General features: G+C 45.0%; 2 protein-coding genes and 1 long non-coding RNA gene across 3 annotated transcripts; all 3 read left to right on the top strand.

The window, feature by feature from the left end:
• Positions 1-8,599: 8,599 nt before the first annotated feature.
• Kcnj10 (potassium inwardly rectifying channel subfamily J member 10) lies at positions 8,600-39,389 on the top strand. Its single transcript, XM_003466560.5, has 2 exons — positions 8,600-8,836; positions 35,219-39,389. The coding sequence occupies exon 2, from the start codon at positions 35,219-35,221 to the stop codon at positions 36,356-36,358; it is 1,140 nt and encodes a 379-aa protein (XP_003466608.1). The 5' UTR covers positions 8,600-8,836; the 3' UTR covers positions 36,359-39,389.
• Positions 39,390-45,514: 6,125 nt separating this feature from the next.
• Pigm (phosphatidylinositol glycan anchor biosynthesis class M) lies at positions 45,515-50,391 on the top strand. Its single transcript, XM_013149195.3, has one exon. It carries the CDS (start codon positions 47,561-47,563, stop codon positions 48,827-48,829), a length of 1,269 nt encoding a protein of 422 aa, XP_013004649.1. The 5' UTR covers positions 45,515-47,560; the 3' UTR covers positions 48,830-50,391.
• Positions 50,392-56,502: 6,111 nt separating this feature from the next.
• LOC134476955 (uncharacterized) lies at positions 56,503-62,646 on the top strand. The gene is made up of 2 exons (XR_010048809.1): positions 56,503-59,882; positions 61,114-62,646. It is a non-coding gene; the product is annotated as an uncharacterized LOC134476955 (long non-coding RNA).
• Positions 62,647-64,675: the final 2,029 nt, after the last annotated feature.

Below are 64,675 nucleotides of genomic sequence, written 5' to 3'. Positions count from 1 at the left end.
GGCTCCTTGATTTGAGGTGTGTGGGAGTAAAGTGTTTGGTTTCCTGGGAGCTCATCATCCCCAGGGGAGGTCTGTGGGTACAGGTCCTGCTTTGGGGTCATGTCCATCTTTGGAGGGGCCTCGGAGGAAGCTCGAGAGAAAAGCGACTGAGGCAGGCAGGCAAGAGAGGTAGGGTCAGGTGTCCTAATCTGTGTCACTGCCTTGTGATGTGACCCATAGGATTCCCTTTACTTCTCAAAGCCACAGTTGTTCCATCTCTCCCAGGGCGCTGGACATGTGTGAATAGTCTCTTCTTATGTACTTCACATGTGGACACATCCAATTAGGTACTAGAAATAGAAGGGCTTCAAAATGTACTTTAGTAATAGTAAAAGCTGTCCCAGATGTCCACCTAAGAGGAAAGTTTCAATTAGGGCTTATGTGCTGTTCATTCAGTAGATTTTTATGGAGCCCAAGTGCCAGGCAATGCGCAAGATGAAAATGGCTGTGGGAAGGGCAATGTCTTTGTCCACGAGGAACTCGTGATCTCCCGGGGGGGAAGACACTTGAATGTAGTGCTGTCACCAAGCTGTTCATTCCCTGAGTATCGGTATGAATGAGAGCCATACCTCATTTAGTTCCTACAACTCTCCTGCGAGCTAGGTATTAGTTTTTCATTCACAAAAGGAAAAACAAAAACTGAGAAAAGTCCAGTGCTCATCAGAAACCAAAGCTGAGCTAGATGGGAGTTCAAATCGCACATCCATGGCACTACCTCATGCTTTTCTTGTAAACTCCTTCATTTTTTAAGATCAGTTTTCAACATACAGCAAAAATTGAGAGAAAAGGACAGAGATTTCCCCCATGTTCCTTGCCCCTGCACAGGCATAGCTTCCCCCCATTACCAACATTCCCAAGACAGTGGGACGCTGGCTACAACTGATGAACCGGCACAAACAGTGCAATCACCCAGAGTACATAGGTCACACGAGGGTTCACTCTTGGGGCTGGGTGTTCCATGGTTTGGATGTATAATAATGTATACCTGCCAATACAGTATCATACGGAGTTGTTTCATTGTCTTAAAAATCATCTCTGCTCTGCTTCATCCCCTTCCTCTGCCTAACCCCTGAACACTGTTGCCGTAGTAGCTTCTCAGGATGATTCTTTCACTTATGTATTTAAGGTTCCTCCATGTCTTTTTTTTCCCTGATGCTGGGCATTGGACCCAGGACATTTGCACAGAGATACATCCCTTGCTAAGTGGCTGTGTTGCCCAGGCTGGGCTCAGATTTGCATCCTTCTGCATCATCAGCCTTCCAGAGATCTGGGATCTCAGGGGTGTGCTGCCATGCCCAGCTCCTCCATGTCTTTTTATGTCTTGATAGCTCTTTTTGAGGTTGATAGCATTCTATTGTCTGAATACACCACAAGTTTATTTGTTCTCCTACTGAAGGACATTTTGGTTACTTCCACATTTGAGTATTTATGAATAAACCTCTATAAACATCTATGTATAAGCTTTTGTGTGAACACAAGTTTTCAGTTCCTTTGCGTAAATGCCAAGAAACATGATTGCTGGATCACAGGTAAAAGTATGTGTAGTTTTGTAAGAACCTGCCAAGCTGTCTTCCAAAGTGGCTGTGATATTTTGCGCTCCTATCAGCCCTGAATTCCTGTTCCTGTTGCTCCACAGCATGCCAGAATTTGATATTCTCTCTTGGTGCTCTTTTTGCAAAGTTATGCTGCATCTGTAATGTAGTATCTGTGGCATATAGTGTAAGAGGTTACTGGAAAGATGTTATAATGGTTATGTTATATGTTTATGTGCATGGAAATACACTGCTCCATAAAAAAGTGTAAAATATTTTTGCAAACTGAATCATGACTGTATGGGAATGCCTGAAGGAACACTGGCAAAAACTTTAAAAAGCGGAGAAATAGAAATACTTTAATGTTTATTTTTCTCCAGGAAAATAATTTTTTGGTTATTGCTGGGAGTTGGACACAGGGCTTCTCATATTAGACAGCCCCGCTGCCACTGAGGTACTCAGCCCCGGAGTAATCACTTAAGGCAGAGGGAGTCATCATAAAAATGCATGGTGGTGATATTGTTATTATCAGTATTGTTATACACAAGGCGAGGACCTGTTCCTCTCCAGACCCTTTCAAGTCTGAAGAAAATATGAGCTCAGAGCAGGAAGCTGTAGAAATGGACATTCGAAGGGCAGAAATGGATGGGATGGGGTATTACGTACAAGCTTGAGAAGCCATGATTTTGGGCTCAAATGCCACGTTCGTCAATGTGCTGGGTGACTTTGAGTAAGTTATTTCCTCTCTGAACCTCAAGTTTTTCATCTAAAAATGAAAACAGCCATACTATCTGTTTCTTAAGGTTTGTCATGAGGATGGCATAAAATAGTGTCTGAGAAACTTCTCAGTAAATGTCAGCTATTATCTTCCACTGTCTTCTTCCTCCTCCTTTCCTTTATTGTCAGTCACTACTCTTGTCACACCATCATCACCATCATCATCAGTCCTCCTCATCATCATCACTACCACCAGCACCATGTGTTGTCCTAGTTGGTCCCCCACCCCCAGTCCAGGGAACTGCTGCAAGCCCCATCCTGTCCTGTTACCTTCCCTGTTCTGGCACCACCCATGAGAACCTGCAGGGGGCGCTCCCGGAACACTGCCTCCTTGCTCCAACCCCTCCTGCGTGTGTTTCTTGTTGTTCCAAGTGGAAATATCGAGTTTTCAGCCTGAGATTGGCATCAGGAGTGCTGTTAAAGCCCCAGTCAACATCCCTGTCTCCTGGGCCTGGCCCTGTCACCCGAGCCTGGGGACTGCTTACCTGCCCTTCTCTGTTGTGCCAAGTGGCTGCTCACGTTGGTTCCCCTGTGCCAGGAGCTCTGGGAGAAGAAACCAGACTCCTGGGCAAGAGTGCATTCACTTCGGGTTGGCCCCATTTGCAGAAGGGGAGAATCACAGGACCGGCAGGGCCTCCCTGAAGGTGTTCGCACCAGTCCCCACCCTAGTTTTGATTAAGTTGAATTTTGCTTCACTGACTAGGAGACCATCACTCCCTCACCTGACTGACTTACCCCACAGCTCCTAGATTTTACTTTCTATTTAGCCCCAATCCCTTGTTTATCATTGAGCTTAAAAAGAGGCAGGAGAAAAGCAAAAGTTTTCTTAGGTTCCAGGATACAGACAAATAAACAGGACTCTGGCTTTTAGGTACTGAGAGAATGAAAGCATATTTGCAAGGAATCAGTCCAAATGTATCAGTGCATCAGTGATGATGGGAAATGGGAACTGGAGAGTACGGGGGACAGGAAGGGTGTTGAGGGCCACACTGCTGCCTCCAATACAGGACCTTGGTGGAAAATAGAAAAAGAAGCCCACTCTAAGTGATGCTTTTTTTTGGTGGCACATAGTGTGGAGAGGACACAGGGCTTTCTTAAGGGTGCAGTTTCCTTCCTCCACCAGACACAGTCTAAATTAAACACAAGGACTGGCCCTGAGCCTGCTGCATCAGCAGCTGCCTTGCAGGAAGCCCTAGGGTCAGGCAATGTGGGGAGGATTCTTTGAGCAAGATCATGAGACTTTTTGGGCAGAAGCTTGGCAGTAGGAAAGGAAGCATGAAGGGGAAGATAGGAGATGCTGAGAGTGTGAGTTCAATGGAGGGAACTCCAATTGGCAAGGAAACCAATCTAGTAGATTCTAGAGGGGGTACTAGGAAACTCTGGGTGAAAAAAAAGGTATGGTTGAAAGATGGATATAGCAGCTGGAGAGAAGTGGAGCACAACTCCAGGACAGATAGTGCCCTGACTGGGCTCCTGAGGCTGAAACCCTTGTTGGTATAAAAAGATTGCCTAAGGTCATGGTGTCCCATGTCACTTACAAAAGAACAAAGTCATTCTCTTCCTTCAGGACCTACTTCTGTTTGTATTATTGTTCAACTATGAAGTATCCCTCAAAGACTCACCTGTTGGAGATTTGAACCCTAAGGCAACACTGTTCAGATCCGATCTGCAGAGGTGATGGGATGGGGAGGGTGCTGACCTGATAGATGGACTGATCCATTGATGAACCCATAGTTGAATGGGTTACTCGGAAGTGGGGTCCAATTGGAGAAAGTGGAAGTCCCTGTGGAGCAGGCTCTTGGAGGGTGTGTCTTATCCCGGGCCTGCTCCCCTGTCCTCCCCTCCCCTCTCTCTTTCTTCCTCCCATCCACCACGATGTGAGTCACTTTGTTCCTTGCCATGATGTTCTGCTTCGCCGCAGGCCCAGAAGCAATGGAGTAGAGTGACCATGGACTGAAACCTCTGAAACAGTGACCCAAAGTAAACTTTTCCTCCTTTAAGTGTTTTTCTCAGGCATTTTGTCACTGCAACGGAAAGTTGACTAACACAGTTTAGCAAGTTGTGTCTTCATTCATTGCTTTTTTGAACTTACTCCTTCCACCTTTGGCCTTGTATATTCCTTCCTTCCTTCGTAATTATGGGGTTAGGATCCACTCAGAGCCCAGGAGAAGCAAAGAGAGAACTGCTGTCAGAGAAGGTGAACCCATGAGTGGGCAGTGAAGTGAGGAGCTCTTGCTGGGACAGCAGGTGTGGAGAGAGGGGCTCAGGGAAGCTTTGGAGGCGTGATGGAAACTCAGAATAGTAGACGCTTACCAAGATGGAGGGAGTGGCTGGAAAGAATAGAGTCATGGACAAATCTCCCCACAGGAGTCCAAGGAACTCCACGATGCTTAGCAAATACCATTAGTAGTGGGCTACCTAGTATCAGGCTACAGAGAAAAGCCCCAAGTGACAGACTGACTCTGGTCACCCTGCCCTTCTATTTCCAGTAGAGCCAAGAAGATCAGATGGCTTCGCACATTTGGGTCTGTTTTCCTTTATAGAACTGGGTAGAGATAGGTGAAGATTTAAGCGTCATTTGACATTTAAGGGTGGTCCAGGAGTCACCCTCACTTTCCAGGTGAGAAATGGGACTCAGACTATGCCCATCCGACACCAGGCCTTGGGTCATTTCCTAATTTCCTATTGTAGAGAACTTCTCAGAGACATTTTCTTCAAAGTATCCCTTTCTGCTTCTGCCCTTTGATCCTTTCTTCTCTTCTCTCTCAGAGGAGTACCTTTAGTGTTGAGCAAAAAATGTGGACTGCAACCTATATGTGACCTGATTGAGGTTTTGATTTCAGGACACAGGGATTGATATAATGAGAGCGTGTCACGTTTTTCCTTGACTAGAGAAAGGGATGCTAGGTCAGTGAGGTTCTGGGCTGATAGTGGTTTGCCTGATCTGGAACGGAGTCAAGGAAGTGAAAAAAGACATCCTAGAGAGATGCTACTAAGGCAGACTTAATAGAATTTGGTGCCTTAATTGGGAAGCCAAAGGATGGGGGCATAGGACAAGGTTGAAGAATACATATTTAGTTTTCTAGTCTGTGACCAAGAGTAATACAGAAAGAAGGAAGTCAAACGCATTCGCTGTCACAAGCATTGCGAGCTTCAAGAAGAAAGATGATGAGTTTTGTTTGTGTCCAGTGAGGGTGGAAACTCCCTGTTGGTATCTATGACCATGGAGGTGAGGTTGAAGGTAGCAATGAGGGCATCATTCAGAGCCACTATGTAAGTGACGAAGGCTCGAGCAAAGCACAGAAAGGGAACACAAGATTGAATCATGGGTGTTGGAGAGAGATCAATAGCAAAAAGTAAGGGAGCAATGGTGCCAGCTCTAGGTTATAATGGGCCTGGTTTTTAAACTGGGAAGTGACATGGTTAGATTTGTGTTTCAGAGAGATATTCATCGTTGCTATTTAATTATCTTTACATAAAGGAATTCATGACCTGAAGGAAGAGACAGACCGAGGTAGGACAGTCAGTGAGAAGGCTGTTACTGAAACCCTGGTGGTGGTGCTGGGGTTTCAGGTTGCCATAGTGGTAATGACATAGAGAGGAAGGAGGGAGTAATAAGGTGATTTAGAAAGTAGACGCATTGCCCTGTGTGGTGGCACACCTAGCTGCTCAGGGATTGAAGTAGAAGCAACTGGGCCACTTGGCGAGTGCCAGTCTGAAAATGAAAAGGGCTGGTGACACTACCCAGTGATAGAACTCTTGCCTAGCATATGTGAAGCCTTGGGTCGCCCAATACCCCTCACAAGATGCATTAGTAGATAAGGGAGATAAGCTAAAGATGAATAAAGAGTCAGGGTGGCTGCCCTGTTTATAGTGGCTGGAGATACACATGGGTGGTAATTGGAGCCAAATGCTTGGGTAACATTTTTGTAAAAATAATAAATCCACAATAAAGGTTAGTGATTCTGTAAGTCTTCAGAGCTCTTTGGTTTCTCTTCTTCTCTTTATTTTGTAGGAATTCCAGAGCTTCTAAATCCTTCCCAACTCTGACTGTCAGGGCTGTAGGATCTGTGGTTGTCCAGTTCCTGGCACCTTTAAGCTCCTACAGCAGCATCGCAGGGCAGCTTTAGACCGCCTCATCACAGGGAATCAGGAGTTTGAAGGGTTGAGAGACAGTTTCCAGCACATTGTTCTAGCTTTGATTGTGTATCTCTCCTTTCCAAATAAAGTTCTCAAAGGCATAGCCGGTACTCGCTAACATTTCTCCACTTTAGAAAGGTAACACCTTGTAATCCAGTTCCTATCATGTTCATGCTTCTGAAGCAGCTCTCACAGGTCACCAGTGACTTTCTTATTCTCAAAGCCAATGCCTCTGTACCTGGGGACACTGTTACAATCCCCTCAACATCATCCCTTCTTTGGATTTTGGGACATCCCACTCTCCTGCCTCCTTCCTGCCTGTCTGTAGACTCTCTGTGGCTCTTTGTGGGCCCTTCTCCTCTTATCCCTGAGGTGCCCTTCCTTGAGGTTATCTTTCTGTGCACATCACTTTTGTGGGGGCTTCCTTTATCTCATTACTTCAATCTATCCTGCCCTGACAGAAAGTGTCTCTTTCTCTCTCTCTAGTTCTACCCCTTGGTATACCTCCAAGCTCTGAACTCAACCATCTCTTCTCCCCTCTCAGTTGTTTCATTGGTTGTCCCTACCCTGGGTTTCTCTAAATGATCACTAATGATCTTATATCTAGCATCCCTGATTGCTAGATTTTAGACCTTGGTATGATTTCTGAAGCATCTTTCTTTGACTCATCATGTCAAGTGGGTCCCTTGACGTGGGTTTTGTTTGTCTGTTTTCTTTTGACTTTTCTGTACTGCAATTTATTCTCTCCATTCCATCTTTCACTCACACCATGTTGGTTTGAGCTCTTATCTCCTCGTGCCTGCATTATTGCAATTATTTTCTGTTTCATCTACTTGCCTATCATTTCCCCGTGATTCAAATCAGCTTGCTCATCTCAAGATTAACCTTCGTAAGCCTCTGCATGGTGTGTGTTGTCTCCCCGCTGCTCAAGAAATTCCAGTAGCTGCCACGGCCTGCAAAACTCTGAGCAGCCACGTGAAGGCTCTGTATTTTTTGTCTTTCCCTCAGCAAAAAAGCTATGCTTCTGGGCCTAACCTTTAGCCTAGTCCTCTCCTTTTCCCTAAACAGGGCTTTCCGAAAACATTTTTTCCATCTGGGTTTCTAGAGGTGATGCTAAACTAAAATTTCTATCTTTTGTCTTTTTGTCTCTGGATTTGCATCGACTCAATATGGTAACACTGGTTATTGATTAGTAATTAAACGGCTATGATGGACAAAACCCGGGAAATAATTATTTTTTTCTTTAATAAATGCCAAGAGAGAAGATCATGGATTGAAAACCTTTCAAAACACAAATTCAGGTAATGACAGAAGCCCTTGAAGATGAGAAGGTTGAGAACCACCGCGCTGTACTCTAGTCCAATCCTGTTCTGAAGCAGACTTGTATTTTCACGTCCCTTCGGGGCCATGTTTATGTTTACTCTCTGCCACCAGTGTCCTCCCCACTGGCCTCCAGGGCCTGAAGCCCCTGCCTCCTTTGGGACTTTAGGCAGATACATCTCCTTCCTCCCACATCTGAGGGGAGCCCCTTTGGCCTTTGCTCGCTCCCACACTTTGTCCCAGCTCCAGCCTTAAGCTCCTTGTTAGACGAAGCCCCTGCAGGTGGAGATGATGTTCTGCGCATTTCGCACATAGCACCACACTGGCCGCTTGGGAAGCCGTGGATAATAGGCAAATTGTGCCGGACGCAGGCGCCCAGCCCAGTCTGCCCCCATCTCCTCCCAGGCGCAGCCCGCAGGGCCAGTGGACCCGACCTGAATTCATTTCCACCTCATTAACTCGCCCCCGCCCCGCCCCTGCAGCTCCCGCTTTCTCTCCTCGTCTCTGACCCCTCCGCCTCGCTTTTCTTCCTTCTCTCTTTCCCTGTCATCTTGCCAGCTCGACTTCTATCGCTCTGCGTATCGTCTCTCCGTCTCTTTCTCCCTGACCGTCTGGGTCTCCGCCTTCGGGTGTTTCTGCGCCTCCATCCGTCTAAGGCTCCGCTTCCTCGCCCACGCCCCGCCCCCTGCTCAAGCCTGTCCAATCGCGGCTGCCGATCTGGCGCTCCACTCTCCCATTGGTCAGTCCGAAGCCCCCCGCCCCCGCCGCCCGGCCCCCTTCGGGCCCCTCCATTCACACAAAGTTTGGCTCCAGCGCTGCAGAGGGAGGGGGCGGCCCGGCCCGGCCAAGCTCTGCCCCCGCCGGCCCGACCCCGGCCCCATCCCAGGACAAGCCCTTATCTGATCCAGGTTCAGGGCTTAAAAGTCCTGGTCCTGTCCGTCGCGCGGCTCTGCTCCTCACTCTTGCCCGCCCCGTCCGTCATCTGTCCTGCTGGCCCGTCCGAGGGGCCACTGTACCTGGGACACAAGGTAAGAACTGGCTCTGATGAAGCGCTGCTGCCCTGGTCGGGTTCCTGCCTCTTAATTCTCCAGGAACATCAGGGTCCCCAGCTCCTTGGTCCTTACTCCTGATGGCCTCAGCGCTACCATTCTGTGCCCCTTCTCCTACCTGGGCCAGTTTTAAGGAGACCGTCCTGGAAAGGGCTCTCCACGAGGGCTACTCTATCAGGCAGGGTCACCTTGCCCCTTTAATCTAAAGGAAGGCGCTTTCCCGATGCCCACCCCCCCTCGGCACACCTGCTATTTCAGTTACTACAGTGACTGCCGTGCTTAACTATGTATCCCCTACCTAGGCACACAGGCAGCAAGTGCCTCCTCCTCCCAACATGGACAGGTCACTTCCCTGGTCAGCTCCCCACCACCCATCACAGTGACACTCAGATGGTGATGACACCCACAACCACCAGTTCACTTCTGCGGAGACAAACACAGATTAGATGAGGGAGACACAGCTGTCTGGTGTGTCCAGGTGGCTCCCTGGCCATCTCTTTCCTTTTTTAACTTGGCTTCCACTTCAGGAGACCTCTCACTATTACCCCCCCGCCCCCATCCCAGATGTTTTGCAGGGAGAATCTCAGGAGAAAAGGAACGGGGCTGCTGTTTCTGGAGCTAGGGGGCAGACTGGTATCCATAAATTCATCTTCTGAACACAGTGACCCCTTCTCATTCTGTCCTTTCCCTGACCTCTGCCGTGAGGCCCCAACCAAGGGCACCTGAGTTAGAAAATAACTGAAGGCTGCAAATCCCTGATTTGAGGGGAGGACAACTGAACCCCAGCATGGGTAGAAGGCAGAACCTGAGAGAAAACAGCACTGGGGCCTCTGGTATCTTGAGATTTCATCCTAGTAAATGAAGGCCCCTTGGCAGGTGGAGGCAGTGGGGAAGTAGGGGTGGTGAAAAGGCCAGACACATTTGGCTCCAAAGGGAAACTGGAGCCTCCAGCCTCACCAGGTCACTGATCAATACTCATTCTTACGCATAACTTTGGGCCAATCTGCCCTTGCCCAGGCGTTTGAATTTTTCTGCTTCTTAGGACTGTTTTAGGTAGTCTGGGTGGGAGAGATCTGATGCCCTCCTCTTAGGGAGGGGTGTTGAGGAGGAAGGGCACGGAGTGGGTGTTAAGATACCAGCCCCAGGGGAGGCTGGCAGCCACCACCAAGTTCACTTTAGTTTCAGCCTAAACCTCACTTGCTGATCTCCAGGGAGTTTTGAACATGTTCCTGGCATGATGGTGGGCACTGTCCTGTGCCAAGCACAGGGCTTGTTAATTCCTGAGGGTGTAGACTGGGTATGGGGGACCAAGTCGAGGAGAAGCCAGGTGTCTTGGCTCAGGGCAGGTCCTTCAGGGAAGAGAACAGGGGGCACAGAGTGAGGAAAGCGTCATGCCAAGGAGAGGGTCCAGGCTGTATTCTGGAGGCATAGGCATGGTCCAGGCAGTGCCAACTCTACCCTCACCCCATCCTTTGGTGGTGGTGGTGAGGGAGGGAGGAAAAGAGGGGGAGTCTGTGGGTGATCTGGGCCAGTCCAGCCTCCCAAAGCCCTTGCCAACCTGGGCCCTGAAAGGAGCTGCTGTTTTCTAAGCCATTCCCCACCCCCCCACCCAAGGCCCAGAGCAGCCAAGTTGTCTCAGCGGATATCAAATGGCAATGACTCTACTGACTGTTGGGGTGGGGGTGGGAGTGGGAGAGGCAGGGGGTGCGGGCTTACGGTCCATTCCTTCTGCAGCACTGATGCAGAATCCCACTGCTGCCTCCTACCCCGCTGAGAAAAGGTTTTGTCTAACCACATCTGCCCCACCTCCAGTCTGTGGGTGTGTACATTTGTGGCAAGGAGTTAACTGCCTGCCCACTGACATCCCCCACCTCCCCTGTGCGGGGGGGGGGGGCACCTGTGCCACTCTGCCTATGCTCACTTTGTTGACTTGGATTAGTAGGAAGTGTCAGGCAGAAGACTTGGGGTCTTTCCTTTGCTTGTCCTTCCTAGGAACCAGAGATGCTGGCATACTTACCGGGTGGGCTCAGTCAAATTTTTCTGGGGTCATCCTGAGGTCGGTAGGTAACGGGTCAGGACTTTGGGGATAGATCATGCAGCAAGACCCATTTCTGAGTAGAGATCCTTGGGTCCTCTGGCAAAATGCTTGGCTACTGCATATGAGATGTGAAGACAGATTGAGGTCCCTAGCACTGGTGTTGGGGGAGTCACTGGGTGATGGAGCCTCTAAACTGTTCTGTCGAAGATTATTTAATACAGAAGGAAAAAACCCTTTATTCACAGCCTAGATTCTTCTCTTGCCTGACTGGCCAGTGCTACTGTCCATGGTGAGGTCAAGCTGTCCAGGACTCTAGTGAGGCCCTGGCAGGGGACAGACAGAAGGGAGAACACAAGGACCACCACTGAACTACAGCTGCAGGAAGACTGGAGAGAAAGGGGAGGTTTGGAATCCAGAGGTTTTAGCACCCAGTGAAGGGTGGTTGGCTGGGCAGCTCCTAAGTCCTGTGGCCTCAGTCTTTCCTGCAGGCTGAGTCCAATGCTTTGCTCCCTTTGTCTGCATTTAGCCTCCGTGTTGTCACCCTGTGGCAGGTAAATGCTGGTTTTACTACTTGATAACCGTGCAAGTCTCCTCATCTCCACAGTGAGGCCAACAATAAGTGTGAGAATTAAAAGAGTCAATATTTGTAAAAGGGCTTAGAAGTTTTAGCAAGAAAGAAGTGCCATTCTTGGAACATAAGGTCCCCTCCCGTGGGTGTCTGCCAGCCTGGAGCCTGGATTTGAGGTGGTGGGGAAGGGGAGGAGCTGGTTCTGGAATGTGGGAGAGAAGTCCGTGCTGAGCTGTGTGACCTGTAGAAAGAGGTGGGGGAGTGGGGCTCAGGAGGACTGAGTTAGCACTTCAGGCACCCACAAAGATCTAACACAGGAAGGGGCCCATCTGGTCCTTCTACAGGCTCTTTCAGCGACAGAAAGGGTTCTGGGGAAAGGGCTATAGCTGGAAGGATACAAGTTAGGTCTTAGAAAGAAAATCCCATGAAATGAAGGACTTTTGAAATGAAGGTTGGAACAGAAAGGTAAACAAACTTCTTGGAAGGTAGGGGAGGTAAAACAACCAAGACAACCCCTGAATAACCCTCTAACCGAAAAAGTCCATCTTTAAGGCTTCTGAGAAGTGCTGAGAGGCCCAGAGGTGCAGGGATTATTGTAACAATGGTCAAGGGGCCTCATGTGGATGACTGGTGTGACGCCCCCTTGCTGTCCAGGGCCCCCTTTCCCCTCTCTCGGAGAGACAGTATTTAAGAAGTGCAAGGAGATGGAGTTGGACTTCCTGGGTTTTCGTCCTGGCTTTACCACTTGTGGCCACACAGGGCTCCTCAGTCTTCACAATGGGCTAACAATGGCTGTGAGAATTAGAAGAGTCAATATTTGTAAAGAGTAGACAGTTTAGCAAGTCAGAAGCCACTTGTTAGCTGACAGGGTCCTCCCACCTCTCTGACCCCTTCATCTTTCTTGGCAGCTGAGCCTGTCCCTGTCCTTCTGAGGTGGCTTTTGGAGATCCGGAGATTCTATCCCAGGTCTCAGTTCTTTACCTCCTTGGAGTTTGGGAAGGTGGATGAATTGAGGTTTTCACTTTACTCCCACTGCCTGGTTGTCTCCAGAGCCTCTTTTCCCCACGAGCTTTTCCAGAGGATGTTCTTCAATTCAGATTCCGTGAAGGTGAATGAGGCAGCTGGGCACCCCACAGTAGTCTGTCTCCCTGATCCTCAGCAGCTTCCATCTTGGAAGATATCAGCTTCTGTCCATCTCCACGTTACCCCCGCGCTTTCTGGAAAGCCCACTTTTCTCCCCTTCTTTCTGCTTGTCCCCTTTTCTGCCCTGATTTGCCTCCACTTCTCTCAGTTTACATGCCCTCCTCCTCAGGCCTCTGATCAACCTGTCAATTCCACAAGCTCGGTTGCCCTTGGTAACCTATTGGTGGTCTCCCTGACTACAGCCTCTCTCTCCTTGACTCCTTTCCTTTGTCGTTGGCATTATTACTAGAATTACTGTCACAAAACACCAGGTCTCTCCTGCTCCCTTCCAGTCACGAACTTCCAGAGGCCTTATGCTTTCTGCCCTCCTTTCCAGCATCTCTCGGGACTATGTCTTTAGACTCTGTCTGGGGGCCATGGCCAAGTGTAATCTCTGAGCTGTGCTTTTCTTTTCACTCTAGACAGTGCCCCCAAGGCCACTCCAAGTCCCTTCTTTCCTGCCAACCACCATTCTGTTTCTTCTCTGCCATCTTGCTTTTTCCTTTCCTGAGTTTGCCAGGATGCCCATACATGGTAATGTTGGAGGAGACCCCCTCTTTACCTTGGGGGTCCACTAGGGGAGGGCCTATGTCCCATCCGGGGAGACTCCCTGAAATAAAGGCATCTCTTCTTTTCCTGAAGCCCTTGACACCCAGCAAAGAGCTTGGCTCCTTGGCTGCAGAGTGGCCACTGTCCAGCTGGACTCTAGGTAGGACCCATAGGAATCCTGCAGTAAGGTATGTAGCAGACCCCAATACCCAGCTCTCGAGGAAGCTTCAAGAGAGACACTTCTCCTATCTTCTGCCTCATCCTGTGGCAAAAGCTTCACCTTAAGATGACCAGCAGTAGAGGGGTCCCATGGAGCCACTCTGCCATCGCCAGGGAGGTCTGATGCCAGCCCAGTGCCAGGCTTGCCAGCTGTTGTCCAGAGTCAAAATAGGGAGAAAAGGTCAGAGTCTAGTCTATGACAATCCACTGTCCTGGGCATACCTCTGAAGAGGGCCTGGTGAGGTGGGGACCCCCGCCAGTGGGGTGTAGGCCTGGTCTCTTCGTGTTATGCTCTCCTGGGCTCGCTAGGTCAGTTCTGCCTAGTTACCTTCCTCACTTTCTAGCTCCAGGCACACATCCTCTCCCCATGCAGACCTGCTGGCTGATGGCATGATAAAAAGTCACAGGCAGCTGCTGAGAGCACGGGGCAAGTGGCTGAGGTGAGCATGAGCAGAGAGTGCTTATCAAACTTTTGATCTCAGGACTTCTCTGCACTTAAAAATTGCCAAAAATTCTGAAGAGCTTTGCTTGTGTTGTTTATACTGATATTTATTATGCTAGAAATGAATGCTGTAGTGACTTAAAATCATTAATTTTTTAAAATGGCAACAATAAATCCATTGCCTGTTAACATGACTCTTTTTTTAAAAAAAATTAAAATGGCTATAAGAGTGACATTGTTTGACATTTTTACAAGTCTTTGTAGTGTCTCCCAAAGTGTTCCTGGGCTGGTTAGAGAATCTCCCATTTTCTAAGGACCCCAGGCCATTCTGATTCTTCCAGCTGATTTACCTGGCTGATAGGGAGATGGGTTAGGTAGTGGTTAATGCTGTAGATTCTGGAGACAAACTACCTACTTGAGCTTTTTTTACCTGACACTGTGACCTTGCACAAATCCATCTTCAGTTTTTTTTTTCAGCAATGAAATGGGCTTTAAAAAGTACCTACTTATCTGGATGTGATGGTACATGCCTATTGTCCCAGCATTCTGGAGGCTGAGACAGGAGGATCACAAGTTTGAACTCAGCCTAGGCAATTTAGTGACCTAGCAAGACTTTGTCTCAAAATAAAAAATAGAAAGGGAGATATAGCTCAGTGTGAAGGCCCTAGGTTTGGGGGTCCTAGTACCACCAAACAAAGGATTGCCTATTTTTTAGAGTTGCTGAGAGTGGAGTGACGTAACACTATTGATGTGCTTAGCCTAGTGCTCAATAATGTGAACTCTTATTAAACTCAGAGCCTCCTGCTCGAATGCACTGTCTGTCAGACTGCATGGCAGGAGGACACAGGGTGGCTCTGCTGTGTTACAGAGGGGGGCTCCTAGCTCAGAGAGGGCAAATGACTTGTGCAAGGTCCCAAGCTTGTTGGACCTTGAACTAGGAGTTTGACTCCTAGCCTGTGCGCTCTCAACAAGAGGTGTGTGTGTGTGTGTGTATGTGTGTATGTGTGTGTGTGTGTGTCTGTGAGGAGGTGGAGGAAGCAGATCTTACCCCTCCCAGTAATCCCAGGTGAGCCCCCAGGGAACAGCCAGGTACCGTGAGGGCAGCTAGCAGAGAGACTACCTGACAGCAACTAGAGAGGAATGAGAAAGCTGGGGAGATGGTCTCAAGACCCAGAGCCTTTCGGCCTTGCCTGTAAAGCGCCTCCACCCTGTCTTGTGGAAGGCACTGGGTCATCCAGGGGGAGAGGGAGTGCCTATTCTCTGGATGCTGCCTGCAGCCTCCTGGTAGACCACTTCCCTCCTCTCTCATCTCCCACCACTCCAGGCCATGGAGCCTTTGCTTGTGTCCTTTTCCAGGCTCCCTTTGGGCTGTGGAGCTGAGGTAGGACATGGGAGAGGCAGCTGGTGTACTGGCTGTGCCTGGGATGGAGAAGAGGCCTCTGTAGACGGGAAGGCAGTTAGGGGAGTTAGGTACACACTGGGAGGAAGCTGGCACTGCCTTGTTGGCCCTTGGGCTGAATTCCCCTGGGCTGAGTGGCTGCTACTTTGTCAGTTCAAGGTGAGCTCCTGGAAGAGCTCCCAGGACTGCACCTTGAACCAATTGCTACGCTTGCTTTCTCTGGAGTGGCTTTCTCAGTGGAGGTCTTATTAGAAGTTGATACTCCAAGGAAGCAAAAGCCAGCCCAAAGACTCCCAAGCCTTAAGTGCATGCTCTGTCTGAATGTTAGAGGTTCAGGTCCCACCCTCACCTTGAAGTCTGACTGCAGCCTGCACTTGGGCAGGTCCCTGGGCTTTGGGATGAGATCCTTCTATCTAGTGCTTCTCCCCCATCCTCCCCTGAACAGACTGCAAGACTAAGGTACGGAGTGGTGGGCTCCCCACAGCAGCTCTCCCACCCCTTTGTCCCTGTGTCTTTCTCCACTTAGAAAGTCTTCTATGGCGAGTGGCAGGTTGGAGGCCCCTAAACAAGTGTCCCATCCTTGGCTCCTGGGCAGTGCCCCTGGGGGGGAGACCCTAGGGGGTGAGATCTCTTCAGTCTCAGCCCTGCCCCACCCCCTGTCTCTCCTGATGCCAACAGCCTCCAGCTCCCGCCCCTGGGCTGTGGGACAGCAGAGGGCCGAGGGGCTGGCTCTGCATACTAATGTCCTTGCCCATTGTCAAAGCCCCTTTGTGCCAGGGAGCTCCATTGAGGCGGCTCTGGGGCGGGCACAATGGGGGCTCTGTCCCCAAGTTCCCCCAAACAGTCACCTGCTTTCAGAGCCTCCCCCACCGCCCCCCACCCGCCCCAGTTGTCCAGAGGGCCCGGAGAGCATGGGGGAGTGGGCCCAAGGCCAGGCAACCCTCCCACACTCCCTGGGCAGGCTGGAGAGATGGGCATTTGACAGGGCTGACTATGGAGGGCACAGGAGGGGACAGGCCCAGCTCCCAGGGCAGGGGGAGTCTGTGGAAGGAGCTGGAATGCAGGTTCTGTGAGGCCCGAGTGGGGTAGGGGCACTCATAGCCTGCCCACGCCTCCTTCCAGTGCCCAGCCTGGGCCCCTGGCTGCCCAGCCCCATCCTCCTCCTGCCACAGGGACACATTTGAGCTCATATATGCAGGGACACATGGGCCTGCATTCATCTATGCAGCCCCACACTCAGCTCCCTGCCCCCCACACCCAAGCAGATGTGTTCAGACACAACACAAGATCCCCAGGTACACGTTCACACCGCGGTCCACCTGCATACCTGCTCCCGAACCCTTTCCCTCTTGCCCATTTCCATCCGCCGCAGCCAAGTCCGCACCATCCCCCTCTGTGCCCCCACTGCCCTCTGCTGCTCCGACACAGGTTATAACAAGTTTGCACTTGTTGTGACCTCAAGAATGTGGCCCTGAGGCGGGAAATGTCCTGCTGCCCAGACCATGCTGCTTACACGTTAACCATGGACACGACCTCTGCTCAACTCAGAGAATGACTCCCCAGTTCCCTCATCATGGCCAGACTTAGGGACTCAGGGCCCCTCGGTCCTGGAGCTGAGTCGAGCACACTGGACAGAGGTACGGCGAAGGACTAACCTCTGTCTTGATGCAGCACAGGCCTGAGGTGACCAGGCTTTGCATTTGCCCAGTTCCTCTAAGCCCCTGAGGCACAGGGAAAAGTTTTCCTTTTCCTAGGCTCTGAGAAGTGACTTGCTGTGTCCAGGTACTTGGTGGCAAGGCCAATATTGGAATGGAGGTCCCTGCCACTAGTTTTGTTTTATTTTATTTTGCTGTTTTTTAGCACTACTTAGAGGCTCCCTTGCCCCAAAAGAATTTTAACAGGGGCTAAAATGTATCATAATATTCACCGTCCTTGGGAAGGAGTGATGCCTGGTGGCAAGGGATAGCAGAGCAAGGCATATGGGATACTGGAACCCTAAAGAGGATTCTAGGTCTAGAAAGTATCTCAAAAGGTCACTTGGACCCTTCTACTGCCTCCAGTAGCCTACCTCCTTCCATTTCCAGCAATCCCATTCTTGTGACTGACCTGGGTCACTGGAGGGAGTGAGCCCACCTTCTGAATGAGGCTTTAGAGCTGGAGATAGATCTCCATTGATTACACGTCCTTTGTGATACCCAGCTTTGACCACCCCAGCTCATATCCTATGTTTGGGCACGGATCTGTGTAGGGGTGTTTGTATTTATCCAACTGATCTGCTCTGGGAATCTTCTTGGAGCAGATTTCCTCAAAGGAGAAGAAAGGCCCTCTGGGATCCCAAGGACCTGGTGGCTGACTGCACAATGGTGTGTTAAGGCCTGGGAGGGAGAGTGGGGTCACAGCTGCAGAAACTCCAGTGGACAGAGGGCTAAGTTGATTGTGGTTTGCTTCCCTGCAAATGTTATTGAGTGCTCATTATTATGAGGTCAACAGCCTTACGTGGAATTATATTCCTGTTCCTTGCCTAGCTGCCCCCTCATCCACCTGTCTTTGTACTTCCCCTAGCCCTGACTCTGGTGTGGTTCTTCTGCCTCCAAATGTCCCTTTAAATGTCCCCCGTTGGAGAAAGGGGCCTGCCTAAAGTCTAACCTAACCCCTCTTGCTGTTTGAGAGAGACTGTGTCTCAGTCTAGTTCTGTATCTACTCAGAGTCTGAGTGCCACCCCTATCCATTCTGTATTCTTTGTCTTAGATGAGGAGTGTGGATAAGGAGCAGACGTCGAGCTGGGGGGAGAGAGAACTACTTCCTCCCTGGGCCACAGTGGAGCTCCTTAGAATTCTCTAGGTGAGGATCAGAAGTTACTCTGCGTACATAGAACAGTAGTTTTGAGAAGGAGAGGGAGTTGAGGGGACCTTGTCATAGAACATGGCTCAGTTTTCTGAGTAGGAATCATAAGCACAAAGTATCAAAGGGTTCCCTTTCCTCCAGGGGTACAAGTGAGAATGAATTGCTTAGACAGCAGGAGAAAAATTTGACATAATAGAAAGAATAGCCTGAGTTTAATATATTACTAAGTACAGGGGAGGTTCAGAAAGAGGTGGAGAATCCTTCTCCCTGGTGATAACAGAGAGAACATTGGACCCCAGGACCTTAAACAGGATTCTAGGTCTTTAGCCACCTATTGAACAAAGTTTGGGTGGCTTAGGAGACAATTCCAATGGCTCCCAGAGCCTGGTGGACTAAAGAGTTTCTGATTGTCTCAGGGGAATTCCTGTGGCCCTTTTCACAGCCTCAAGTGAGAGCATCATTGAATACGAACCCTACCTCCCGGGTGTCCAGGGACTTTGCTATTTGCTGTTTTTTTATTCTCTTCTTGCTGGGACTGAGGGAGCTCCTTTCAGACTGCTGGATGGAAGGGTCAGCTCAAACCCACCCCAGATTGTGGAAGAACCTCATGGGTAATTTTCCAGTGATGGCTCTGTACCAACTGCCAGTTGGGCCCGGAGAGTCAGACCTCACAGGAAGAGAGAGTTGGGAAGAAGAAGGCCAGGGCTGTGGCTTTGATACTGAAATAAAATGAGATGCCCCACTGTCTTGCTGTGAGATCTTGGGAGAGTTGCTCCCCTTTTCTAGGATTTGGCTTCCTGTTCTGTGAAATGAAGGCGTTGAATAAGATGATCATGAAGGGGCTCCCAGCACTAACTGCCTATGACATATCACAGTGGCAAGATGACAAACAGAGCAGGCCACCAGGGCTCAGCTTTCAGGGCCACCTCTTCCAGGAAGTCCTCCTGGAGGGCTAAGTTCTTGAAGTCTAGTTTCCGTACCACGAGCATGAGAGCCATGCAATCACCAATTCTGGGTCCAGAGACATCTAAGCCGAAGCCTGACGGAACAGAAATTAGCCAAGCAAAGTGGGATGGGAAGAGTATTACAAGGACAACCCCTATTATTTGTAAAGACCTGTTGATAGGAGAAAGTGTGAGGAGAGAACATGTGTGATGGGTGGAGGAGAGTAGAGAGTATTGATGCTAGAGAGGTCAGCAGAGGCCTGGTTATGGTGTGCTCTGTCCACCTGTCTTGCAGGCTTAGTCCCTCTACTCCTCCTCTGCCCTCCTTTTTAACCTTTCCCACTGTCTCTCCAAAGACTCATCATTCTCCTTGCTCACATGGGTACTGGAGGCACTGGGGCCTCAGGAGGACCTTTTAGTCCAGGGTGAAACTTCTGGTCCAGTGCCGACTGGCCCTGCAGCCATTTAGGGTGAAGACCTGACATTTTCTCCCGCCTTTTCCTGCCACAAAAGAGGGGTCCACCTTCCACGTAAGATTCTGGATTTCCGGTACTCCTGCTGAGCACAGTATAGGTACTAAGGGCCTCAGTTTCCCCAGCTGACCACCCTTACTATGAGAGCAACAAGTGTGTGGATGAGGTGGGGCTGAGGGAAACTAGAGAAAAAGTGGCTCCTCTGTCTAAAAACTGACACAGGAGGACTCAGTCAGTGCCTCTGAGTGCCCGAAAGTTCAATGAGAAGCAGAGGATGAAGGAGGAAGCATGATGCACATTCTGAAAAGGAAAGACAAAGTAATGTAGAATATAAATTCCATGGGTCCTTTTAAATCCAGAAATACCAGGCATGAACAAAATACAGGTAAAGAATCAATTCAGAAGGGTCGGGGATTTAGCTCAGAGGCATAAGTACCTGGTTGGCAAGCATGAGGTTGTGACTTCAATCCCTGGTACCAAAAAAAAAAAAAAAAAAATCAGTTCAGATAAGATTCTCCTCTTTGGGAAGTTGGGGGGTGGTCCTTCCTGGAAGAAGAAAGGGGTCAACAAGTGTGCCTGAGAGAGCTGCCCTTGGGCAGTGCTTTCACCTCAGAGAGCAACTGTCTGCCTCATTTTGCTTCCTCCACTGTCTTTGGGTCCCCCATCACCGAGGTGCAACCCCTTCCTGGTCACTAGTCAGCATGACCTCAAATGACAGATGAGGAAGTGTGCAGGGACCAGGTCTTCAGTTTGGCTCTTGTGAATCTCCTAAGCTTTTCTAAGGTCAAAGTCTCTACCAGGGCCCTGGGAGCCCCCAAGACTAAGTCCTCTCAGCTTGGACCTTCTCTAGTTTCTCAGACTCTGGTGACAGATCTCCTGAAGCCTGGCCATCCTGGTCCCTGACAAGTTGTCATCTCCTTGGAGTCCTTGAGTTTGAGGACAAGGAATGGACAGATACTAGGGACAGGAGGGTGACATGGAGAAACTTAGCAGTATGCAACTTTCCTTGCCACACATATCCCCCATCTCCAGGCAGTTGAGAGGGTCTGGGAGGAAGCCTCAACTTATAGGAAAGTGAATTTTGGGCTATAGTAAATCCTAGCACAAATAAGGCAGTGGATTAACCTAAGCATCACCAAGTTGTCAGTATGTAGAGAAACAATATGAATAAAAAGTCCCCAGGAGCTGAGACCGAGATTCTGGTTTGCCATGAAATAAATGTCAGCAAGTTACCTTACCTTGCTGAACCTTAGCTTCTCTAATTCAGCAGAATATTCCCTCATCTGCAAGGGAAATGATAATAATAATAATATCCTTATTTATATAAGGACCTAACAGATTTGCATACTTTATTTATCTCACCTTCTCCTGACCACACAATGCAAAGTTTTACTGCTTCTTAGGTGAGGAAACTGAACCCTGGAGAGATTAAGAGATTGGCTGAAGTTCCCACAGCTAATCAACGACACAGACCAGGATGGCAAATAGTGGCAAAAGAATAGATAAGGACCTTTGGCTGTGACCAAGGCACACTAGAATAACAAATAGGTTTCATTTGTTAGGCTAACTCCATTGATTGGAAATGGCTCTCTGGGTCACCATGTTAGGCAAGATTCTAGTCAGAAAAACATGTATCATGATAGATTAAGGATGCATGCTAATGTAGCAGTGATGATTCGCAACTACATAGCTGACCTCCCCAGTCCAGAATCACCTGGAGATTTCAAGTTTTAGTCTATATTAATCTATCAGGTTAAGTTCAAAGGTACTATTTTTAAAAGATGACTGAGAGATAGTCTGTGCCTTGAGAAAGCTCAGAGTTTCTTGCTTGCAGAGAAGTATACAAAAGGGGTCCCCAGGGACTGGGGTACAGGAGAGACATTCCAGGCAGAGAGGGCTGCAGGAGCAGAGGGGTAGGGACAGGCAAGGGGAGCATGAGCCATGTTCTCTGCGGCTGGAATCTGGGGACACAGGGAGAAGGAGTAGGAGGACCTGAAAGTGAAGTACAGTCCGATAGTGGAGGATTCTGAATACTATGTCAAGCAGTTCTGGTTTCATCACCAACGCTGTGCTGTCGGAGCCCATGAAAGGATTCCAGAGCAGAGCAGAGTGATGGGATCAGAATGTTGTGTAGAGAGCGACTGTGGCAGCCTAGGGGTCGAGAGGAGAAGCTGAGCCCCGGGGCAGGAGGGCTGGGAGATCACTGCAACATTTTAAGTGAAAGAAAATACTAGGCTAAACTAGGGCAGCCTCAAAGGATATGGAGAGATGCCCACAAGGCAGAATTGATAAGACTTGGTGACTCGCTGGGATGAGGAGCAAGACTCAGATGTGACTCTGAGGTTGCTAGCTAAAGCCCTGCATGGGTTGTAACTTTGTGAACAAGAAAGAACATAGACATAGGAAAAAGGCTCTTGAGAGAGGACATGAGTCTGAACATGTTAAAGTTGGAATGTTCCAGATAGAGGGTGCTTGTAAGTCCTTGAACAGATATCACAGAGGTGAAGTGGAATCCATGGAGTGGTTGGAATCCTAGAGGGCGGGAAGTAGAGTGGTTAGAGCTGAGGGAGGATGGCTGGGAAACACCGGCACTGCCAGACAAGAGGAGAGAACACAGCAAAAGAGACAGATCCACAGTAAACAGGTTGAGAGAAACCTGGGGAACATGATGTTAGTGGGTACCAAGACTCCCCACATACTTAGTTAGGACTTTACAACTCCAAGAGCTCTTACAGACAAGCTCCCATTTAACACTCCACCACCTCCACCTTACCAGGCCCGTTTTGCAGATCAAGGAAATGGAAACTCAAGAGTTTAAGTGACTTGCCCCAAATTGCTAAGCCTAGAAAGTGGCAGAGCCACTTAATGGCTAATTCAAGTCTATAAAATTGGTGGATTCTCACTGCACAGCAATGGAAGCTAAAGCAGGCAGGCTGAGAATGGTCAAGCTGGTCATCAGTCTCAAATGCTGCAGAAGGGCTGCTGGGTTTGAAGACTGAAAAAACGTCCTTGGATTTAATGACTAGGTCAGCAGTGACCTTACCGAGTTTCCTGTTACTTTTAACTGCCGCCTGGTGTGGCTGTGTGGATCAAGTGGAATTGTTTTGAATTTGACAAGTGCATTGCAGATTGCAAAGCCATACATTTTGCAGATGGTTGTCGTCATCATCATTGTAATTGTTAATGTTATTAGCTCCAACCTTTTGATATTACCAATATGAGACCTGTGTGTTTGTTTATTTTTGTGGTGCTGCCAGTTAAACCTAGGGCTTTGCACATGCCAGGAAAATGTTCTATTGATCTTAATCCCCCCCCCTTCTCAAATTCCATTTGTCTGTTTGTTTATTTGTTTGAGACATAGTCTCACACATAGTTCAGGCTAACACCCAACTCACAATATAGCCCAGGCCTTAGACTTGTGGTGATCTTCTTGCCTCAGGCTGCCTCGTGCTGTGATTATAGGTGTGCTCCACCATGCCCAGCTCCCACTTATTTTAAATAGGCAGTTTCCTGTGGTTCCATCTAACAGGATAAAAGAGTGGGCTCGGCTGTTGGTAGGGATGATGAGAGAGGAAGGGCAGCCTGTGGGACTGGAAAGCCCTGCCCCCTGGTGGTGAGGAGGTAACTTCTGCACCAGGTGGAGAGGGGCAGGTAGCTGATGATGTAGGGGAATTTGTGGGAGTTCTCTTGCACCTCTTCTACCACCCATCAGTAGTTCTTTCTCACGACCTCTGCTGGAAATTCATCCGACTGGGGAGGAGATGAACTCTCCCAAGGAGACTTTGTCTGAAAAATATTTCTAATATCTGAATTAGTTTGATTTCCTCAGTCAGGGTCTGAGAGAAGTTGGACATGGAATCTCTCAATGGAGAATACTAGAAACATAGCCCTGGCCATGACAGACTGGACATGAGGACACAGCTGACTCATGAAGAGGGATTCTGGACACGGATGCTTCTCATCACTCAATTCTCTCTAACCCAGCCTAGACCATCAGATTTTCATAGCATCCTTTGGAACCTTCAGTCTCATGTCTTACTGATGACCATAGGATTGCAGTAACAGTGGGAATCATTCCTCTATAGTATATGCCAGTGGTTGCAGTTGAATCTCAGCACTGATAGACATAGTTAGCATCTCAAGTAGTTGTTCTCCTGAGGTGAGGTCCCAGATGGGCCAGGCTGGGAGGCTCTAGAGATTGCAGGGGTTGGGGTGGAGGAGGCAGCGATGCAGCCTCTATCCTCAGCTGAACTCTGCACAGTGCCAAGCTCCTCACAAAGCACCAGCTCCCTGCAGGGCCCAGGATGTGCAGCCCTGCAGTCCCAGACGATGGCTCAGAGCAGACACAGTGCCTGGGTGATGACTTAGGTAGGAAGTGTGCTGGGGGTGGTAGGGAGGTTTGGAGAGCAGGTGCACAAAGGGGCAGCGTGCCAGGAAGTCATCCCCCCTCTCCAGCCAGGGACAGAGGGAGTCCCTGAGATGCCACCCTGCAAAATTCTCTGCAGGGAAATGGTTCCTTTCCTGGAGGGGGCAGAAGGCTCTGGCTAGGGATTGGGATGGGGCAGGGGCAGTGGTCCCAGTCAGTTCACACTGACAGACAGCGGTGTTGTCTACACTGAGGCGAACATATGACAGGACTCCATCCCTTTGTCCCTCTCTCCCTTGACTGGAAAAAAGTCAGAAGGGCCAGGCAGAGGTCACAGGCTCCCAGGAAATGCTTTGAAGGCTTTTATCCTTTCTTTTGATGAGACTATGTGAACTTTCCAAACATTGACACAAGGGAAGAAAAGCCCATTCTTCCCTGGGCCAGGGCTTCGGTGTCAGGCTGGGGCTAGAGGATGGGAGGGCCAGGGGAAGGAGACTTGAGGGTGGGAGATGGAGGCAGCAGTGACTCAGCTGGAAAGTCAGGCCCCTGGACACACACGCTGCCCTTTTTTCCCCACCTCAAGATTTGTGTGCATCTGGCCCAATTTCTATTTGTTTGTTTTTCTTGGGGCGGGACAGGAGGGAGACTAATGAATCAGGACATTAAGTTTGAATAGAACCCCAACTTCTGCTCCATTCTTCCAACCTTGAGGGCTTACATAATCCTGCAGAGCTTTTCTTCGCGCCCTTCCTCTTAGACCCCTCTTCTTTCTCTTCTCTTCCCCTCTCGCTCATTAAGAACACTTGGAAGCCCAGAAAGCCTTCTTTTCAGTCTCCAGCACAGTTGATCTCTTCTGGACACCTCTAAGATCACTATTCAAGTGGGACTTAGCATCCATAAAAGAGATAATGTGTTTGGTGAGAGGATGCTGAGTAGCTGTTTCCTTTCTCTACCAAGGCAGACGGCAGGAAGTTTGGCTGGATAGGGAATCTGCAAGTGGAAAATGGCCTTAGTTATCTTCTAGCACAGCACCTCCAAACTGACCCACAGGGCTGTGGGTGGCAGAGGAGAGGGAGCTTCAGCCCAGAGCTACAGGCACCATACGCAGCAGCATGTACCTTCAGATCTGTTTTTGTCTTAAGAAATGCAAATGTTTCATTGTCCTCCACTGGATGCTGCTTGTGTGGTATTAAAATATTATTTTCCAAAAAGCTAGCTGTGGTGGCACATGCTTGTAATCTTAGCACTTGGGAGGCTGAGACAGGAAGATCACTGTGAGTTCGAGACCAGCCTGGGCTACACGAATGCAAGGCCAGCCTGAGCTGCATAGTGAAACCCTGTCTCAAAAAGACAAAAGAAGTTATTTTCCTTCAAAATTTTTACAGTGAACATCTGAGAAAAATATGCGAGAGTGGCTCCTGTGGGTCTGAGTTTCTCTGGCACAGGGATGTGTGCTTTACTTGAGAAGTGAGGAACTGATACAATCTCTGTCCATAAAGAAAGAAACGAAGACCTAGAGGGCTGGGGACTTGCCCAAGTTCATTGCAACCCCCCAGCAGAATGATTGGCACCCGAGTCTCTTGCTTCCCTGTTTAAAGCGCCTTTCCACAAGGCAATACTGCACCCTATTTCTGGATGGGGTCTCATTCATTTTCTAGCTGGGCATAGTGGTACAAACCTGTGATGCCAACACGTGGGAAGCTGAGACAGGAGAATCACTGGGAGTTCGAGGTCAGCCTGGGCTAAAGTCAGTTTGAGGCCAGCCTGCCCTATATAGGAAGACTATGTCTCAAAAGACAAAACAAAATAAAACAGTATAATCCATCCTAAAGCCTGACTCTCTCACTCCATCCCCAGCATAGTATGCATGGACTCATCCTTAGCTCAGCTGTCTCAGGCGAATGTGATTCTGGTATTAGTACTACCTCAGGTGCTGAAAGTGAGGCTCAAAATCCCTCTGCCTGTGAGCAGGGCTCTCCTTGCACAGCACTGGAGTGTGGTGGGCAGATCCTGGGATAGAGCATGGGCTAGTATTGTAATTCCCACTTTTGTCCTGAGTCATTTATTGGCTCACAAATACTTTCCAACCTAAAATATGAGCAGTGATAAAAGCATGGTGAATGTTTAAATTGTTTCTTAAAAATATATTATAGTGAAAGACACATTGTCTTTAATGTTCCTCACAATCCTCCTCCTGACTTCCAGCAGATTTACTCCATCATTCTCACCACTTTCTGGAGCAGTTCGACAAGTCCTCTATTGTGGGTCTCTTTGTTTGTTCTGTTGTGGCTGCCTCAATGTTCAGAACTGATTCCAAAAATTTACCTTTCTTGGTCATTTTGCCTCTGGGGAGGATCTAGAAGCTTCCCAGTGCCTGATCTGGCTAATAAAATGCACGAGGACACACGGGGATGTTTTACAAGCCTCCTTTTCCATTGGATGGCACTCAGTGGAAGCATGCAGCATGTTTTTGATCACATCTCATAAGGACACCCACAAAAGTGGGCTTTCAGAACTGCTTTGGAAAATTACAGGAGCTAGGCATGGTGGCACACATCTGTAATTGCAGGGTTTGGGAGGCTGAGGCAGGAGGATCACCACGAGTTCAAGGCCAGCCTGGGATACGTAGTGAGTTCAAAGCCAGCCTGAGCTACACACCAAGACCCTGTCTCAAAAAAGAAAAGAAAAGGAAATTACAAGAGTAATGGAATATCTGGGTATGGTGGCACCACTGGTAATCCCAGCAATCTGGAGGCTGAGGCAGGAGGATCATTGCAAGTTCAAGACCAGCCTGGGCTATAAAGTGAGCTTAAGGTCACCTGAGCTGCATAGTGAGACTCTATCTCAAAAAGACCAAAAAAAAAAAAAAAAAAAAAGAAGGATGGAATAAGTGTTTGAAGCAAGGGCGAGCATTTTGAGGGGGAATTAATGGCAATGTGTCTTTTACTGTGATGCATGTTTAATATTTAAACATCCACCATCTATTTTAATCACACCTTATAACTGGATTAGTTAATAGATATACTAGGTCTTCCTCCTGTTAGGGTTTAGCATGTGTGATTAACATGGACACCTACATCTCGGAGTATAAGAGAACAGAAGGATGAAGTGTGATAGAGGATTTGCAGGTGAAAACTGGCTTGGATGAATAATATGCTGTTCCTCCAAATCAGTGTCTTAAAAATCAGATCTCCAGGAGCAGCCCCAGGAGTTGGAGACGTGTGATCCAGAGAGAGGTGTACAGCAAGGAAGATGAAAAGGAATACAGAAAGGGGAAATGGTTAGTAACTGCAGGGTGAAAGGCAGGAGCGGGGAGCAGGACAGCACAAATGAAAGCAGAAACGGGAAGAGACTTAGGGGGAGAGTCCGAGAGAGGGAAACGAAAAAGGATAGACAGGCTGTGTGAAAGAGGAAGAAGCAATCACCGTGGAAGGATACTGCCTCCCATGGTCACATGCACCCTGGTCATCAGCCCCTGTGGCTCTTCACACCCACCTGGGTCCTGGGTGGCATCTTCTGAGGTGTAGATGGCGAGGTTTCATCAGTGAAGGCAAATTCACTGTAGGATTAATATGAAGCTACAGAGAAAAGGACTGGAATCCAGTCAGAAGCAGCTGCAAACACCAGCTCTGCACAGGTAGTCACTTGAGTCTCTGACTCCCAGTTTTCTGAGCAGTAATTATAAGGCTAGTAAGACTTGCTTTCCAGAGCTGCTGCAGAAACGAAATGTGAAAAGCCTGCTGGTCTGAAGGAGGCATTCAGGAAATGGTAGTGTTTCCCCCACCTTTCCATTTCCCTGCAACAAATATTCGGCCAAAAGAGGAAAGTCACTTAGTGGCTCTGTGCACGATGAACATCAGGCTCAAGTGCCACGTGCAAGAAGCCAAGGTCTGTCTGCTTCTGTCACCTGCAAGAGCTGTACCCCTCCCACCAAGGCTGTGGCTGATGCCCCCATTCTGGCTGCCCAGCCTTAAATGCATGAAGCAGACTGAAAGCAAGAAAGGGCTGTAAAATCAGGGCGCATCGCTCTTTCTCCAGTTTGTCCTGTTAAGGTCTTTCCTTCGCTTCAACCCAAACAAATGCCTTCTGATTCCCTGGCTGGCCCTGGATTGCCTCAGTGCTTTATTGCCCTTTCGTAGGAAGGGCCTTCTTTCTGAAAGCCCCTCTCCAAACTCTGAGCTCTCAGGGTCCAAATGTCGCCTATGCTTCAGCTCAGGCCCCATGGCACCTTTCTCTATGGAGCCTTCTCTGAGTGAAGAAAAAGCTCAAGTCCTGGTTGTTGCTACTAATTGTAAGTGTTCTGTGTTCTGTGTTCTGATGGGAGTAATAATGTTCTTATAGGGTTGTTTGGGGAGTTGAACATTAAAAGAAATCCAGCTTAGTCCAGTGCCTAGCATATAATGGTCCATGCATATTTATTAACTCTCTAACCCTGATCCTTTGAACTGTCACCTTTCCCATCACATACTCTCCTCATACTTCACTGAGACCTTCCTTGTGGCACTTACAACTTTCTGCTTGGTTCATGGTTGCCTTGCTTATCAGATTGTAAGGTCTTCAATAACAGAATTGATATCTGATCCATCTCCATAATTCCCAGGGTTTTATGTAGAATCTGGTACCCAGTAGATGCTAAAAAAAAAAAAGTTAATTGTATGAATGCATGAAAAAAACAACTTCCACTGCACATGGTGGGCAACATCATTACAGATGATTGTGTTTGTTTGTGTGCAAATCTATTACTGTTAGTCTAATTAGTCACCTGGGGTTTCCATATGTATAAGAAAAAAAAGAAAACACCACAAGAGAAGACACAAGCAAGAAGGGGAGATGTAAAAATTTCAGAAGCCCCAAAGACCCTAGGCCAGAGTGAAGTTCTGTCCATGCTATGAAGGACAAGATCTCCCACATCTCCTCAGCCCTGCTGTGAGGACAGAGTCCTTTCTGCTTCTCATACTGACCCAGGTGGCTGGAGCAGGTTGGGAGTACCTTTCTACTCACTGATTCATTCATAAAGTATTTCATGACTTAGTATGTGTGAGGCATTGTGCTAATTGTTAGGGTAACCAAGATACCTTCTGCCTAGATTCTTTCAATAATTCTTTTTGGTAAGAAGACAAATGATTGCCAGAAAGGGCACTGATGTACACAGGTATCTGTGTGTGAACTTGGAAAGGGGGATCAGAGACAGCTTCATGGAAGAGAGATCATTTGAACCGAGTTCAGGGGGCTGAGAAAACATGAACAGGAATGATCATGTGAAGGCAGGAAAGCTTGTGCATACAGCTGAGAATGGAAAGCCATTGGTTTGCCTAATGTGTGCCATTGGAGAGGAGCAGCAGGAAACGAGGCTGGGAAAGAGGGTTAGAAGTAGCTCGCAGGGCTGGGTGCGGAGGTACACACCTGTAATCTAAGCATGTGGATGGCTAGGCAGGAGAATCACCTCGAGTTCTAGATCAGTCTAACCTACATAGTGAGACCCCATATCAAACCTCCCTCAAAAAAAAAATGTAGACCACAGAACACCTTGGGTGCCAGCCCAAGTTTGCCCTCTCTTTGACCTCTTTGATGGATAATGAGGAGACATTAATGAGGAGATAATGGTTTTTTGTTTTTGTTGTTGTTGTTTGAGCTGGGGAAAAAACTGAGACAGTTACAGTGTAAAGGAAAGTGGATAAGTCTTGGAGACGGAGGACCTGAACGTGAGTCCAGTTCTACAACTTACTGAGTCACATCATTTTGCCGAGTTTCAGTTTCTCATTCATAAAATAAAGATTATGATCTTAATGCCTTCCAGGAATAATGCCATGGAAATCAAATGTGAATGGGCACTATAAAGTACTGGATAAATGTTCATTGATTTATGATCAGAGGTGTAATTCAAGAAGAGTTGTTTGGTAGTGATGTAGGATGGATTTAAAGAGACAAAGAATGGAGACAGGATGAGTAGGAGGTTATACAACTATTCAGCCAGAGGGCATTAAGGAAAACGAAGAAATGAAGGAAAGGAGGCACATGAAACAATCCACAGCACACAGCATTAGATGGATGTTGAGTGAAGAGAGAGTTTGAGATGATCCCAGGCTTTGACCTTGGGTCCCTGGGAGGATGATGGCATCTTTAGTGATGATATGGGGAACCAAAGGGGAGAGCAAGTGAGAGGAGAGAGAGGATTCACTCACATTTGAAAAAGAACGCCTTTAGTCTTTGTGTGCCCAAACTCCTTCTAGTCAAGTTGTTCTTGTGGCTGAGAAAAACAGATAAAGCTCTTCCCCTGGGGTGCCTTGCTCAAAGGTGATAGGCTTTGGGAGGCGTACACAGCTTTCCCTGCCCTTGCACCTGCTGGAGGGGGTTGATACATCCGTTCTAGCCACCTCCTGTAGCATAGTCAACCCTAGGGCTCCACTGCAATTTAAAGGATCATTCTTTCATCATCATCCTGCAAAAGAACAGTTGACCCAGACAAGGGCTTGCACTGAAGTCTTTGGCCTTTCTTCTGCCCACCTTCCAAAAAAGAACTGGTAAGCCTCTGGCATAAGTGAAGCTTGTGTAAAGCTGAATCCCCTCTTCCTGTGTCATGGCTCCCTGAGGTCTCCACAATTCAGTATCTCCTGGGAGGCAGACCAAGGCTGTGCACCCCCTTCAGCGTCTGCCTGTCCAACTCAGGCTTTCAGTTACCCCTTCAGACAGTCTCTCTTAGCTACTATAGTTGGTTCTGGGGAAACAGATGCAAGGCACAGTCCTGGCCTTAAATTAAGGGCTCACAGATGGCAAACAATGATAAACAAACATTTCAAAGCACCATGGTGTAATAACATGGTAATTTGTGCAAGAGCATGTCAGTAAACCCACGCCTAAGTGGGGTGGGAGAGGGCACAGGGAAGATGTACTATTTTTCTGAGGATAGGGTAATCTTGCAAGGGCATCTCCAATATATAGATTTGGTTTTGAAATATAAGCAGGAGATCATCAGTAGACTCCAGGCTGGGCGGTGCAAAAGCTGGTCCAAAAGTGGAAAGGGTCAGACAGTGAGCCTCTTTCCAAAACTAGTGTCTGTGGAAGACTGTCAAGAGGAAGGCCTAGAGGTAGGCAGAGACCAATCACTACGGACCTTGAATCCTGCGCTAAGAAGCTTGGGGCTTATCCTAAAAGCAATAGGAGGCCTTAGCCAATTTTAGGCATGAGAGTCACGAATCATTTCCTTACTTAAGAGCAATTCTGCAGTCTGATACATCTATTCATTTAGAAGATAAATGACTGTCCCATAAAATAAATGGGGTAAAGAAAAGGCTGCTCTAGGAGGAGCTGACAGCATTAAACAGGAGGTGGGAGTGATGTTTGCTGAAGAACCATGCTGGACATCCTTGTAGCTATGGCTGGCTTTTGTTTCGGGGAAAGAATCATTAGTACCGTTCTTAGACTAGGAAGAAGTTGGATGTCTCTGCTTTTGTCTGTTGCTCAGAGGCTGTTCTGGACTTTAGAAGGCTGGCCCTAATGTTTAGCTAAGATCGTTTGGGGAAATAGCGCCCTCTGGAGGACGGAACATGTGTATTTTGGATGGGCCACAACAAGCCACTTCCAGAACTTTGGCCTGCTTGCTTCTCCAGGGCCCTGGCCAGCTTGGGGGTGGAGTGTGCTGATTGTTTATCCACTCTGATTCTGGCCACCGTGGAGAACAAAGGGCCTGGCTGTGGGAGGTGGCACAACAGCTGGGAGCAGCAGCTCACAGCTGGAGGTGGCAGATACAAAGGCAGGCAGCAGCAGGCAGCAGCTGGAGGCGGCAAACACAACAGCCAGAGGCAACACAGGCTGCCCAGTGGCCAAAATCCCCAGTGCCCACGAGTGAGTCCACAGCCTTTAGGCTGGGCTCAGAAGCTCCAGCTTCTGTCTTCTCTATCTCAGCAGTGGTCCTCTGTGAGAGGTACCGTAGAAGTACCTTCTGAGAGCAGGAGACCCAGGCCAATAAACCTGGCATTCACGGGAGCAGTTGCCACAATTAAAGTTCTAGATCAGGAGCTTGAAGGCCTCCACCACTAGCCTAGTTGGGAGCAAACCTCTCTGAGTCTTAGTTTGTAATGGTACCTTTCTACTTATCTCATGGTATGAGGACCAAATTATGTATTTTACAAGCTTTAAAGTGGTAAGTAATCAGAGGCTCTTATTTTGAGAATGGTAAGCAGAGCTTTCCATGGGTCCTTAGAGCTTCCACTCTCCCCAGTATACAGAATCTCCCCTCAACACAAAACCAGGACTTTAAAAAGAGTCCTTACACATCAATACAGAAAGTGCACGGGCAGAGGTGGGATGCAACAGCACCTCCATCTGCCAGGAATGCAGTTGGATCTTTCAATCCCCATCCAAAGTTTAATCTCTGTAAAATGCTCATCTAGTCTACCTTTGCAGATCTTCAGGATCTGGGCACTCTTCATATTTGGAGGAGCTTCTTAAAACGTTTGGCTTGTCCTGTTACAGAGCCCTTTGTAATATCAGTCTGGAATCTTTCTTCCTGTAGTTTGAACTTACTGGCTCTGAATGCTTCTCTTGGTGCTCAAGGAACTAGTCCAAACTTTTATTCACATGACAGCCCTTCTCAAGCCAAGTATTTGCAGACATCTGCTCCATCCTTCAGTTTGTCTCTTCTATTGCCTAAATCCCCCATTTCCTTTTTCTCATGTGATCTGATCCTGAATCCCCTCACATCATGATTGTTCCTGTAGACTGTACTGCACGTGTAGGATAAACTGAACAGAGTAGAATCAACTTAGATTGTATTGCTTTTTAGTTCATCAAAATATATCAATAACTCATATTGGCTTATTTTCTATTAAAATGTTTAATTCTTGTTTTCCTGGTACCACTTGCTTACTTACATCTTCTGAATCCTGAACTTGTATTGAGGATAGTTTTGTATCCAAACACAGAAATCAACATTTATCCTTTTTGTTAGATTTGGCCCATTTCTGTGGCTGCTTCTGAGTCTTAAGACTACTTAGCCCCTGCATTTCCAATCCTTCCTGTCTTTCTGTCATCCACATAGTTGATGTCCATAGTATTTTCTAATTTTGAATAAAATTTTGTTAAGAGCAATGAATAAAGTAAGAGCAAAGATAAAGCTCTCTGGCATATCAAGAGAAAATTAACTCCAGATTCTCATGGTTCTCTCAAAGCACCACTGATTTATTTTTAAATTTTTACATCATCTAATTGATCATCATCTAATTTACATTATCTAGTTGCCATTCTGTTCATTTTTCTCTGTCTTGTCACCAAGGACATACTGAGAGATCTTGTCAAAAATCTTGCTGAAGCTGAGATACAGTTTATCTATTGCATTTCTCTGATTTGTCAGCTTAATAACCTATTATTCATACAAAGAAATCATTTGGATGTGACTTGTTCTTGGTGAAGCTTTGCTGAATTTTGTTGATAACTTCCTCTCCTATTCCATTTAAGAATTTTGTCTAGGATCACTATCTCCTGTTTGTCTATAGTTTATGAAATGTATATTTTTTTCTTTTCAAAAATTAAAATTATGAACCAGGCGTGGTGGCTCACGCCTGTAATTCGAGCACTTGGGAGACTGAGGCAGGAGGACCTTTGCGAGTTAGAGACCGGCCTGGGCTACAAAGTGAGCTCAAGTTTAGCCTGAACTGTATAATGAGGTCCTGTCTCAAAAAGACAAAAAGAAAAAATTTAAAAAATTATGTTCAATCACGAACTCTGCAGCAATTCCTCAGTTCTCTAATATTCCTTAAAATTTCTTATACAGACTTTATATTTTCAAGAGCATGAAGATTACATAAGAAGGTATGCTTATGTGTGAACTCTAAAACAGTACTGTGTATATACACAGGCACTGTGGTGGTGATTTGTTACTATTATCACTACTGAACAAATTGGGCTTTATTTGCCCTTAAATAGGAATTCTTCAGAGTTGTAAAACTTTTTTTTTTTTTGCTCCAGAGTAATCAGAACATTGGTAATAAAACTAGTTGAACAATATTCTCCCATAAATAAAGGTTCCAAATAACCTACTGGTGGGTAAGATGGGCAATCTGGTTGCTTCTGAAGATTCTTGAGATTCTCTTTCACTGGTGATCTTCAGTTCACTGCCTACCTTGATGGGAGTATGGATGAATGTAGTAATTTAGAATTTTCCAGGGGCAAGTCAGGGCAAAATAGAGGAGGGAGAAGGTGTGAAGTATGATAAAACTGCTTCAGATTCTTTTGAAATGGAGAACGTGACAGGCAGAGCTCTCTGATCTCCCAAAAGGGTCAAACTCCCCATGGCACCCTGCTCCATCCAAGAAGATCTGGTCATCAGATTCAGAGTCCAAGGGCTCAAGTAATTAAAATTTTCTCTGCTGGAAAAGTACAAGTCCCTCCCTGGCCAGGCAGGGGTGCCAGGCACCTTGTGTTAGGTGAATTGTCTCCTGTTTCAGCCCCTTGTCCCACTTTCTACTACTATCAAGGCACACAGCAGTCCCGAATTCGAGCCTGGGCAGGAATAGCAACTAACATACGCTTCTTACTGCTCCTATTGAATCTGTGGAGACAGTTATGTTACCTATAATCTGCCAATTCTTGGAAAAATGTCCCAGTGCTTCCGGGAAGCTGATGTATGCTGTTTCTCTTCCACCACTACTTATTTTTATTTGTTCAGCTCCTGCCTGTGATCTTCCTAATACCAGTCTAGACCCTAACTTAGGCCTAATTTCCTCAGATGATGCAAACAGATGATGATTAAAAAAATGGGTGGGCACTTGTGAAGTGTGTTGGAAGGGTAGAAAAATGAGTATTTTCTGCTATTTCCTCAGCCAGATGAGTATCTTAGTATCATCCACAAGTATTAATTTGGGTCTAAGAGAGAAAATAGAGAAAGAGTATGTGTGTATGGTAAGAGGATTGACCTAGAAGAATTTCAGTGGAATAACCTTTCTTGCCTCATAATATTCACAAGGATGGGGAAATCAAATTAGATACCTTCACAAAACTGATTTTGTATAGACCAGTAGAGCCTTCTCTAGTCTCACCCCTACTTCCGATGAACAATGAATTACTTTTGTATCACTGTCTCTCTGCTCTTCTGAAAATTACATACTTACTGAACATGTACCTTCTGCTATAGTGCATCTTAGAGAGCAAGGATGATGTAATTTTTATTCTTGATTTACCAGCACCTTGTACAATGTCTGGCATATAGCAAGTGCTTAATAAATACTTGCAATAAAAGAGCAAAGGGCACCAAAATGAATGTTAATTCCTCCTTGTCATTGGTGTTTATGAGTTAGCTGGATCTCTGCAGTAACTTCCCTGATGCTGTCTTGCTCCCTCCAGATGACATCCGTTGCCAAGGTGTATTACAGTCAGACCACTCAGACAGAAAGCCGGCCCATAATGGGCCCAGGAATACGGCGGCGGAGAGTCCTGACAAAAGATGGTCGTAGCAACGTGCGAATGGAGCATATCGCCGACAAGCGCTTCCTCTACCTCAAGGACCTATGGACAACCTTCATTGACATGCAGTGGCGCTACAAGCTTCTGCTCTTCTCTGCAACCTTTGCGGGCACCTGGTTCCTGTTTGGCGTGGTGTGGTACCTGGTGGCGGTGGCCCATGGGGACCTGTTGGAGCTGGGTCCCCCTGCCAACCACACCCCTTGTGTGGTACAGGTGCACACACTCACTGGAGCCTTCCTCTTCTCCCTTGAATCCCAGACCACCATTGGCTATGGCTTCCGCTACATCAGTGAGGAGTGCCCTCTGGCCATTGTGCTTCTTATTGCCCAACTGGTGCTCACCACCATCCTGGAAATCTTCATCACTGGTACTTTCCTGGCAAAGATTGCCCGGCCCAAGAAGCGAGCCGAGACCATCCGTTTCAGCCAGCATGCGGTTGTAGCCTCCCACAATGGGAAGCCCTGCCTTATGATCCGAGTTGCCAATATGCGGAAGAGCCTCCTCATTGGCTGCCAGGTGACAGGCAAACTGCTTCAGACCCACCAGACCAAGGAGGGTGAGAACATCCGGCTCAATCAGGTCAATGTGACTTTCCAAGTAGACACGGCTTCCGATAGCCCCTTCCTCATCCTCCCCTTGACTTTTTATCATGTGGTAGATGAGACCAGTCCCTTGAAAGATCTCCCTCTTCGCAGTGGTGAGGGTGACTTTGAGCTGGTGCTAATTCTGAGCGGGACAGTGGAGTCCACCAGTGCCACCTGCCAGGTGCGCACTTCCTACCTGCCGGAGGAAATCCTCTGGGGTTATGAGTTCACACCAGCCATCTCACTGTCAGCCAGTGGCAAATACATAGCTGACTTCAGTCTTTTTGACCAAGTTGTGAAAGTGGCCCCCCCTAGTGGCCTTCATGACAGCACTGTGCGCTATGGGGACCCTGAAAAGCTCAAGTTGGAGGAGTCATTAAGGGAGCAAGCTGAGAAGGAGGGCAGCGCCCTCAGTGTGCGTATCAGCAACGTTTGATGGCCTCTTCCTACCTCCCAAGCCCTCTGTTCTCTTCCTCTCTTTCAATGCCCTGGGCAAGGGATACTACCTGGGTTTGCTGCAGAGCCCCAGAAGCACCCATCCCTTATACTCCTTCTTCAATCCAGAGGCCTGCCAGTGGTGTAGGCCAGCTGGAAGCCCACATTTCCTCCTCCTGTTCCTTTTCACCTTCCCCTGCTTCTACCCTAAGGCACACAACTCCCTTAAGCCAGGATGGGGGAAGGAGAGAGAAGATTAGGCTGAGGTGGCTTCGAAGGCCTCAGCCATGCTTGGAGACTCACGTTAAGGGGACCATGTGGTTGGATGGATAGACTCCCCCCCACAGAAAGCTCGGTGACTTGAGGCTGGAGGCCCCTACTCTATGTTTAAGTTCTCTCAGGCAAGACTCTTTTGATGGTTGCTATGTGGTCGGTACCCTCAGAAACGTAAGAATCTGAAATCACTTTATTTTAGAGTCATTATCAACCCCCGTTCAAAGAAACCAGAGGTTGTCATTGTGTATTTAATTTTTGCTGGTAACTCTTGACCATAATCTGGGCCCTCGATTACCACTACTTTTCCCTTTTTTAGTTTCCAAATGGAGATTTGAGGATATATAGTTCTTTCACAGCTTGTATTTTCAGAGAATTGGAAAGGGCCTGAGAAACAGACATATACTCACCATACCCACACCTACACCCATCCTGGATTCTGAGTTCTCAATTTTTGAGCTTCTGTCCAAAGCTTTGAACCTGTCCTCCAGGCTGCCCTGGGATTTGCTCCCCTGTATTCTATGAATGAGAGGACTCTGGCCAATACGTTCCCATGTATAAGTTTAGAGTCTAGGCCCATGGAAAGGACTGAAAATGACATTCCTGATCACACATATGTGATTCTTCTTCACTTTCCCACCTAGTGCAGACCTCTCTTTTAGAGAACAGGAGAGAACAAGGCCTTTCCTCTCTTAACACCAATGTGTAACTAAGACTAGATCTGCAGGCATAGACCCCACCCCCACCGCAGAAAAGTTAAACCAAGTTCACCAGGAGGGATGGGTACATTCTCAGATTTCCAGGCTGATGTATAGAATTTGTGATTCTTTGTTAAGGTTTGGGCTGGCAGCCACTATTCTGTTACACCTCCTAATTTCTTTTTGAAAAGTTCCGGTTATATGATTAGACAATGTTGGTGGTGGTGGTGGGGTGAAAATGATACCTCTTGATCAAACAACCCTGGCTACCCTCAGCCAATCCTGAAACTTTCTATACAATGATGAAAATCAGTGTTATCTTTACTCTCCTCTGCGTGGGATAGTTTCAGGAAAGTTTAAAAGATACTCTAAGAGATAAGACAAAGGCCATTCCTTGTTCCTAGTGGGGTCTGGTAGGAGTCGAGGAAGGGCATATGGGCACCAGATTGTTTCCTAAAGCCCCAAATCCCATGAGTACTCCCTGGTCTCACTTAGGTGCAAAGGAATCCCCACAAAGTGGTTTGGCATGGAATCTGTGTGTGAATTTTATTTAAGGTGTGCTCAGTTTTTACAAGCTACACACCTGTGTAGAATGTATACATGCATCTACGTGCAGAGCCTTGTAGAGAAACTCACAGAATTTTGAGACTGGACCTACTTCAACTGTGCAGTCCTCTTAAACACTGAACTCTCCTGGAACGTAACTAACTATATCTTGAAAAGGAAGACCCTTCAGTCTCCACTCTCTATAAGCCCCACCATAAGTCTCTGGGTCTCATAAAAGTGAGAACCAGAAAAACTTGAAAATCTGAAAGAATAGAAAGCAAAGAGCCAGTTTCTGCACTCAACTTTATTCTACATTATACTTACCTGATTTCGCGTATAAGCACAGAATATACTAATGTGTGTGTGTGTGTGTGTGTGTGTGTGTGTGTGTGCGTGCGCATGTGTGCGTGCGCATGTGTGCGTGCACGGACCTCTTATCCACTGGCAATTTGTCCTCCATCTGGTTTCTTTTGCACGTTGCTATTTCCCTCTTGAAGGAATTATTTTCTTTCTTTTCCTCGCTATCTATTCTAAGCCCCCCGACTTGATCCAGATTCTTGAATAACAGTGTGAACAGAGAGCAATTCTGCTTTAACCTTTTTATTTTTAACTTCCCTACAATTCCAAGCTTTGTTTTAAGTTGCACTTTAAATAATATTGTCCTATTAATAAAACATGGCACCTTCCCCAATATATCCCTTGTTCCCCAAGGAACAACTCCTCCCACCCCAATCCTAGTTTTGTAGACTACAGCCTATCTCCTCTGACTGGGAATTCTCTTTCAGACTACAGGACTTGCTTTAAGCAGTCAAGTCTGGTTAGAGATGGGCTATAGACTTGGAATGTCGCGGAGAGCTGCAGGCACAGACGTTAACACAGGGTGGGGGTGGGGGCATTTGAGAAGATGGGCAAAACAATTGATGGGGAAGGGCACCAGATGTATGAGAAAAGCAGGGGCTGGGGACCCAGTGAAATCAATGAAACCCTGGAGTCTCACTTGGGCTGGCAAACAAGACATACGTGGAGGTTTGTGCATTAAGATACAATCTATAAGAAAGGTTTATGTAAAGAGAAAAAACAGAGTTAATATATAGAGATATGTATAAAGATGTATATATGCCCAAATATACTGAATGTACAGAAAGGAAGTATTCAGAGACTTTAACAGAGGGGGTGGATATTTTGCCCTAGTTGTGGGAGTAGAACACTCAGATTTTCAGACTGACAACCAGTGATCCTGGTATTAACATGGAAGTGACAGAGCTGATGGATTTCAGTTTTAATGGTGGGAAGCGTGTGATAGAAGTTCCTCTTCAGAAATAATGAGGCATCCATCAAGGCTTTTGATGAAGCTGTGTTCATAGGACCAGGAAGAGAAGAGCTGGGAAGAAATGGGGAAGGAAGAGATTCTACCCATGGAAATTTAGGAAAACTCCTACTGATACGGTGTGTCCCCATCCCCAGCAGCATCCTGCTACTGTAGCAAATAAATAAATAAATGAGTAAATAAATGCACTTTCCTGTTTTCCTCTCTTGAAGTACATTGCATTTTCCCTTCTTCTCCGGGGGGTGGGAGCAATTGCAGCTCCAGTCCCTGAAATAAACTGAGAAGCTAAATGCTTTGGTGTTTTCTGGGCCATAGAGGGAAGCCTCAACCCTAGAATCCAAATTCTAGAATCGAAGAGCTGTTGGGCCCAAACTACTCCCAGAGCAGAAGCCCATCTCGCTGCACAGCTGCAGACAGCCTAGAGCCGGTGTTGTCTATGCCAGAAGAGTCCCAAGGCTGGCATTTGGCATGGAGGGGGACACTCTGGTTTTTATGCAACTGTATGAAAATGAGGTCTGGGGCTACCATCTGCCTTGGGGTATGCTGCAGCTCCATGAGAGGTTTCTGGAATCCCTGTACTGTGCTTTGCCTGATTTACCTGCCGCTGATCTGCAACCCCAGTCAACTAATAAGACCATCAAAGGATCAGCTTATCATACTTCTGCTACAAGCCAGGAAACTGCACCTTTTCCAAGGTCCTTTATCCATGCTAGGTAACCTAGTTTATTTGTAAAGTAACATACTACCTATGTTGTTAAGTTAGCTGGGCTTCCAGGCTCACCAATAGCCAATTCCATTGAAAGAATTCAGGGGTGGTTTTTCTACTCATTGCATTGAATACAAAATAAGTCATGTTTATTTGGAAAAAGGTGTGTGAGTTATTTTTGGTTTATTTATTTGATCAGAACAAGCTACTAAGGAAAAATGGACGAATCTTTGGTTTCCACTTGAGTTTCTTTTAGAAATATTAACTATTACTATTGTTAAGGCATGAACCAGTAGGCTAGGGGAGAAGAGGGTTGAATCCAAACTCCCTGTTAGGAGACCAGACCTCTTCCATTGATTTCCTCTTATGATTTCCATTAGTGATATCATCAATTCCTTCCACTCCTTTCTTACACCTCCAGTTATTAACTTTAGGATCCTTTTTGCAAATATCTTCCAAATACAATTTTTAAAGGAAAAGATCTAAAAAAGTTAAGCCTCAGGAATATAAAAACTAACAATCTATGAAAGTCAAGTTGCTTTGGATTTTGGAGACTGTTCCTTTTGGCCAATGACTATGAGTCTGATTTTCTATCCATGTAGACTTGTTCACCTCAATAAACAATTCCTTTAACCATCATGAATTTCTTTTCCCAAATCACAAAGAAATGTATTTATCTTCTACCTTTACCTAAGAAAGGCCTGATTGTCAGTATCCAGGCTTGAATTTTCTCTGATAAGAAGCAACAGATTTATAGTCACTGACTTATTACTCAGAGATGGAAGGACAGAGGTACAAGGAGGGGAAAAAACTGGGATCATTAATAAATCTGCAATATTCATGAAACACTAGGGAGAGTCATAGGACAAAGGAAATGTATAAAATACACACCTAAAAGTTTTTAATTCCTACAAACCTGTGAGGAAAGAAAAAGAAAATATCAAACAGCACGTAACAAATATAACTGAGGGAAACAACAAGTCACATATGCTAGTGCCACGTACAGAATTAATAACGTGCTAAAGAGTAAGCCCTCCATGGGAAATATCTCACAGGGACAGACACGAAGCAAGGAGTGGTATGAACCTAAGAGGTCTGGTTAGAACACATTCAAGAAAAGTCAGCAGAGGCTTGGGATTTAGCTCAGTGGCACAGCACCTGCCTGGCAAGTGTGAAGTCCTGAGTTCAACTCCTGGTAACCTCTTCCCCCAAAAGAGTCAAGGCATCATTTGACTAACAAAGAAATGTGATATAATATTTGCCACCAAGAGATAGATAGGCTTATAGCTTTCTACTTTCTGTTCCCTCTGGGACTCTCCCCACTACCTGCAAACCCCCGGCCTTCTTCATCTATAACCACTGTAAATTAAACAAATCCCTCTGAAAATTGGGTCCATAGTCACTGGCCAATAGGAATAATCTCCAAGATTCAGAGCAACTTGACGTTCTTGGATTAAACTTAGTTTTTGTATTCCTGGGGCTTAACATTTTTACATCTCCTTTATTTATTTATTTAGCTATTTTTGGTACAGGGGATTGAACTCAAGATCTCACACTTGCCAGGCAGGCATTTATGCCTCTGAGCTAAACCCCCAGCCCATCTTCCCCTTTAAAAGCTATTTGGAAGGTGTTTGCTAAAGAATCCTTAAGACAGCTGTCATTTTATATTACTTGTGAATTTATTTGGCTGTTGCCTGTCTTGCTCACTAGACTTTAAGTATTAGGTGAATGAGAATTGTATTACATGTTTGGTCACCAGCACAGCTCAGCATCTTTCACAGTGCCTGGCACGTGTGATGCTCTGTATCATCTGTCAAGAAAGAAAGAAAGGAGGGAGATAAGAACTTGCCTAAAGTTCCTATGGCTGATACAGAGTGCTGTGGGTAGATTTTGTTAAAATAACCATAAAAGATTCAGAGGACATATTTCACAATGTCTGACATCATTACCTGTTAAAAAACCAAACAGATAATGAACAGTTTTGGGGAGGGAGAAACCACTTCTTAAGGTCTCGAAGAGTTTGAGGAGTTGGGGTTTGAGTTCAGCATGCAGAACCAACAAATCAAGGTGACTGCAGAGAAACAGGACCCTTAGTAGATAGTACAGTACGAGTAAAGTTATGACAGGAAGCCCCAGGCATACTTAATGGACAGTTAACTAATCTAGAAGAGAGGTTTGTAGGTTGAAAAAGTAAAATAAAGCCAGACAATGGAGGGATGGCTTACATTTCAGGCTAACAAGTTTATTTGTTTATTTAGATAGTTAACAGCCACTGGAGACAGGTAGAAAAGAATCTAAACAAAGTACTATTTATTAATATTAATCTGGCAGTAAAATTGAGACAGAAGACACTAAGCCAGTTAAGTGATTTTTAAAAGACTGAGGAAAATGTGACTGCCATAGATCCTAGTACAGTGTAGGTGTCTGATACATGTTATTAAATTGAGCTGTTGAAAATCTGTTATAAGGCACAGGACACTGGGTATAGAAAGAAGTAGGACTCAATTCAAAAGGAATTTCAAAGCAGGACAAGGGCTAGCGAAAAAGAAAGTGATTCAATTAGCAAGGGCTCTAGCAAGAAATAACACACTCAGAGGGCTAATGGGGCACGTTTTTGTACAGGATTATTTACAAAGATGTAGGCTGGTTTAATGCACCAGCAAGCAACCATGGTGTACCTAGGGATTTGCAAGGTAGAAAGTCTTTACCAGCTTTAAACTTAAAAGGACAGTTATTAGCGTACGGTGAGACGCGTACCCAAGGGAAAGGACTAAACCATCAAGTGGAGCCTTGGCCTTAGAAGAACTCAGATATGGTGTACTGCTAAGGATCAGGTAGTGCCTCCCCCTGACCTATTCTACAGGAAGCCTGAGAACAAACTTCTTTTTTTTTTTTTTTTTTTTTTTCCCCCTTTTTCCTTTTTACCGGTACCGGGGATCAAACTCACGACTGCCTGCTTGCAAGGCAGGCGCTTATGCTGCTGAGCTAAATCCCCAGCCCCGAGAACAAACCAATATGGAAGAGTAATCAAAGAGCTGTGGCATAGTTACCATGGTTAAGGTCCTAGCTAAGATCATTAGGCATGCTCTATGTATGTTTGTTTTCCGTGGCCATTAGTTCTAAAATGATAGAAATCTAGGAGCAGAGTGAAAGGAAGGCTTAGGAAGTATTATAAATAATAGCCCAAGAGGTAATAAATAAACTTTTGAAAAAAATGTAGCTCTTTAAGGGAAGTCTTTCAGAATCCCTAAGTGCAATGCACACTGTTTAATATGAGGTCCTTAGATCTCATCCTACCTAAAATATACTAACTAGAAACTGGGCATGGTGGTGCACACTGGTAAACCCAGCACTTGGGCGTCTGAGGCAGGAGGATTGCCAGGAGTCCAAGGCCAGCCTGAACTACAAAGAGACACCCTGTCTCAAAAAACAAAGCAAAAGTAGAGTTACACCTTCTTCTCATTTGTTTTATAGCACTCTATCCCCTTTCCCTTCAGTTATCCATAGTCCACTCCCTTCAGTAACATGCTGTTTGGGTTAGTTGGGATGGTTTTTGTTTGTTTTGCTTATCTGCCCAAATTTGCTGTCTCTTTTCTGTCTGTTAGGTCGGCCACATGGGAACAGATTGGCTGGGGCCTTTCTGCCAACTACCTAAACAAACCCAGCCAGAAGACGGCCTTACTGTTAATTCTCAGACATATACCTTCCAGATTTTCTACCTCCTGGGACTAATTCTCTCTCATCTGTAACTTAGAGGGAAAGAAGAAGCCAGAGATGGGGGTCACAGTGAAAGAGTAACTATCAGATTCAAACAAGAGATAGATAAGAAAAAGAAATTTCAATTTGTAATTAATATTTTTGACTCAAAATCTTTATTAAAAGTATACTCCAAGAGCACAGGAAGAAAACTGAACCACACAGAAAATGGTCCTCCAGGCAGTTCATCATTCTCTGACAATAGTGTTAGATTTTGAAGAATGTTTAACAGACAGGAAAGCTGTAAGCCATTCTGTAAAATTATCCATGAAGTTACAAAAACATGACTTGCTGTTCAGATCATAAAATGATCAGATCTCAACTCAGTCTGGAGAAATGCCAATCTGCCTGACTTGCACTTTATCCCATGTTTGTGGGCTGATCAATTTACCAATATCCATTTTCAGGGCAAGGTGACTTAAAGCTTTTTCTGGAGAATAATTCATTACACACACCTAAAGACCATTCACCTGTGGCTCACTTCTACCTTCCAAACCTTTCACTACCCACTTTCAAATTGCTAAAAGCTCTGGATAGCCACATGAGAAGGAGGTGAACAGAGAAAACAGGCTGAATCCCTCGTCCCAGGAGTCACACTTCTCCTATCTATTGAAATCTTAAGATTAGGGGAAATGGTATAAAGATTTAATGTCAAATTTACCTGAAATGCTTTGATCATTTTTTGGCAGCTCAAAATGTGCAGGGATGTGGCAACTCTCTTTAACTTGCATGAAAACTACCTCTGAGGGTTTTACGCCTTTATTCCTGCCATTTATGCTTCTGTTTTCTCTCAGCAAATCCATGTCTGTTTCCAAGTATTTTCCTCTTATTTCACTTAATAAATTTTTTTAATGTAGGTATGTGGTCTGCAATTTGGCTTTCATTCTCAACTAGATTTTGACAATTTTTCTTCATCAAGCAGCATGGCCTGCATTGCAACTTATTCCTTTCTCAAGCAAGACTTGAATTCTTCAAATTCAGAGTATAATTCATTTCTCCAATTTTTCTTCTTCAACTTCAGTCTAATGAGCTTTGAAATTTCTCTTTTATACCCCATTTCAGCATCTTCCCTTTGCTTCCTCAGGCCCTCAATGTAGTATATGGGGCTGTCCTTGTAACTGGGTGCAGTGCATTCAATGGCCCTCAGGTAGTGATGCTGTGATCAGAGACCCTGCACTGCCAACACAGCAGTTCCAGTTTCTCCTTGCACAAGTCCAGATTTTCACTGTGCTTCTCACATAGTAGTTCCCTTGCTGTCTCTGTGGTGGGTACCTATATGACAATATCATCATTTGGCATAATTAAGTATCACTCTTGAGGTTGTGCAAGAAGTGACAGAGGCATATGGGATAAGGAAAGACATCCATTAGATATTCCCAGTGTTGGTGAATGTAGGCGTCACAGAAGTTGTACATGCACTCAATGATCACCAGGTCTTTCTGGTACTCTAGGCAGGCAGGGGATCTGGAAAATCTTTAGAGGTAGGCCAGGGAGGCTTGAATGACCACTGCACTGGGAAGCTCTGTGTGAGATGTTTCACTAGGGCTGATTCTCCAGGAACTCAGAAGTGAGAAACCAGTGCCTTCTCAGCCTTCTCTAAGCAGAGGGCTTTCAAGGTCCCCAGGAAGCCCTAACCCCATGCACCTGTGTCTGTTTTTTTCCTTTCAGCTATAGAAGCAGCTTCCAGTGGGAAGTACAGCCTCCTGAGCCCTTGGTTATTTAGTCATCTCTCTAGAGAAAGGCACAGCATTGGAAATTATCAACAGTGTAGGGAGTTCTAGACTATAGTATACTTAATGGGTCAAATGATCACATTTCTGGAGTAAGTGGCTGTGGGGCGATCTTGCAGATGGGCCTTGGCGCAGGTCCTCTAAAGTCAGTCTTTTTATTTTTTATTTTTGTTTGTATTGAGGTTTGAACTCATGACCTTGTGTTTGCCAAGAAGGCACTTGTGCCACTGAGCTACCCCCCTCCACCCTTTAAAGCCAATCTTGCACCATACTGCAATTAATATTATATTTGAAAGATGGCTACATAGTGATTAAGGTCCTCTGGCTCAGACAGACCTGGTTTGAGCTCTGACCCTGGCTAGCTATGTGACTTTGGAAAACTACTTATTATCCATTAGCCCTGATTTTGCTCATTTGTAAAAACAGGATATCTACCACCTGAAAAGTATTTAGCACAGTGTCTGGCACACTGCAAGTAAGTCCTCAACAAGTCCAATTAGTATAAACCATCATCATAGTTATTATTTGAATGGAGATCTGCTGTCACTGTACCTCTGAGAAAAATGGTCAGAAATAATCATTAATCTAAGGCATGTAAATATACTAAGACATACTAAAAGACACAGAGATAGAATATGAATATAGTATATATAAGGCTTACAGGGCTCGTTGAAAAGATCAATGTGAGCTGTAGGACAGATGAATAAAGAGTAGCTGCATGTTCAGACTGGAAGGAATCACCTCCTTTCCTTATGCTAGGATAGAAATTTTCCTCTAGACAGCAAGCTCAATTTGTGAAACCAAATCAGTTAGAATTTATTCATGGAAGAAGGGTTTCAGTGGGACGGGAGAAGGGCAGACCTTTACATGCTAAAGGATATTTGAAAGGGAAAAGAACGAGGAGTTGAGAGCATTCTGAGGTTGCCATTCTAGAAGTATTTTGACAGGAAAACATCCAGATCAATTAATTTTGACTGAATGGCTACTGTGAGTCTGGTTCTGTTAGAGATTAAGGTATAGAAAAGAACATGATAATTTCTGTTCATAAGGAACTCAAAGTCTTGATGGAAAGCAAGGAGAGAAAAACAAAATAACTTATTACTAGCAGTAAAACAAGTGCTATAATAAGAGAATAATTGCAGCTTTGCAACACAGGTCGTCAGGGTGACAGGGACTGAGCAGAACCTCCACATAGCCAGGTAAGCTGAATGATTTTCAGAACTACACAAGAAGCCCGCGTCCCAGTTCATCTATTCCTCAGACAGCGGAGGGGTCTGGCATCTAAATTATTCTGCGTAACGAAGAGGTGCGCTGAGCTACGATATGCTCGATACTTATGGCTTAAAGGTGAGAAGGTGTTCGCCAGGGTGACTGGGGAGGGGAAGACAACCTTGGCAGAAGGAACAGCGAACACCAAGGTACTGAAGCCTAAGGCCAGGCATAATTTATTTAGAACTCCCAATCTTCTTTCCCATTCTCTCCACCCAGGGTTGCCAGACAGAAATGCTACTCATTTAAATCTGAATTTCGGGTAAAAAATATTTAAAAAAGTATGCCCCAAGTATTGCGAAGAACACACTCTGGGCTTCCTTCGACTCACCCTATGAGCCCACAAACCCCTCTGTAATGCCGGAGAGACAGCCGTTGCGATAAAGTATGAGAACTCTTCGTTTATTCTCTTTTCATTCCTACATTTTTCAATCTCGAGGTTCCAGCCTAAGAATGAGGAATGCAGTTTGCAGCTCGCGGCTTGCTGGATATCAAGGACCCATTTTTACCTACTAGAATTGAGGCGAATGAAGGGGTCATAAATCATCCAGCTTTACCAAAAGCCAAACCAGAGTTCGCTTACCCTCCAGCGAATACCGCGCAACCTAGAACCGGAAATCCCGCCTCCTCCGAAGTAAAGTGAAAGCGAACAACCAATCCAAAGGAAGGAAATTCTGTCGCGGGCTAGACAGCGAAACCTAAGAGGGGCTTGAGACCGGAAGCAGCAAGGAGGCGGGGCTCTATGCCGGAAGTGAGAGTCCGGTAGTTTCTTTTTTTCCCCCGTATGGTGCCCTACTAGGCTGGAGGAGTGCCCACCACCTGATGGGGACCGTAGCGACAATTAACAATCTGGACGCCGTTTGGAGCTGGGGCTGAGCAGCCGTCCCACAGTCAGGTCATGGCCTCCAGAAGCCACTGGGGAGCGTGGTTCCCGAGCCTGTGGGTGCACCCCGCCTGCGTCTTCGGGGTAGCCTTTCTTGCCCGAGTTGCCCTGGTATTCTATGGGGTCTTCCAGGACCGGACCCTGCACGTGAGGTACACGGACATCGACTACCAGGTGTTCACCGACGCTGCGCGTTTCGTCACTCAGGGGCGCTCCCCTTACCTGAGGGCGACCTATCGTTACACTCCGCTGCTGGCTTGGCTCCTCACTCCCAATGTCTACCTCAGTGAACTGTTTGGAAAGTTTCTGTTCATCAGCTGCGATCTCCTCACCGCTTTCCTTTTGTACCGCCTGCTGCTTCTGAAGGGGCTGGAACAGCGTCAGGCTTGTGGCTACTGTGTCTTCTGGCTCCTCAACCCTCTACCCATGGCCGTGTCCAGTCGAGGCAACGCGGACTCCATTGTCGCCTCCCTGGTGCTCATGGCCCTGTACTTAATAGAGAAACGACTCATCGTGTGTGCCTCAGTATTCTACGGTTTCGCGGTGCATATGAAGATGTATCCGGTGACCTATGCCCTTCCCATAACTCTCCACTTGCTTCCTGAACGCGACAATGAAGAATGCCATCAGTCCGGGCATTCTTTCCAAGCTCATTTGTACGCATTCCTGAAGAGGCTGTGTAGTCGCGCTGTACTGAGCTTTGTTGCAGTTGCTGGCCTCACGTTTTTTGCCCTGAGCTTTGGTTTTTACCATAAATATGGTTGGGAATTTGTGGAGCACACTTACCTTTATCATCTGACGAGGCGGGATATCCGTCATAACTTTTCCCCGTACTTCTATATGCTGTATTTGACTGCAGAGAGCAAATGGAGTTTTCCTCTGGGAATTGCTGCGTTCCTACCACAGTTTATCTTGCTTTTAGCAGTGTCCTTCACCTATTACAGAGACCTTGTCTTTTGTTGTTTTCTTCATACGTACATTTTTGTGACTTTTAACAAAGTCTGCACCTCCCAGTACTTTCTTTGGTACCTCTGCCTTCTGCCCCTTGTAATGCCACTAGTGAGAATGACTTGGCAGAGAGCAGTCGTCCTCCTAATGTTATGGTTTATAGGGCAGGCCCTATGGCTGGCACCTGCCTATGTTCTTGAGTTTCAAGGAAAGAATACTTTTCTGTTTATTTGGTTAGCCGGCCTGTTCTTCCTGTTTATTAACTGTTCTGTTTTGATTCAGATTATTTCCCATTATGAGAAGAAACCCCTGACAAAGAGAACCAAATATGACTAACAGACCAAAAACATAGTTTTGGAATTTTTTTTTGAATATTCTAAGCATTCTAGTGAAAATGTCTTTGTTTCAACAGAAATTAAAGCCAGTGTTTGCTTTATACTTAACAGGGACTTACTAATTGAAGCTCATCTTATAGAAAATCTTAGAACTCATTTATACATAATGGGAAGTAAAGAATACTTGTTTTAAAATGGAAAGACCAATTGGGTATGGTGCTGCATACCTGATAATCCTAGCACTCAAGCAGGCTGAAACAGGAGAATCACAAATTCTAGATGACAAGCCTTTTTAGCAAGTAGAAACTTAAAAATATACTAACGTTTTAATGTATAACTAAAAAATATCTTTGGATATTTGAGGTCCTTAAACATACAAACTATTAACACACCTTAGTATATTTTTATCTCTTTAATTTTAAAAGGGTTTTTCATCTAGCATTTAGTTGTCCTATTGATATAGCAAAAATATTAGGAAAATATTGTTTTATCATTGAACTTGTTAGACATTTCCTAGCTTAAACACACCCCATTTAATGAAAATGTTGTGTTGGAAATTGAGACCTTCAAGGGAGGCTCTTGGAAAACATAAACAACAGCATTCTAAGGTGTCGTTGCTCTGCTAAATTGGAAATTGTGGAGGGATATGTAAAAATGAGGTTTTGGTGGGCAGATCTGTCCCCCTTATCACTAATATTTCTGGGGAAAACTGTTTTCTGTGTTTTTTGAACAAGAATCCTGAAAACTTAAATATATATCCTATATTGGTTGGGGTTCATAATATTCTAAAATGTAGTGATATAGGAATATGATTTTGTGGTTTTGATTTTAAAAGATGAGTCACTTAAATTGTTCTTTCAGTCAAAAACAGCAGACCTATTATAAACAAAAAGCTCCAGAGCAGTAGTATTTTTCGTGTTAATTCAGGCCTAAAGTCTGAGAACAAAGTGACCATAAGCCGGTCATCATGAAGAACTGTATTATTGGCAGCATTTCTTCGCTGGTACCTTTTAAGGATCTGGCATTAGAAGGAAAGACTAGGTGGCTTTTCATGGGCCGCTGTTTGAGTGAAAACAGCAGGGTCAAATTTGAGGACAGTGACATTCCTTCTAGTCCCCTACCCTGTGTTAGGTCTCATGTTGATTGCTCTTTGTATATCACTGTTCAACTAGTGGCCTTCCAACTATGGCATTCTTACCTTTACTATTATTTTTGAGTAACTTAAAAAATGTGTTGATAAAGCTAGAAGGGGAAGGGATGAGAAATAGAAATACTGTAGAATTTCCTCATCCAGTATAATTGTCTTTATTTTCCTGATTACTGTTTTATAGTTAATGTATTTGTTTCTTTCTTATTTGTTTATTTATTTGAAGTGCTAAGAGTCAAACCCAAGGCCTTAAGCATCCAGACAGTCACTCTACCATTGAGGTATTCCCCTGGCCCCTTATGTATGTTTTACTTTAATTTTCTTTATTGTAGCTTACCCTTTGTACTTAGCACTGAAATTACTAAATAATCTGTCATGTGGTTGTTCACATCATAAATTAAAAGGCCTAACTTCCATTGTTAGACCTTTTTTTAACAGATAGATTCTTTCCTGAATATAAGTAAACCAAGGAAATTTAAGTATGCACATATTTTTAATAGTATAGAACAGTAGGAAAAGGAAGTAAGAACCCCAGAATTGATTTTCATCCTTGTGTGTATTTCTAAGCTCTAACCTCAAGTAAATTTCTTATATAATTCCAAGAAAATACCTAGTCTAATCCTATTTCACCATAAACAAAATAAAAAGTTTCCCTGTTTGTCTGATAAAACAGGAAAGACTCTTATAGGTGGAATGGAAAAGCAAAATCCAGCTGTGATCAGTGTTGTACACAGTCACATTTGCAACAGAAATCGCATTCAAATACTAACTTGGAAAATCAAAATACATGTGCAATCCAGACCGTTCTTTAATGAAGATCTGCAAAGTACTTGAATGTCACAAAAAAGGAATAAGATTTTAGAATATCATAAAGGAAACACATGACCATTTCCCAATAACCCTGTCAGAACACACATTAAGATTGCATGCATGGTATTTTACCCCTTCCCCTGCACCTTTACTACTTAGAAAACTGCCTGGTTTGATCCTCACTTCACATAGAGTAGAATCTAAACAGTGACATGACATAGTTGTGGAACATTCCCTGTCCCTATCAAATATCTTGCTCCTCAGAGGCCCTGCACATATCCTTTCTTTCTCAAAGCCTGCTCATGTAGATGTGGGTAACACCTGGGATCTGTTCCACCGAGCTTGAACATATGTAGGATGTTGATCTGAGTGGTTTCAGCCTGGACCCTTGGACTCCGTGGGAACTCACAGCAAGCAGGATCACTGTTAGGAACCTGCTGCTATACCAGGTACTCTTCCTATACCAAATCCTCTGATGAATTTCCAGGGGTTCCGAATATTAATGTGCTCCTTCTCATCTTATACCTTCCTATCTCTCAGTAGTTCCCTTAGGTCCTCCTCAGGGAGCCAGGGATGCCCTTCATAATGATTACATTCAGGATGACTATTAGGAGGTCTGCTTTGGGAAAGATCTGGACCCCGCTGTGTAGTGTACTGCTTTGAGTGAAGCCCAAGGCAGGACGAGCTCATACGTGTGGCAGGGGACCACTTCCCTTATCTCAATGCCAAAGTGCAGACACATGCATTCAGAGTTCCCTAAAGATCAGAGGGAAGTGCATTTCTTCCATAGTGACCAGGAGTGATACCAGTTTGTCAAACAGGAATTCATCATGCGTGACCTGAGGGGTGTCCTTGTCCTGTGAGGGGACTTGGACTCTTTCTCTACTTGCCTGCTGGAGCCCTCAGAGCATTGACTGCTTTCACTGGAAGCCATAGTGGTGGGGGAGGGGAGATGCCCTGAGGATTTTGAGGACAACTTGGTGTTCCAGGCCCTTCTGTTAGTATGGCTCTAGTAAAAGCACAGGATGCAGAGAAATAGTGGCTACTGCTCTCTCTTCATGTGTGAGACCCAGCACACCCATGAGGACCCATGCGCTACTTTGGCCAAGATGGCTTCTCCCAAGCTTTCTATCTTGGTGACCCTGACCATGAGGCATCATGATGTTTTGTGTGGATAGCAAGACCTTGTTGAAGACTGAGACGCCTCAACCCCTGAGCCTGCCTACATCCCTAGCTCCGACCCAAAGCCACTACACTCAGTGTACTTCCCATTGTTAGACCAAGATTATTTTCAGTTTTTAACATTCTAAATATGACTTTAAACACTTTCTATATTTTAGATCATTCTCACATGGCATTGTTAGAAGTTAACAAATGTCACCCAGCATGGTGGTACACATCTGTAATCCCAGCACTTAGGAGGCTGAGGCAGAAGGATCACCATGAATTTGAGGGCAGCCTGGGCTATGTAGTGAATTCAGGGTCAGCCTGAACTACATAACGAGACCTTGTTTCAAAAAAACAAGGCAAAAAAAAAGAACATGAAACATTTCTATTTGGGTCTTCAACTCTGAATATTTCCTTGTCAGAAATTCTTTACAAAAAATGCAGATATAAGAATGCAGAGGGTATTGTGCCATTTATGTCCTGTACAATAAGTGTCTTATTCACTTTCTTCTGAAACAAAATACCCAATACCCACAACTTAAAGGAGGAAAGGTTTACATCAGAACTGAAGCACTGACTCCAAGTTAATAGCTACTACCTCAATTGTGCTATGCAGATTAGTCTCTCTGCATTTCTTACCCTCTTTGCATGTCACAGAGGTGATCTCAGACCTACCTAGCCCAGCTCAAGGCAGTCATGTGTTTTCTGCCACTCTCAGTGTCACTCATTCCCAAGCCACTCCCCTCACAGAGAATTAATAAAACCCAGGTTGGGCCCTGTGTTGGGGCCTTTGTTCTGGTGAACCACCATCTTGGCTGGACTTAGGACCTTGGCTGGACTTGGCTCCCCTTATGTGTCTTAGTGTCTTTATTCCACACTGGCAGTGGTAGATTGGAATTAACTCACTAGAATTCCATGGGATTACAAATATAAACCTTCCTGGACCATGATGAGGACCATGATGATGATGAATGGGATCCATATACCACAGATTTTAGTTACTATCTTCTCACCATCTGATTGTGTAAGTGATATAACATTGGTTCAAGATTTGTGTAGAACCTGACCTTCAGTGAGTTTATATTTGACTGAATATATGTTACTTGTCTAATGTTACCCTTTTATGGGTGTTATTACTTCTATCCTCTAACGTGGAAAAAATTATGAAAAATGTTTACATGATATGGCCTCTAAATGTAATCTCTTGCATCCTTCCTGCTCCCTATCAGGGCTGCTTAAATGGTATTCATAGTTAAATAGTAACTGTTTTCTAAGTTCAACAATTAGCATTTTGCCATATTCTCTCTCTATATGTATTGGAAACCCAAATATCGAATTCAGTCACCCAAATATTATAATCCTCATAGTTTTCCTCGCGATCCAAACAGTTATATTTGTAATGCTATTGAGATGTTATTGGAATCCCAGCCAGTCAATTCCAATCTACCACTAGCACCAGTGCAATCCACGGCGAGAGTAAAAACACAAAAGCATATTCCAAATTAAGGGCAGCCAAGGGGTCCTAAATCCATTTCCCTTGATGACATGTGGACAAAGGCCTCGATTCTAGGCCTCTCCCAGCATTTATTATCTTGTGAAGAAAGAGAGGAGTGGCTCAGGGATGAGTGATAGTCAGGATGTCGGGGATTATTGAGTAACTTGAGCTGGCTGGCCAGGTTTGAGGATGGCATCTCTGTAATTTGCAGAGATAAAGACATGCAGAAGGATCAGTTTACATAACCTGATTAAGGTAGCAGTAGAATTGTTTTGGGGGGCTACTGCTTCAGTTTTAGATATGCAAACTCTTGTGCCCAAGGGAGTCATAGCCTCTTATCTTGAGGCTCCTACCCAGCTGACATTCCCGGAGCAAATTGCTCTGCATCTGGCCAGCTCAATCCTGTAATGTGGAGAGCACCATGCAAGGAAACAGGACCATCTGATGGCTAGACTGCACACTAACACCTCGCCTAGCCTTATTTGCAATGCTTAGAATGCAACTGAAGAGAGAAGCAAATATCCTAGCCAGCCTTTCACAGATCAGTATAAGGAAATGAGTCCCCAAGTAATCAAAGTCACAGCAATTGTTTTGAATCTGAAGGGAGTCACCAGAGTTGTCTCTCACATCTGTGATGGCTGCACGTTAGCACCTGGGCTAGCCTTGTTTGCCATGCTCAGAGTTAATTGAGGAGAAGGAAATACCCTAACCACCTTTTTTATATATAGTATAGGGAAATGAGTCTCCAAATATTCAAGGTCACAATAATTGTTTTGGATTCAAAGGAGACACTGGAGTTGTCTCCCACATATATGTATATATAATTATTATTAATATATATATTTTTCTGAAATTTGTGAAGTTGCAAAAGTTGAACGTTATGAGTATATCAGCACACATCTAATATTATAAAACCACAATAGCATTTTCTAATATATTTTAATAATCTATCCATCTTCAAATATCTTTTTTGGGGGGGGGGTCAAACTGGAAACTTTGGGATTGCCAAACAGGTGCTTATGCCTGCTGAGCTATATTCTCGGCCCCTCTCATTTTGTTTCTGATCTTAAAGAACACATATTCTTAGATCTCAAATATTCCTTGAAAAAGTGTGATAAGTAATAAAGCTGTTCTTAAAGCTGAGTCCTAAAGGGATTAATCTCTCATCGAAGTTGAAACAATTCTCTTGTGTGCAACTCTGTCTCCCTTCTAAAAAAATATGGAGATGACCCTCTGTTTTATGTGGTAAATTTTCTAAAGATTATACATGCTTGGAATTCTAATATTCATCCTCCTTTCCTCTCATGATAACAATGGCTGATTAACATTTTATATCATAGGGTCCGGTGTTTAGCTCAGCAGCATAAATGCCTGCTTGGCAAACATGAAGTCTTGAGTTCAATCCCTGGCACAAAAAATTTTTTTTACATCATAAAGGTGATTTTTTATGATTAATTGATTTTGGGTAGCTCTTCTGCCACAGTCATTTAATTTTCACAGTTATACCTCAAAGTTAGTAGTTGTACTATAATTTTATAGATGAACAAAAACTCAAAGATTAAATGTCTTGCTAATAAGTGGCAGAGCTAGGATCTCAAGTGAGTTTTTCTAAAATCACATGTATTTTCCATTATTTTACGTTTCAGATTTTTCCAGAGTACCCTGACTCAGAAAATAAAGAGTACTTCAAAATAAATACAGCTCAACGTGAACTCTGGCCAATGTCTTGTCTGTTTGTCTTTTCTACTGTGTTAGGTTTTTGCTTAAGGGGCATTTCTCTTTCAGCTATCCCAGGTTTGTAAACCTTCTTATTAAGGATTCTTGGTAATTCTCTCCCACATCCAAACCCTGTCTAACCAAGTTTTACGAGTTCTTTGTTATTGTCCACTTCATCATGCCCTTTCCCTTCCTAGCCTGGTCTAAGAAGTTGATCTACTATAATGTGTTAGTTGAGCTATTTGTAAATCAAGCCGCAGAAAACGTGATCATGATTTCCAAAACCTGTTAAATTTATTTTGCCATGCAGTACAAGTTTTGCTGTGTGTATTTATGTAGTTAAAAATTGTTCTAGACTGACTGATAATATGAGACAGCCTAGATTTAAATAGCTTAGGTTCAAATCCTGATTTTGTGACCTTAAGCAAAATCCTTGTGTATGTTAGTTTTCTACATGTAAAATGGGGATTTTTAATATAATCCTAAGAATTGTTTGTAAGGATTAAATTGGCTAAGATACCCAACCTGCTTATACTGGCACAGAATGAGCCACTGTGTTGACAAGCCTTTAAAATAGGACCTCCTTTGGGACTTTAGACTTAACCTTTCCCTTCCAGTCCAATAAATAAAACAAAATAGTTGTTTGAACTGCCCATTACTATAAACATTACTCCTAATCTTGATCTGACTCTTTGCAAAGGTAGACAGATTCTTCAGACGTCTGGTTCAGGCTTGACAGTTTGCATTTACATATTCTTGTCATATATTAGCTGATTCTAAACAGTGAAGGTTTGGTTTATGACCCTGAAGTTACATAGAACTCCTTTTCTTTATTGAGCCAGGGGTCATTCAAAGGTTGGTGCTCTGTAGATGGAAGCTCATGCCTTCTGCCAGGGTCAGAAGTATCACAGTGCACAGGCTTTGTTCAGCTCTGCACTTGGAAAACTATTCATTTAGTCAAACCAAGCATTTATATTCATTATCCTGAACAAAAACCAGACTAAACGGGAACATTTCTAGCTGCTCAGACACTCTGTTAATTGCAATGTCTGCCATACAAAATGATATGACACTTATAGTGACTATTTAAAAATAATTTGGAGCATGAATATTTGCAGTTCAGTTCATTTCACAAAGGAAAAATTTTAATTCTTTGCTCTCCATTTTTGTGGCAGTTATTTATAGATTCCAGCCATGTGTTAAGTCCTGTACTAAGATAAATTAGACAAGAGTCCGTGTTGTTGAGAAGGTAGCAGTAAAATCAGAAACATTCCACTAATAAAATGTTGCATGAGAACCTATTAAGTTTCATGAAAATTCTACAATTTATAAGATGGGGGTAATTGAGGGGAAGGGTAGAAGATGTTATTTTACAGATAAGAAAATTGAACTCTGAAACAAGTGCTTTTCTGAGACCAAATAATTGGTTAATGGTAAGACTAGAGCTGAACCTACCCTAAAGGCTTCTGATTCCAATTATGCCTTATTTTCAAAGTCCTTCTACAATGATGTATGGTAATGGCTGATTACAGAGGAAAAACTTCATTTATTTAGCAAATGTCACTCATTTAACAAACTACTTAACACAAGGCCCTGAGTACCTTCCATGTGCCAAGCATTTTTCTAAACATTTTAAATGAAGCTTTGAGTGAGGCAAAGAGTAAACAAACACAAAATTCTAATGATAGTCATAAAGGAAAGTAAGGTGCCAAGGGAGCACAGAGTGATGGCAGTGAGGAGAAGAAAGCGGGTTAGAGACAGTGCTTAGAGACAGTGTGTCTACTTCCTATCATTATAATAAATACCCACAATAATCAACTTAAGGAGAGAAAAGGGTGGTTTTGGTTCACAGTTTTAGAGATTTCACCCCATGACTGACTTGCCCCCATTCACTCTGTGCAAGGTAGCACATCACAGCAGGAGCATGTGGCCAAGCAAAACTGATTCTCTTATGACCAAGAAGGGAAGAAGAGGCAGGGAGGTCCCCAGTCTTCCTTGAGGACAAGCCCTCAGAAGACCTCCTTCTTGACTTTACCTCTTAGAATTTTTACTACCTCTCAATAGCACCAAGCTGGTAACCAAACCTCTAAGATACAAACCTTGGGGACATTTGAGATCCAAAGTACAGCAGAAGGCATCTTGATGTGGCACTCTAGCAGACCTGGGAAGTAAAGCCATGGTACTCATGGAATTCTGTAGGGAAGAGCTGAGTGAAAGGCCGTACAAATGCCCTGCATACTAATGAGAAGTAGGCAGGCCAGTAGAACTCACCGGAATGAGAAAGGACCAATCAGAATCTAATTCACATTACCCAGAACAACTGCATGAACGCCGGTAGAAAAATACAATTAGCATTTTAACTGGATTATAATAAAATGACTTGGGACCCAATCTGTTTTTTTCCAGATTTCTGAATACATGTTCACTTTTAAGGAAGAAGAAATATATAAATATACAACTTCTATATGTGTAGTGCAACAAAATACTTTCACACATTGTTTCGTGATGTGAGGATTTTAAAAAAGATCTGTTTCACAGATGAGAACACTAAGTTTTAAAATATATGCACTTTCTCAGAGTCCAAGTTAGTGTATGAAGTGATACCAGAACCCACATCTTCCGGTGGCAAATTTCTACTACTCTCTCTGTACTGTCCTTAACATTTAGCTCTGATGAGCAAGAAATAAATCCCTGGAGCTTAGAATTCAGAGAAAGCAGGAAAAGTCACCCAACAGATCACTCCCTCATCTTGAACGTACCTTCTAGGCCCCTGCTCTGGGCTAGGCACTCAGCTAACCTGGTTGTGCGGAGATGATGAAGACACCAGTCTTCTCTTTAAGGAACTCACAGTCTCACAGAGGAGACGACAGAAAGGGGGAATCAAAACTAGTGAACGCTGCTGCCAAATGCCATCCGGCAGAAAGGCAGGCTTGTAAAACCTGGTGCGTCCTGACCCACCTTGATCACTGGATTTGGTATGGCAAGACCTCTGCCTCTCCCAGAGTAAAAGCGATCATGAGACATAAATATTTAGAATTGGTTTAGAACATCGAGATAGCCACAGCAGTGCAACTGAAGTTACCCAGGAAATAGGATGTCTAGAATCACTTAAGAAAGTGGCAAAGCTGATGGGGTAAGTATGTATCAAGTGAAGGGGATTCGTGGTAATGTGTCTTTTCTGTAACATAATTTTTTTTGAGATAGGTTCTCGATTGGTAGTTCAACCAGGCCTTAAACTCACTTTGTAGCCCATGTTGGCCTCAAACTTGTGACAATTCTCTTGCCTCAGTCTACTACGTGCTGGGATTACAGACATGCACCACCACACCTGGCTACTGTAAATTAATTTGTGCATTATGCATTCAATATTTATTTATTTATTGGTACTGGGGATTGAACTCACCATCTCACACTTGCCAGGTAGTTGCTTATACCGCTGAACTAAACTCCCCGTCACCACTGGATTTTTAACACACCTTGTAATTTAGTCATGCAAGACTAGAGTAAAATGTATATACAGTTGTTTATTAGTCCATCAATTGGACAAAACTAACGGAACCTGGTAGCTACTTGTACTTAGATGTTTCCTTTATTGTAGGTTAAACACTAGGGGCTTTCTTTGGAACTTAAAATCCCTGCTTACAATCGCTCAGTGATTAATCATACCTTTGAAAATCCTTAGTGTAGCTCACGAGACCTTTTATGACCTAGTTCTTGTCTGTATCTCTTCATGTTCCACCTCACCCTGCCCTCCATCCATACCAAATTATAGACCTCTCTGTGATTTTGTGTTTGAAAATCCTTTGACTATACTTTCTTTCCCTTCCTCTCCAGCTCTTGTTTAGTTCGAAGATGACTTTTGTGAAACATTTTCTGATATAACGCAGATCACCTTACATGTAAGTCCCACGCTATCTCTGCTGGGGAATGGGGCTAATGCTTATTTCATTGTAATTATTTTCCCAGGCCTTTCACAGATCCAAGAAAAGACAGATAGTAGTAACCAGCATCAAGGAGGTGCTAGATGTGCCACATACTCTCCTAGGTTTGTTGAATTGAGCTGTACATGAATCTGTCAAGTGGGGCCTAGGGAGAGTGGCTTATGTTGGCAGCTGTGAGAAAGAACAGTTTACTGTCTACTATGTCTAAATGCCATCACTATCCACCTAATTTTCTAAGCTAGAAGTTTATAATCGCTTGCTCCCCCATTTAATCAGTCATTAAACCCTGTCAGTCCTGCCTTTTAATGTCCCTAGAGCCTCCTGGCATCTTGCCATTGTCATTGTCAGTCCCACAGTGCAGGCCCTCATTATTCCTCATCTGGAATCGATGACCCCCGACTGGTCTTCTTGTTTTCCGTCTCTCCTGCCCTTCATCCCACCTCTCCTCTATGCCCCCGCTGCTACCACAGTGTGCCTTCCAAAGCAGATCTAACTGTGTCACCATCCTGATGAAAGCATCCTAGGGGATTCCGTGCATCCTAGGGGATTCCGTGACCTGCAAGAAGTCCAAGCCCTGGCATCCTCCGTCTCGCACCAGTTTCCCCTATTGGCCCTCACTGTAGCCTACTGGATAACGCAGTTCCTGGAAGCCACACAATGAAGCCCTTCCCTGTGCTGTTTCTCTGCCTGGTTGCTCCTCTCCTGCCCTCCAGATGAATTGACACCAATTTTTCCTGATTCAATCCACAGCCCATGCCTCTCTCAAGTGCTGTACAAGGTGAGCTGATGGGCAGAGTGAATTAACTACTATAGAAAAAAAATAGAACTAGAGTTGTAAGAGCTGGTAAATAACCTCTATTAACGTGCTTGCTGTATTATATTAAACTGTGCATTTGTCTCTTTCTCTTAGAGTTAGGTAGTTCCTGGAGGACAGGAGTTACTTTGTGTTTATACACTTAAGCATGCAGCTTAAGCAGGTAAAAATGTTTGCTAAATAAGTGCTGTGGGTATAGGGAGGAAGCAAATGTCTATCGAGCACCTATTATGAACCTAAATGCTTTTTGCACATCATCTTGTTTAATGTAATGCTCAAAAAATTTTTTTTGAGAATACTATTTGCTGACAAGAAGACAAACTCAGAGAATCCACCACCTCTTCCTACCAAGGTTATGAGCATCTAAGAATCAGAACCCAGGTCTTTCCTCCAGACCTTTGCTTGCTTGAGTAAATTTTAAACAGGTAATTTTGCTTCCCTCTCCATGCACACTGGGGAGTGTGTGGAGATGTTTCAGTTGTCACCACCAGGGTGCGCTGCTGGGGCAGGTCAGGCGTGTGGCTAAGCATCCTGCAGTACATGGAGAGGCCCCACAACAAGGAACTGTCTTGCCCCAAATGCTGACAGTGCCAAGGTAGAGCTGCTCTGAGAAAACACTATAAACCAGTCATTTATAAATGGTAGAAATTTATTCCTGGAGACTGGCAAGTACAAGATAGAGGGCGCTGGCAGATTTGGGATCTGCTGAGAATCAGTTTCCTGGTTCAGACAGCTGTCCTCTCTCTGCGTCCTAACATGGCAGGAGGGTAAGGGGGCTCTCCAGAGTCTTTTAAAAGGACAGTCATTCCTTTCATGACGGCTCTTCTCTCAGAGGTCCATCACTTCCTCAAGGCCCTACCTCTAATGCTATCACCTTGGAAGTTAGGTTTCAATTTAAGAATTCTGGAGAAAACCAGCATTTAGCCTATCACATTAAAAAAAAACTACAGTAGGCCATGTTGACTCTAAAGAAAAATGAAATAATCTAACAAAGTGATTTTGGCAATATGCCCATGGAGAATCAGACTAACTTGAACAAAAGTGTTAGGGAGTTAGGGTCAGCCATGAGCCACTGGCATTGGTAGGAAAACAAACAAACAAATCCTATTCTGTCCAGTTTTTAACCCAGCTCTAGTTTATCCATCTAGCCCTTCTTCTTCCGTTTTTTTAAAACTTTTTTTTTCTTCCTCCCTAGACTCTAATTTAGCTTGGAGGAGGCAACACAGAAAGCACCAACATTTTCAAACCACTTTTCTAATTAGAAGATAGAGACAGTCTAAGAAGCTGCAGGTTTCAATTTGACAACATCTCTAGAATCCGGGAACAAGGCCAGAAATGTCACCCTCTGAAATTGACAACAAAAAGCTGATGAGATTAATCACTGTGATAATCTTCCCAGGAAATAACCCACTGAAGAAATTCTTAGTAGGTGTGCTGTTGATAAGATCTGGCTGTTTCCTAATCTCAGCCAGGGCCCAGGAATGCCTCCTCACAAAGGAAAGCATTTAAAAACGTTGCTGGTGCAAGATAAACTATAATCTAGGAAATTATAAAGTGTTTGTCCTGAAGAAGTCTTCCAATGTGGGAAGCAGTTAATGATGCATAAGTGTAACTGCTTGGAGTGGTTGGAGGTGCTTTTTGTTTGTTTTTCTTTCTCTCAGCAGAGGTAGCAGAAGCCTGGGTTAGTCATTGCTAGAGAAATGTGGGGAATAATGGTGATGTGGAGGTGCATGGGGTGGCAAAGGCTCACAGAAGTAACATAGTTCATGGATGTTTGGATGTTGTCCTCCCCAAAGGGTCATGTGTTGGAGGGCTTGGTCTTCAGTACGGTGCTGGGAGGTGAGGGGCCTTTAAAAGAGGGAGCCTGTTAGGAGGGCCTTTGGTCGCTGGGGGTGTACACCTAGGACGGACTGTGGGATTCCAGCTTCTCTGGCTTTCTCCCTCACCATGTGATCTCTGTCTCACATGCCATGATATGACCCAGCCAAGAGGATCCTTGCCAGGGCTAAGGCAATGTCATAGAATGCTCCCTGGGCTAAGTAACCCTCTTTGCTGTCAAGTTAGCCTGCCTAGGGTATTTTGTTATAATAATAAAAAGTGAGCTGATATACTTAGTGAAGTGATTCTTAGAAGCCCAAGAACCCTGGATGTATACAAAATTGTGTGTGTGTGTGTGTGTGCATGCACGCGTGCATGTTCACACATTTGTACACTTTTTTCCTGTGGAAAATGTAACATTCATCAAAGGGATATTTGACTTCCAAAATTACAATCCTTGCCCTGATGGTTAAGCACAGCAACAGGGAGCAATAAAATAGAAAGAAGAAACCCCTGGAAAAACAAGGGAACAGGGTTCCTCCGAGAGAGAAAGGATTCATTCTTGGAGCTGAGATTCATTCACTGGGCACACATGGGGCTCCTTCATGTACAGGAATAGAGTTCCTAATTTTCTCATGAAAATTGGAGGGTCAACATGACACGGAAAGATGTACAGTGAATGAACATCCAAGCAGAACAGAAATATAACCTGAAGGATGCTGGACAAAAATACAGAAGGTGATGAAAGACTTGGAAAGAGAACAGGAGTGTACGTAAGTGTGTACATGTGTAAAACATGTGTGTGTATATGCACACATGGGCATGTGAAACTGTTGCTGTATGCCAATATCAGTGTTGAATTTAGAGTGCCCAGATGTCCCAGGGTAGTCAATAGTCGTCAATAAGAAAAGAGTTCAAGAAGCTGAGTTGTAGGCAGCCAACCAGGTATTCAGGATGGGATCCTTTATAAGTTTTGTTTTTCTAGTTGTAGGCTACAGAAGCCAACTTTAGATAAAGGACTAATTTGAAGAATATTGAGTAGTTCATAAACTCCCCTAAAGTTGCTGAACAAGAGGCCTGGGCATGCAGCAAATTGAACAGTTTGTAGGCTTTTCATCAGGTAACCAGCTCCAGGGAGTTCCAGTCTCCAGATTTCTATTTTAGGTTTTATATTTCCAAGACAGAAGCTAACTGTTGGGACTGGTCCCAGAGAAGAGCAGCTCTTGAGCCAAGGAATCACGTCAGTTGTTGACTGGAGTTATTGTCATTGGTTTGGAGCAGGTGTTTTAGCTTGAAAACAGTGGGAGATTAGTTTCCAATGACCCCAGTTTTCTGATTGCCACTTACACGCTGCATATTCTCCGTGTGTTTTCTTAATTTCTTACTATCTTAATTAATTACAGGGTTGGGATAGAAGAGGAGTGGAGAAACTTTTAGGCAAAAGAAACAAAAAATGCAGTGGCCCTCAAGGAGGATGAACTTGGCAAGGACTGAATAGCAGAAGGGATTATGGTGAGAAGTTCAGGACTTTTTTTCTTCTGAGGCAAGGTCTTGCTATGAGGTCAGGCTGGCCTTGAAGCCACATCACATCCTAGGCCTCCCAAGTGCTGGGATTACAGGTGTGTTCCATCACACTCCACAGAAGTCCAGGGGTTTTGTTTGTTTTCCTATGTGCAACGGACAGATGTAACTACATATAAGTTACGCTTTTAAAAAACACTGGCTGCTCAATGGCGCATGGACTCTACAAAGACCATGTAGGAATTTATTGCGATAAACCGGTTGAGCGACCACCATCTTGGCTTGAATGCAAGTGCTAGCTAGTTCTAGAGGTGGTAAGAGTGGATGGATTCAGCATGCCTCTTTGATATTGGAGAGAGAGGTAAAGACTTGCTGAGGAGTCTGTATCAGGGAGATCCAAAATAAATTTTGGCTGGGCCAGTTAGATGGATAGTAATGTCCTTTACTGAACTGTGAAGTCTAATGGAGGGAATAGGTTCGGGGAGAAAGACAGAGTTTGGAATTGATCAAGTTTGGGATGACAGGTATCTTAGTGAGGAAGTTGGAGGACACTCAGATATACATTGGGGACTCACTAGATGGCAGATGGACTCAAAAATAAGGGTTTGTCTGGGATTGTTCGGGAGGATAAGGCCAAGCTCTGGACGGACCATCTGACATTAGGAAGTCTATCTCGGTGGCAGTGGGCAAAGGGCAATGAGTGACTGCTTAGGCCAGAGAAATGCTGTGTTGTTTTTAAAATGTGGGCTCTTAGATTGTAGATCTTAATGTAGAGAAATTTATAATTTCTACCTGTGGCACTTAGTTTGTTTTGGACACCTGACTTACTCTCATTCATGTAGTAAATACCACATCCTTTGCAATCCCAGACTTTTCCTTACTTAAGTCTTTGGCAAACTCTTTTTGGCTTCTTTTTCTGTATATTTGAGGGGTTGGCAGGAATTCACTGTCAACTCAGCCTGGAAAGAAGGCCAAGTCTGCCAATAAATCTCTCTTTGGGCCTGTAAATATTTGCACAAGGTCCATTAACTGTAGTTAGTGGCCATAGATAAACTAGGTACTTATAGGCAACTCTAATAAACCACATTCAGAAAATCCATTTTATGGTCTATTTGCAATCAAATTTTAATTTTGCATAGTGTGAAATTAAAATCTGCCTAATTCTATTTTGGCGTTTTGTGTATTTGTGGGGTGATTCTCTTTATTAGTTTTTAACATACAGATTTATTTTGAAAGCAGTCTAACAAAAACCTAAGTAGAAAGTTAACCCTGTTGACTGCTATGGTATGTATAATTAGAGACATATAGAACAAACTAAATCACACAAATTGTATACAGCACCTTGTCATACAGTTAAGTACTATTATAATAAATTAGTGTATCTGGGGATGCCAGCTTCCTTCCTGTTCAAGTAAAAT

Source organism: Cavia porcellus, unplaced genomic scaffold, assembly GCF_034190915.1.
Source record: "Cavia porcellus strain 051 isolate PalLab524CR breed Dunkin Hartley unplaced genomic scaffold, mCavPor4.1 scaffold_7, whole genome shotgun sequence".
In the NCBI taxonomy this organism is placed as follows: domain Eukaryota; kingdom Metazoa; phylum Chordata; class Mammalia; order Rodentia; family Caviidae; genus Cavia; species Cavia porcellus.
The sequence above is the reverse complement of the archived record's forward strand: the minus strand, read 5'-3'. Positions and strand labels throughout refer to the sequence as shown.

Coding starts and splice junctions, on each gene's coding strand:
- Kcnj10 (XM_003466560.5), top strand. CDS start 35,219: ATGACATCCGTTGCCAAGGTGTATTACAGTCAGACCACTCAGACAGAA.
- Pigm (XM_013149195.3), top strand. CDS start 47,561: ATGGCCTCCAGAAGCCACTGGGGAGCGTGGTTCCCGAGCCTGTGGGTG.